At 36.9% G+C, this 72,089-nt stretch overlaps 2 protein-coding genes and 2 long non-coding RNA genes across 7 annotated transcripts; 2 read left to right on the forward strand and 2 right to left on the reverse strand.

Annotated features, from left to right (window-relative positions):
* The first annotated feature begins 5,535 nt into the window (after positions 1-5,535).
* LOC129446956 (uncharacterized) lies at positions 5,536-38,267 on the forward strand. Of its 2 annotated transcripts, none has more exons than XR_012372613.1 (3): positions 5,536-5,639; positions 19,542-19,673; positions 37,383-38,266. It is a non-coding gene; the product is annotated as an uncharacterized lncRNA (long non-coding RNA). The 2 variants fall into 2 exon arrangements; XR_012372614.1 differs by lacking the exon at positions 5,536-5,639 and adding an exon at positions 5,899-5,947 and having other exon boundaries at positions 37,383-38,267.
* postna (periostin, osteoblast specific factor a) lies at positions 10,861-39,629 on the reverse strand. Its single transcript, XM_055208491.2, has 26 exons — positions 39,474-39,629; positions 37,616-37,714; positions 31,044-31,108; positions 30,094-30,251; positions 29,723-29,887; positions 28,990-29,136; positions 27,840-27,978; positions 26,342-26,554; positions 26,073-26,207; positions 23,662-23,810; positions 23,287-23,423; positions 22,889-23,019; positions 22,671-22,801; positions 20,424-20,526; positions 20,208-20,275; positions 20,071-20,116; positions 19,943-19,978; positions 17,294-18,067; positions 17,129-17,194; positions 16,817-16,903; positions 13,881-13,940; positions 13,742-13,801; positions 13,595-13,654; positions 12,369-12,458; positions 12,232-12,273; positions 10,861-11,473 (listed from the first exon to the last, which is right to left on the reverse strand). The coding sequence occupies exons 1-26, from the start codon at positions 39,614-39,616 to the stop codon at positions 11,418-11,420; spliced, it is 3,360 nt and encodes a 1,119-aa protein (XP_055064466.2). The 5' UTR covers positions 39,617-39,629; the 3' UTR covers positions 10,861-11,417.
* Positions 39,630-44,288: 4,659 nt separating this feature from the next.
* trpc4a (transient receptor potential cation channel, subfamily C, member 4a) lies at positions 44,289-65,228 on the reverse strand. 3 transcript variants are annotated; one of them, XM_055208497.2, is made up of 11 exons: positions 64,745-65,228; positions 59,291-59,694; positions 54,272-54,790; positions 51,401-51,737; positions 51,048-51,187; positions 48,102-48,427; positions 47,813-48,008; positions 47,505-47,699; positions 45,531-45,572; positions 45,317-45,406; positions 44,289-45,225 (listed from the first exon to the last, which is right to left on the reverse strand). In XM_055208497.2, the coding sequence occupies exons 2-11, from the start codon at positions 59,666-59,668 to the stop codon at positions 44,671-44,673; spliced, it is 2,778 nt and encodes a 925-aa protein (XP_055064472.2). In that variant the 5' UTR covers positions 59,669-59,694; positions 64,745-65,228; the 3' UTR covers positions 44,289-44,670. The 3 variants fall into 3 exon arrangements, with proteins under 3 accessions (XP_055064472.2, XP_073730359.1, XP_073730360.1); XM_073874258.1 differs by lacking the exon at positions 59,291-59,694 and having other exon boundaries at positions 64,745-65,227; XM_073874259.1 differs by lacking the exons at positions 51,048-51,187; positions 51,401-51,737.
* Positions 64,991-69,911, forward strand: LOC129446957 (uncharacterized). Its single transcript, XR_008645312.2, has 4 exons — positions 64,991-65,127; positions 67,163-67,252; positions 67,719-67,839; positions 69,647-69,911. It is a non-coding gene; the product is annotated as an uncharacterized lncRNA (long non-coding RNA).
* The last annotated feature ends 2,178 nt before the right edge of the window (positions 69,912-72,089 follow it).

The following is a 72,089-nucleotide window of genomic DNA, read 5'->3' on the forward strand; positions in this document are numbered from 1 at the left end:
CTACTTGTCTGGAACTGCATGCAGGATCTATGTACATATATATATCTACAATCTGAGCTATTGCAATTAAGGCGAGGATTAATTCACATGTTCATATGGTCCGGGCTGGTAAGATTGAGTAGAGGTGGGGACTAATTTGCATATTCATAAATCCCAGTATACTAAATGAGGCAAGACTTACATGCATAAGGCTAAGGCATGAAGAAATTCTTATTCTTATCAAAGAAAAAACGTTTAAATATGCCGTTTTAATGCTTAAAGATGAATTTTAGAGGTGAAAATTATAGACTACAGGGGGATTTTAAGACTTTTTCTTAAGATCTTTTTTATGATTGCGTTTGTGAAAAAGTTAGTAATTTTAGGAGGAATACTGAGTTCAGAGGAACTCTGATGTAGGTGAAAGAGAGCTAGGCAATGTAACAATGGATACTTCTCCAAAAGTCATAATGACCAATGAGATCATTAGGCAGCGGCGACTCATTTGAACTCAAGTCAATTTTACATAGTTTTAAAGAAGCTTTACAGAAAATCATGCCTTAATGCCCACAGCAAGTAAGCCAAAAGTGACTCTGACCGTGATAAAAGAAGCAAACTCCTTCAGGCACAGCTGATGAAAGCCAAAAACACATATTACAATAATGCACATGTGTCAGATATTATCTACTTACACGTTTAATATATGCTTTCAATAAATTGGAAAAACACAAAGCAAATCATAAAAATATGTCTGCCACTGTGTCTCATGTAGACTGTGAAGAGACACATAAAAAACTGATTTTATAGACAGAAACAGATCATGTTTTCAGATTCCCCTGGGACTAATATAAACCCAAAAATATAAAAACAAGGTTACAGCTGCAAGTCTGGGGTTCACTGCTGTTCTAAAACATCACTCATAAACAAATCATGTTGTGTTTGAAAGAGGGAGAAATTATACCCTCTGCCTTATCTACAATACCACACAGACATCCAGATCATAATAACATTCGCTTTAAAGTCACAGAACATTAAAATATTTAGCACTGGTTTAATTTAAGAGTTGCCTCTGAAATCAAAGTGAAAAAAACCATACATCTTATATGTTTGTGTGTTTCTGTGTGATTAAACCCATGACCTTTTGAGCTGTAATACTCTATCAGTTGAGCTACGCAAATGTATATAACGCTAACTGAATCATTGAACTAAATGCTTCAGAAATATACTGCACATCTTGTATTTTTCAGATCAGATCTTCTGTTTTTGTGTGTTTTAAATAGTAGTTTGAGAATTCAAAATGATTCAGAAATGAATCAGTTCCTGATATGAACAACAGCACAGCTGAGGAATTTCAAATATGACCCATGAAATAATGAGCTAAGAGCCATGAAGCTGAACTGTGCCTCAACATTTCTGCATCTAAAGTGACTTAAAAATGACTAAAGTGCACCTGTTTCACTGCTAAAAACAATGTTATTTTGTGTATTTGTTATGATACAATGTGTTTGTGTGGTTTATGGTTAAAAAACACATTTTCCACATACCGTACATTTTGTAGCTCCAGATTTCACTTCTCTTCTTGAAATGCAGTGATTTTGTACAAAACTAATCAATTTGAAAAGCGCTGTGTCCCTGATTTGCCAGCAATTCTGTACATTGTGATTGGCCTGACCTCTGAAGTCAGCCGGAAATGTGACGCTCCTTACCATGTTTGAAAGATTCGCTCACAATGCAATGCTAACAGGAGTTAACTTACAGACTGTGAGTCTGCCCAATGGCAGCTTTTGTAACTTCTTTTGTAAGGGTTTTCTGAGAGAAAGTTAAATTTGAACTTTGCTCACAAAAACACTTCTAATTGTACTCTAAGGACCAGATTTGATTAATTGGGGTAAATTAGCATGAGAGTGCAATTCCAAAAAAGCGCAGATGGGAGTGGTAATATCTGGGGGTTATTTAGAGCGCAAATTAAATCACACAGTTGATTTCCAATAATGACCAACGCAATACTAAGAGCAGTATCTACTATAGTGTGAGCGTTTATGACATTTTTTGATACAAATGTGACCAGTCAAGGAAAGTAGGGACACAAGTCAGATCTGGGGCATTTTGAGTTATTCACAGATTCTGGAATTGCTCTAGTTATAGTTTCTAAGCTTTCCAACGATGTGTAACACATGGAAATCTGATCATATTTGGAGAAGTTGTGGCCATTTGAATGTAGGAACTCAGAAAAACTCAAAACCGAGAAAATAGACTCTGAAAGTAAACCCTTTCTCCTGCTGGGAGAGACAATAGGGCTCATTTACATCTCAAAACGTGACGTCCTTTAGGGATGTAACCAATCGCTCGCTCGTTCCTCCATCAGCCAATAGCTTCATGGAAAATATTGATAGACAAAACATGTAGCTAATTAAATAACGAATTCAACGATCTCTGTGTGACTGCGCTGCAAGAACTGACAAGCAGATGACGTCAAAGTACAGCGAGAGCGAGTCGAAATTAAACTACTCCGTAAGATTCTTGAAAAGCTCTCGTGGTACTTTGACGTCATCCGACTGCGCCGCCGCATAAAGTCGAACAAGCCAGTGTTGCGGCTGACGTACGGGACGCACGCTGTAAGTTTGAAAAAAAAAACTTAGCAAACATGTCTGAGGAACAGGTCAGCCGAAGAGAAGACAATGCTGAATAAAGTCTTAATTCTTGCTATTTTTGGACAAAAAATTTATTTTCGATGCTCCAACACATTCTAACTGACCCACTGATGTCATATGGATTACTTTGATGATGTTTTTATTACCTTTCTGGACATGGAAACGTACATAGATTTTCAATGGAGGGACAGAAAGCTCTCGGACTATATCTAACGTTAAAACATCTTAAACTGTGTTCCGAAGATGAACAGCGGTCTTCCGAGCTTGGAACGACATAAGGGTGAGTCATAAATGACATTATTTTCATTTTTGGGTGAACTATCCCTATTAGGTAGCCACGCTGTTCCCTTTGGGGGTGGGATCAAAAACAAAATAAACAAAAGCCGCTTATCCAGTATGTAAACACGAATGACGTCAGGCGATTTTCTGCTTAGAGTGCTCCTTCTCGCATGGCATTCGGCGCGGACAAACAACGTGCATCACTGCCCATAGAAAAACATTCAAAAAATGCACCTGCTACTGCCATAAACGTGTTTTGTGTGATTGGCCCCTTAAAGGGTTTTGCATTTGAGCTCCACAATTGTACACAAGTGATAATTCTTCCATAAGAGTCTTCCAGGATGGGACACCAAATCACACCTTAAATAAACTGGAAAGCATGATGCTGGCACAGTTAAAATGTTTCCAGATCATTAGGGACAACTTTAAATTAGTGTTTATGCTGCAATTTGCACATTTTGTCTTTTTTACTGAAACATTTATACCTTAAGATGTGATACAACACTTTGTCTAGTAAACAGCAGCTTTGGAAACGAATCCGCACACTTCTCTAGAACATTTTGTGCTATACCGCAATCAGAGCCTTCACACTTTTCCCATCTGCAACTCTTTCTTGTTAAGTTCATCTCCACAGAACATCCAGTAAACTCTGGATCTCAGCCAGCGTCTGTCGAGAGCGCTCTTGGCCATCAAATCAGGGTGAACGGTTCTTGACGTGGAGTCACCAGAGAGAAGGCTTTACTGTGAATATGGGATTTTATTATCATGATTTCATAACTTCCTCTAGTCTTGTGTTCGGACAGCAAGACTCCCATGTTGCCAGCTAAACTCCATCTGTCATTCTTTAGGGTTTGGTGTAAGACCCAGCAGAGCCATTAGTCTTACAGTGTAATGTTATTGATCTGACTGCCATTCATTTGTACACAAACAACTGCCTGTAAAACACTGCTTGAGAGAAATAAGGCTCCTAGTTGTGTATGATGAGAAAAGTGAAAAGTCTCATAACAATAGATTACAGATTATAGAGATTATGTTTGACAAAATCTACTTCATGCACTTCACTTAAGTGAAACAATTAATCAAATCATTTTGACAAATGTTCAGGATATTTTTCAGATGTTTGGCCTATGTCAGTATATATTTAGCCGCTTTTCCTATTAGACAATTTTTAATATTCAGACCCAAAATAAAAAAAATGTGCAATAATTGGTTCTGTAATTTCACCTGCTAGGTTAACTATAACCCACTTCTAGCCAAAACACTGTTTACATGTCGTTTTTGCCTAAATAATTTGAGAGATGTATGTTATTTTATCAATATCATGTAAGGAATTTATTTATTTATTTTATAATAATTTTTACAATAAAAAGCTTAGAGACTGTAATATTAATAAGTAACTTTCACTTATCATCTCAATAGCTGGGTTTCCATCCAAACGTGAAGCCAATATTTTCTAAATTCGCAAAAAAAAAGGAAATGCGAATTAGGCGCGTTTCCATCAAGTTGTTTGAACGAATGACGGTGGTATTGGTAACCTAGTAACCAACAGTAAACAAACAATGTACGTGTAGAAAATGGAGACGGGACTGCGTGTAGTCACAATTTGGCAAGTTATTAATTTATTTGCCATGCATCTTGTAATTGCCAAACTGAATTCTGTACACAGAAGAAAGATTGCAGACTTTTTATGAAGCAAGGACATTGCGACGACGTCGAGCGCCATATATGGTAAAGACAACTCCAGCGGAAACAGCAGTCACGTGGGTTTAATGTTCGCTACGTCAGAATTAATTCGGCGAGATGTATGTTCTTTTATCATGTAAGCAATTTATTTATTTATTTTATAAATAATTCTTACAGTAAAAAAATTAAATAGAGACTGTAATATTAATAAGTAACTTTCACTTATCATCTCAGCTGGGTTTCCATCCAAACGTGAAGCGAATCTTTTCTAAATTCGCAAAAAAAAAAAAAAGGAAATGCGAATTAGGCGCGTTTCCATCAAGTTGTTTGAGCGAATGACGGTGGTATTGGTAACCTAGCAACCAACAGTAAACAAAACAATGTACGCGTGGAAAATGGAGACAGGACGGCGTGTAGTCACAATGGGGCAAGTTATTAATGTATTTGTGGTGCAGCTTGTATTTGCAACTAAACGTTGTGCACAGAAGAAAGAATGCAGACTTTTTATGAAGGCACTATCAGCAAGCACATTGCGACGACGTCGAGCGCCTTATGTAAAGACAACTCCAGCGGAAACAGCTAGACGGTCAGTCACGAGGGTTTAATGTTAGCGGCATCAGAATTAATTCCACGAGATGTATGTTCTTTTATCATGTAAGCAATTTATTTATTTTATAAATAATTTTTACAGTAAAAAACTTAAATAGAGACTGTAATATTAGGTAACTTTCAGGTTTCCATCCAAACGTGAAGCGAATCTTTTATAAATTCGCAGAAAGAAAGAAAGAAAGAAAAAAAAGAAATACAAATTAGGCGCGTTTCCATCAAGTTGTTTGAACGAATGACGTTGTATTGGTAACCTAGCAACCAACAGTAAACAAAACAATGTACGCGTGGACAGGACGGCGTGTAGTCACAATGGTGCAAGTTATTAATGTTGCGTTCCAAGAAAGAATGCAGACTTTTTATGAAGGCACTATCAGCAAGGACATTGCGATGACGTCGAGCGCCATATATGGTAAAGACAACTCCAGCGGAAACAGCTAGACGGTCAGTCACGTGGGTTTAATGTTAGCTGCGTCAGAATTAATTCCGCGAGATGTTCTTTTATCATGTAAGCAATTTATTAATTTATTTTATAAATAATTTTTACAGTAAAAAACTTAAATAGCGACTGTAATATTAATAAGTAACTTTCACTTATCATCTCAATAGCTGGGTTTCCATCCAAACGTGATGAATCTTTTCTAAATTCGCGGGGAAAAAAAAGAAATACAAATTAGGCACGTTTCCATCAAGTTGTTTAAGCGAATGACGGTTAATGACGGCAAGAGCTAGATAACACGTGCACGTAAATGGTACGTACTCATGTCAATTTATTCATATTTTATTAGGTGGCTATGGGGTTTCTCGGACAGGGATAAGACTAGTCCTAGGCTGTTTCTCAATATGCATTCTTCAGCGATCTTGCGTCCTCGTGTCCTCGCTCTACGTCATCATTAACGGTCGAAGTTCAATTCCAATTCTCAAGAACGCAAGGACAGAGGACGCATGAAAATACCGCATGATCTCCACGAGGACGCAAGTCCGTTCTTTGCGTTCTTGGAATTGAGAAACAGCCCTAGACTAAAATAAATGTAACAGCTGTTCAAACTGAAAACAACTTGCACTGACATCTTAAAATACATCAGTGCACTTTATTTTGCGTCAAAATGCACACAAGTAATGTTTTTTGTAAGGCATGTTTGTTAAAACTAGTTATATTTTCTAATTAAACTAAGGCCTAGTCCTGTCTTAAACTAATCCCTGTCCGGGAAACTACCTCAAAATTTATTAATTCATAAAACCACACCTGTTTGCTTTGTAATATCTGTTTTCACTCCTGTGACATTGGGGTTAGATTTTATGACAATTCATACGAAATTTGTACGAATTCATACAAATTGCCAACTTGTAAAATAAATACAGTTTCCCTCGTGATCAGGCTGGAGGTATATTCTTATGAAAGGTCTGAAACCCCATGATTATACAAACTGCTTCAGAAGAATTTATGACTTATTTTCTCTTGAAAAACCACAGCAATCCTCCCCACGTGCACAGATGTTGTGGATTTGTGTTTTGTGTATGGCTTAAAAGATTTTCTGCAACTTAACACACACAGCCTGTGTTTGTAAAGTTAACCTGCCAGAATAGACACACGAGCCCAAATAAACATTCATAAATATTCAGATAACAAACATTCATATAAATAGAAAAAATGTATCCCTGTCTGTGAAATCTAGGCTAAAGTGTCATAATCTGATATTAGGAGCAACAAAGTTTGATTTCAATCATTGATTTCACTTTCATTTGAATCTTTGACATGACCTTACTCAATATTAAAGATATAATGGTTATATTTTCACAGAATATTATTTACATGTAGGACTTTAGCTGGGTTTTCACAAACTGGATGACATATAGTTATATAGTTTAATAAGACTAATCTCACGAAAAGTCGTATTATAGTCACGAAAAATTTTATTAATTTATTTGTGTCCATGGCACGAAATTCAGCTTTATTTCGTGCCTTGAGCATGAATGTCTTTTTCGAAAAATGACACAAAAAAATTAGCCTGGCTCCGCCCTCCCACGTGCTTCCGCTTAATTTTCATTTAGCTTCAGTACTACGTCTGGGACTGCTCTGTAGAGTTTCGTTTTCTCCTGCAAAAATCTGCAGGACCAATCAGCGAACAGATGGGGGTGGCTAAGAACGATGACGTTGAGGTCGTGCGTCAGTTTGAATTGTAGTTCAGTAATGGCAGCGGAGAAACACGTGAGAAAATCTATTCGGTCCGTTGTTGCAAAACTGCCGAATATACAGAAGTTAAAGCTGGAGCAAGAACCAGGTTTGCTAAGTTTTGTTTGTCTGATTATTCTTACTTGTGGTTTCCGGCCGGTTTTGGTGCATGATATACGTCACGACCAAACTTTAGCGATTGGTTATGGCAGATTCAGAGTGACTCTGGGCAGATCCAATAGTTTTAAACTTCAGCAGAGGACACTCCTTAACGGAAGTAACGCTTTGCAATGGAGCGTGGCCAGACTCTCTGTACAAATGAAATGAATGTACGAGAGTCTGGTTGGACCAGGCTACAAAAAAATGACACGAAAAAGAAAGTCGTGCCAAAGACAAAAAAACTATTTCTAGAAATTTATGCTGAGTGACACGAAAAAGACATTCGTGCTCAAGGCACGGAAAAAAAGCAGAATTTCGTGCCATGGACACGAATAAATTAATAAATTTTTTCGTGACTATATAACGACTTGCAGTGAGATCATGTTGCGTTTAATAAATATAAGTAACAAAATGTTGCTCATAATAAGTTTTAATGATCTTCTCTGCAGTTTTATTGACATACATTCCTATTCCACCATCCAAATGCAGTTTAAAAAGTCTATTATCGGTTCTCTTGCCAGTGGCACAGACACATTAGGCACAAACCAATGCGGGGTTAATTGTAACATGGCTAGTGCTTTACATATTTATACAGGGCCAAGCAATCTGTGTTTTTGGTCTTTTTCTCTTACTGTCAGAAGAGTGTTTTGGAGGCATGCAGTAAATTTCTTATGTTTTTTTTTCGATTTCTGAGTTGAGTGTGTAAGTATCCAAATCCAACCTTATATTATTTTAGTAATAATAATAATCTTAATACTTTGTGCCCCGGCTCTTCCCTACTTTTCCCTTTCTCTGTTGAAGCCCATCTTTCCCTTTACTAAGTCAATAAATGAAGGAGCTCCTAGACCCTCAGGAAAAATCACTTATCACTTCAGCCAAAACTTTAAATCATTGCACAACTACACGCTTACAGCCCTGACAACCCAGACAGCTTATGTCAAAAGTCAACGAAATACAGAATTATCAATGACACCATCTTGTTACACCGAGGGTGATGCTGGGTTGCTTGATATTTTATGTTTGCATTCGAATCAACATCACTGTCAGTGATTGCCTCAGAGCTATTAAGTAAATAAAATTGCTTATTTTTTTCTTTCAGGAAACAAATAAAACTGACAGCATATTGGGGAGGGCAAGACTATCCTATAAACAACTGGGGAAAGCTTTTTTTACGAAAAAGCACAATAACATTTGCATTTCGAAATCGATTTCAATGCTTGACAAGTGTGAGCTTTCACAACTGAGGCACAGTTTGTGAAAACCAAGCTAAAGTGATTTTTTTTCTGCATAAAATTATCCTATACAATGTAAAGAACATCTGTTAAAATATAGCCTTGATATCGTTAATATTGTAAGGTCATGTCAATGTAAAAAATATTTATTGAAATGAAACTGATGCTTTTAATCTTATTATGTTATGAGAATTTAGTAAATATACGCACAATGGTTTTGTACTCTACATAGATCATACATTATTAAAATCCATTGAAAAATATTAATATTATAAGGCTTTTAATCCAGAAAAATGTGTTTATAGGGCACTCTTGCCCTCTCCAGCACCATTAAAGTGGTTTAGTGGCCAATGTGGCGTCTATAATGTTTTATGCTTAGATTTAAAGTGAAACATTAAAGTTTCCTATGGATTATATTACCAAAAGAATCAAATTGATTCTGGACTGTAAAGCTTTTATTGTGGAGTTGATTACTAAAGCAAAATTGAAACGTGTTAATGAAAATTTCTGGAGAAATGTCATCAAACTGGAGTTCACTTACATGATGAATAATACAACACATATGTGAACTTGGAAGTTCAGCCATAATACGCAAGAATTGCTTTAAGGCAGATTTGTCAAGTTTTCTAATAAATGGTCTCTTACTTTTTTTTTTTTTGGAAGGGTATTTATTATTGGAGTGATAGAGACAAACTGATCCAACAGTATGACACACAAATTTAAACAATTGTTAATGAAAAAAGGCTGATAACTGAGTGAACAAAAATACGTAAAACATTAAGTTTTAAACTATGGTTGGGATAAACCCAACTATTGTTTTAAGTTAACCATGCATTGAAACAGCAAACCACTTTTATAGAGTGTTTCCAGACTATATTATTCAACATGATAAAGAACAACATATATTTTTGTTATTTTAACTTAACATATTAAGTTAAACAATTTCAACTTGTTTTTATAAGTTAAGTCAAAATAGTAGGTTGAATTTACTTGCATAACCAGGGGTGCGTTTCTCGAACACGACATAATCCGCTGATGAACCACCATTGTACGATGCATAATTGGATAAACTAACTAGCTAATGTTACTCACAACTGTTTCCCGAAAGCATAGTAATTATGTCAAACATCCGTCATTTGAACCATGGTGGTTCAACACTATAGTTGATGGTGGAGTACTAATTAATCTGTTCAGATCGATTGTCAGATTATTGCTGTAAATAACGTACAATGTGTCGGAAGACTGAATTTGTTATTGTGATTTAGCTCACTAATGTTTTATATCAAGTTAGTTTCCTTTTCCTTGAACAATGTTAATACTTGTGCACACTAGAAATTGTGACGTTAGCTGGCTAACAATGCTTTTGGGAAACGCACCTTAGGTTGTTTTAACTTCATGTTGCAGGGTTTTTTACATACTGTATTGGTCACTTGACAGCTTTAGTTTTAATGTGAACAACACTTTTTACTATTTCAAAGTCGTATTTTCTAACTGTTTTAGAAAGTCAAATTTGGTGCAATATTTCAAATACAAATGTGTGAGGGCAAATTTGTCTTTCAGTTAAAAAGCAATATAAGGCCTTTGACTGAGAACCTCTTTAAAATGTTCGCAGAATGTTGCTATAAAAGGAAATGGTTCAATGTCTGCCAAAGGTATGTATGTTTTGGGCTAAAAGAAACTTTCTGGTTATGTTTTGAATCTGTCATATGTTGGATCAGGTTGCTGTAGGTTAACCGTTAAAGCATGGTGCTTGCAATGCCAAGGATGTGGGTTTCATTCTCAGGGTGCAGACAAAATATACAAAGACGTGAATGCACACCAAACACAGTATATTTAGTCAGTTTTACTTTAGACCAGTGCAAACAATGTGTGTGTTTAAGAGACAAACATTAGTATATCCAATAAACCTTGCCAGACTATTTTCAGTTCTAAAAGTGACAAGAGTTTTAAATTGTCTAACTCTATGGATAGGACTGCTAATACAGTAATAAGCCTGAACTCATAATACAATATCCCATGACAGTATTTTGCATTGCTGTACAACAATCTGAACCATGGATTGAAAAAGCACAGACTGTACGTGATGAAATGAGTAGACAGATTTAATTTTTGAAGTAGAAATTTCTTTTATATTGTTATCTCCATTGGCTTTTTGATTTTATTGTACAATACACAGTCCGGTCTAGACAAAAAATGATAATGAAATAAAAACCGTTAATGACAGTTCAGGTGAAATGTACAAAGTGAACTACAACGGAAAATGAGTAACGTGTAAAACAATATATAGTTACATATATAATTCACACTCAGTAAAAAACAGGCAATCATACAGATAAAAAATGCATTCATGTCTGTGAATGCGAGCACCAAATATCTTCTGTGCGTGACAAGTTCATTGACAAGGCACTTTTTATAATTCATAGAGTATATATTTAAAGACAAAATATAAACAGCATAAACAACTACCAATTTCTCTCTCTATCACCACCACCATTTCAATTACCCCTTGTCTGAGTTGGTGTAGCAGGGTATATCACACAGATCCAAAAATAATGTGCTTTGTGATTGTAGCAAAGGTGTCATTTCAGAACAAACACACTACTGTATTACAATACTGTTGTTACTGTAGCTCCAGGTACAGTAGGCATCTGTTTGATCTCACTGACTGGGTCTGGGGCGGCGCCTAGCCATTCCCATTCTTCTCCTTTGTCCTACTGTGTAGATCACACACATGTCACTTAGGTCATTCAATATTTTAATACTGTAGACAGATGGACAAATAGATAGAAATACAGACAGACAGACAGGCAGGTAGATAGACAGACAGACAGAAACAGACAGGTAAGTAGAAAGACGGACAGACATATGGACTAACAGACAGACAGAAAGTCAGACATGTAGATAGACAGACAGACAGATAGACAGAAAGTCAGACATGTAGACAGACAGACAGAAAGTCAGACATGTAGATAGACAGACAGACAGACAAAGAGACAGACAGATAGACAGACGGACTAATGGACATAGATAGACAGAAAGTCAGACATGTGGATAGACAGACAGACAAAGAGACAGACAGGTAGACAGACGGACTAATGAGATAGATAGATAGATAGATAGATAGACAGACAGACAGACAGACAAAGAGACAGACAGGTAGACAGACGGACTAATGGACATGATAGATAGATAGATAGATAGATAGATAGATAGATAGATAGATAGATAGATAGATAGATAGACAGACAGACAGACAGACACAGATAGAAAGAGACAGACAGACAGATAGATTGGACAGACAGATAGACAGACAAAGAGACAGACAGACAAAGAGACAGACAGACAAAGAGACAGACAGGTAGACAGACGGACTAATGGACACAGACAGACAAAGAGACAGACAGGTACATACATACATACATACATAGATAGATACATAGATACATACATACAGTATAACAAGATAACATACTTGGTGGTTGTCTGACAGCAGCTCGTTTTCGTGTCCGACCATCTGAAAATGTGAAGAAAAAAAACTGTATCATTTTAGAATCGTAGTAAAGTTTGTTCTTACTATTGTTCAGATGGTAGAACTATGAAGCCACAAACCCTTGATGATTTCTGTGATTCTCTTTGATTGTGCTTCAAGGAGATGTGGACTGTCCTTGATAGACACTTCGATCTTTGAGAAATCTGGTCCTTCAATTTGGAAAAATTAAATTCACTAAATAATAAATGAATGAAATGAAGATACCATATCAAAATTGGTCTGTTATGCAGTTTACAGATAAAACAATATATGGCTAAAATAGGTAATTCACCCGGATGCATTTCAGGAATTTTCCTACACTTCCAGTTTAAACAAAATAATGTTAAAATAATTTGGCTTATTGTCTTAAAAAGCGCTCAGCGCTTTCTTTATTCTTCACAATCCAAACACATTTTTAAGGGTGGTCACAATCTACTCCCATAGTAACCAGAAAACCCTTCAAGCTTCAAATCGACCCAAAAGTGTTAAATAAATAACTCCACTTGACTTGTGGCGGCTTAAATTTTACTCCTCTACTTTCTTGTTGTGAATATATTAGTTGTTACCCAAGATTTAAAAGTTAACATCCTAAAACTCCCTAACTAAGAAACAGAGAAAATGTGCACTAAATTAGATGCACAGGTCAAGACTTTTATCAAATAGTGGATTATATTTTAGCTTGTTTTATACCAAACCCTTTTGTATGCCTTCAGGACATTTAAAACATACAGCGCGAGTCGAGTGGAGTTATTTGTTTAACACTTTTAGGTTCTTTCGAAGCTTGAAGAGGTGGTCGCCATCCACTGCCATAGTAATCAGAAAACCAAAACAACACAGAACAAGAATCTGATTGTGGGTTCAATGTAAGACATTTGGGGTTTAACCAACATGAAAATAAGTAGACAATAATAAAGTTGTAGTTTTTGGGTGAACTATCCCTTTAATAGCAAGCTGGTTGTCCCCTTGAACTTTCACTCTTCTAAAAAGGTTTCCACTGTATGTTACAACATGATGACTCCCATTCAGATACAAATCATCTGGTGTTGAGCAATGCAATCCATGTAGTTCATTACTAAGGTGTTTAGTGGTGGTCTGGTCTTTGTGTAGGCCGGTGAATTTCTTCCAAACTACTCTCAGTAAATCATTTCATTGTGGATTTTGCTCTGTGCACAGATGCACAAAATTCTCTCGAATTGCGTGCTGTAGCTTTATATTTTGTCTTCTGGGGAACTCGAGGGCCAAACCTGTTAGTTAGAAGGGGGTGTCCGCATACTTTTGGTCATGTATTGATTCCCCATTGTCTTACCTTCAATGATCTGAGGTTCTGGTTTGATTCTTCTGGTCAAAGTAACCTGCCCTTGTCCACCTTTGAACGTAAAGACACAAAAGATTAACATTTGATTTAATGAACTCAACAAAATAACTTTTTGTGTTATGTTACTGTAAGTCTTACCTTCAATGACTTGAGATTCTGGATTTATTATCCTGGTATAAGTGGTGAGCCCTTGTTTACCTTCAAGCACAAAATGATTTTGTAAACACAGGCATCCATACAACCACATATGATAGCTATTTGATTTATTAGGTTTTACCTTCAACAGTCTGAGATTGGGGATTGATTACTCCGGTAAAAGTGGTAAGGCCTGGTCCACCTTGAAGAACAAGAAGAAAACAGTAGATAACAAACATCTGTGCAAACACAAACCCCAAGCCAAATCAGTTTTGTAAAAGAGTCAACGGGGAAACCCTGAAATCTTCATGTAACTGTACTGTAAAACTCATAATGTGATGGGACTCTTTTTCTTTGCTAAATTATGAGTGTGAGTGTGCCAAAAATGAAGCAAAACCATAAGGTGGAAGCTTAAATCAAAAAAAGGCTGGAGGAGAGCCATACGCATGAGCCATGGGAAAACTAAGTGGGTTTTAAAGCTAAAACATCAAACACAACTGTTGCGAAAACTGATGAGAAATAACAGAGAACCAGAGAACAGCCCTGGACTGTTCTGTTACATGGAGATTGTAATTAATGGACATAAAATTAGACAAACAAACATAAAACATTACTAAACAAGTATGAATCATGAAGCTCATAAATGGAAAAACTCAAATTTTTATGGAAGGTAAAGAAAAACAGCTTTATACTGTAGTCCCAGAATGTTAAGCATCAAAACTCATATAAATGTCTTGTTTAATTACAATATGTTTCCATCTAAACGTGAAGCAAATCTTTAAAAAAATAGAAAAATAATTGAATGCAAAATTATGTGGGTTTCCATCCAGTTCTCTAAGCGAATGATGGAAGTATTGGCAACCGCAATAACAACAGTAAACAAAAATAGTCAATAGGAAATAGAAGCAGGCTGCAATTAGTTACGTTAAGTCATAAATTAACTAGCAGTGCAGTCTGCAATCAGCAAATTAAAATGATATGAACACAAAAGGAAATGCAGAATTTTACATTAAAGGAAAACACCACCGTTTTAAAAAATTGTACTATGTTCTTACCTCAACTTAGACTAATGAATACACACCTATCTTTATTCAATGCGTGCACTTAATCTTTGTACAGTGCATCGTGAATGTGTTAGCATTTAGCCTAGCCCCATTCATTCCTTAGGATCCAAACAGGGATAAATTTAGAAGCCACTTCCATGTTTTCCCTATATAAAGACTGTTACATGAGTAGTTACACGAGTAAGTATGGTGGCACAAAATAAAACGTGGCAATTAAAACCCATACACCCTTGCGTTTACAAGTTAAAAGCGCATGCGTCGGTCAGTCATTGTCAACGTGCTCTGGACTGGAGAGGTGTGTGTTTGTGTGTGAAACGTGCAACCATAGCTGCTCGGTTAAAATGAAAATACAATGAACACTTAATATGCCCTCCTTGTTTTAGACTCTGAGTAGTAAAAGAACAAGGTCAGAATCAGAGGACTCGCTGCCTGAAAGCCAGAATGATAGCTGCAGGTCAGACACAAGCCTTGTAGGTACGTGATAATCTCAGCTGTCGCGGCTGTCAGTTTGGTTCCTCACGACGTAACTTCGGATTTCCTCAGGCGATGTGCAGAAAACATTCTTGAGATTGTAATATACATTTAGTTTAATTGCTAAGTGAACGAAATTTCAATGAATTTGAACGACGTGCACAGTAGTTTTACCACCCGCAAAATGTAAAACAATGGGACAAAATAAATGACTTTCGAGTTTCAAATGGCCAGTATTTTGTTATTCTTGAACCCATAGACATGGTCTTGGTGTCATTTTAAAGGTTTTTTTTCAAGCTCTTTCTATCTGAACAACTAGTTTTAGCATTTAACCATGCTGAAAATTTTAATTACATATCTACCTTTTGCACATTTTATGTATGTTCAAAAGCTCTACAGTAGCTCTTTCTAATGGTATTTTTTCAAAATCCTTCTGCACATTTTATTTATGTTCAGTAGTTATTTCTAGCTCAAGAAATCCACAAACTTATAAAATAATTTATTATTTTTTACAAGGTCGCCTGTTGACTGCTGAATATAAAACCCCTTCAATATAGGAGTCGAGACCACAAAAAAAAAAATAGAGTCTCAGCACCTCTTTTGGGCCACTTAAAGCAACCTGATTTGCACACTTCAAAATCTTGCCGGAAGTAGCAGGTCATCTGAGAACCTTTTACTTACAGTTTTTCGCATAATATGAATTGAAATATATATGACTCTCACCTCACCTACTACTGTATACAGTAGGGCTGTGACGATACATCGCGTTCCCTAGTATACAGTATAGTATGGAAGTAGGCGATTTCAGATCCAGCGTTTGTGTTTTTAAATTAAATGACCTTTCCTTCCTTAATGCATGTTCCTGGTTTTAGTTTGCATTATTTAGTTGTGCATGTTATCCCAAATAAAAAAGGTTGAATCCACCTCTCCAATGATCTTGTTTTTTAGCTAAAATCACAGATCTGTTATTGTTTAACCCAGCCCTACCAAACACATGGCTGATTCAGTGTTTTCCTTTAAGGCACTAGCAGTAAGGCCATTATGACAACATCAAGCTCCATACATTTGGGAAAGAAGAAGCCGATTAGTCATCTGGATTTAATGTTCACTATGTCAGAATTTATTTGGCAAATGCGTTTCATCTCCTATTATTCCCATTTACTCTTTTTCCCCACAAAAACTTGATAAAACTTTACAGTATTATTTTTCGAAATTTTATATTACTCATTTCTGATACTTCACAATTCACCGTTTTTTTCAACGTAGCATTGGGTTAAAAGGGACAAATCCATGCCCGCTGGGTTGTAATTTGAACTATGCCAACCCTTACCTAACCCTAACCCAAAATGATGGGTTGTTTCAACCCATTGTTGAGTCAAATATAAAAAAATTCTGGGTTAATTTAACCCAGCGACTAGTCGAGTTTGTCACTTTTTTACCCAACATTGGGTTGAAAATAACCCAGAATTTTTAAGTGCAGAATAAAATTTCTGATCAACTTTTTAGCTGCTTAAAATGCCATAGAAAATCTTTTTCAACTAACCTCCCTCAGTGATTGCGTCAGTGATTTTCCGAATATCTTCCTCCCGGAGAACGTGTAAATCACCGTCCAAATACGTCTCGGAGACATCTACAAATGAAGTGACATGACAAAAGATTTGACTCAGGAGAATTGGAAATGTCTGTTACAAGAATTCTAAATGTAGATTGTGAAGCTACAGAATGTAAATTATTTTGCTTACTTCAACCTAACTTAAGTCTGAAATCCACTGAGCATTATAACTCTTGACAACTAGAGTATGTCGATTATACATTTTGAACTACTCAACCAAACAAAGCTGTTTAAAAGAATGACCTTCACCCACGATTCTCTTGATTTTCCCATCAGAGTCAAGCTCACCATCAGATGAGGCACTGTGGCCTAAGCAAAAACAATGAGGTATTTAAACTATAAATAATATTTAAAATAATTGTAGAGAACTCAACAAGAACTGTTAATCTGAAACTTACAAAAGCATACCTTCAATTAGCCTTGTGACCTTTGTGATTGACGGCTTCCCTTCAATGACTCTTCTAACTTTGGTGACAGCTGGTTCTTCCTCAATCTTTCTTGTAACTTTGGTGACAGCTGGTGGTCCCCCAACCTTTCTCGTAACTTTGGTGATATTGGGTTTTCCTTCAATCACTCTTGTAACCTTGGCGGTACCACGATCTCTTTCCCTCATAATTGATGGCTTTCCTTGAATGACTGTTCTGTCTCCACGTCTTTCAGTCAGAAATGCCGGATTATCTTCAACCACTCTTCTACTGCCGATGTCTTCACGTCTTTCAGTCAGAAATGCCGGATTATCTTCAACCACTCTTCTACTGCTGATGTCTCCACGTCTTTCAGTCAGAAATGCCGGATTATCTCCAACCACTCTTCTACTGCCGATGTCTTCACGTCTTTCAGTCAGAAATGCCGGATTATCTTCAACCACTCTTCTACTGCCGATGTCTTCACGTCTTTCAGTCAGAAATGCCGGATTATCTTCAACCACTCTTCTACTGCTGATGTCTCCACGTCTTTCAGTAACTGTCCTGACACCGGGATTTTCAATCACTCTCCTAACTGTGGTGACACTGGGATCTCCTTCAATTACAATTTTCTTAGATACAGACCCAGATCCAATCACCCTGGTCACCTTTGTGGTGTCCCCCCCTGTTAGCACTTCAGCACCAAAAGGTTTCTCTTCAATGACTCTAGTAACTTTGGATATGGATGGATTATTTTCAATCAGCGTGATATCAGAACCTATATTGAGACAAAATTTTGAGACATTTTATTTTTGTCATAGAGTATTACGTTCTTTTTAGGCTTATTATTATAATTGAATGCTGTTTAAAAAAGGATTAAAGCTTAATATTTTAAAAAATTTTAGGGCACCATTTCTTAAAGGAATAGTCTACTCATTTTCAATATTAAAATATGTTATTACCTTAACTAAGAATTGTTGATACATCCCTCTATTATCTGTGTGCGTGCACGTAAACGCTGGAGCGCGCTGCGACGCTTCAATAGCATTTAGCTTAGCCCCATTCATTCAATGGTACCATTTAGAGATAAAGTTAGAAGTGACCAAACACATCAACGTTTTTCCTATTTAAGACGAGTAGTTATACGAGCAAGTTTGGTGGTACAAAATAAAACGTAGCGCTTTTCTAAGCAGATTTAAAAGAGGTACTATATTTTATGGCGTAATAGCACTTTTGGGAGTACTTCGACTCGCCTGAAAAGTCCGCTCCCCTTCTCCCTCTCATAATGGGAGAGGGAGGGTGTTACTGCGCTGAGTCGAAGTACTCCCAAAAGAGCTATTACGCCATAAAATATAGTTCCTATATTATAAGTAAGCAATAAAGTATGAGAGGCCGTGCTGTATTGTGAATAAGTAACGGCTGAAGGGCGTTGCTAGGCACGACGCAAAGCTGCTTTTATAAAATGGTTACCTCAAAATATTAAAGTAAAAATTTTTTTTAGTGCAACTGAGAATCAAGGATTGGAACTAACCATTTTATAAATGTTTTTAAAGCAACTTACTGTACAGTTCATTCTAGGTTACATTTTATCGACCTCTCTGGGAAACAAATCCATGTTGCAAACACTACGCTCTGCCAGCTGAGCCACAGTAACTTTGTTTATTATTTCACACATCTTTTTCTAATGTGATTCATAAGCGGAAGATCAAAGATAATTAAAAAATCAATGGCAATCATTAATTTTACAGTCTAGATGTTTGTCAGAAGATCTAATGAATTCCAGGTTGATCTTTTTTACTAGACAGGGGTCATATGTTTTGTGCTACTGCCTAATTCATAAAAGAAAAATACAACATTTTTCCAAAGATGAGCTAAGAAGTTCAATTGAGATCAGGTTGTTGAGTGCACTTGCAGACTCATATTAAATTGGTTAATAAATCATATTTTTTTTCCATTTAAGTTTATTTAACTCGCACATACCAGCAATGCACATATGATGCAAAATTCATGGGTTAAAGGTCATGGGTTTGATTCCTAAAGTACACACATAGCTTGAATGCACTTTCAGTCACTTTGTATAAAAGCAAATAAAAATGTATATAGCATCCCATAGTTGGTTTACAGATGAATCATTTTACTAGCCTGAATTAATGTCTGAAGAACTCAGCAGCATGGCCTGGGGGGGGGGGGTCAACATCCCATTTAGCTCTGGTTTGGTTTTTTAATCCGTTTTATCTTTTTTATCTATCCAGCAACAGCCAGAGGAAGAATCCATTGTTGGATCCGGCCAAAGAATCTTATCCATCAAAACAATATGTGTTCTATTCTGCTCTCGCTTCTCTGGGGATGCATGACGAATCGATTTATTCAGAGGTACAGCTGAGGTAAAGTTCAGACTTGTTGTTTATTGGATAATGGTTGTATAAATGAATAAATACCTACAAAAGCTTCTAGGAATAACTGACTGACCGATTAGGAAGGCCTTTTTCTAAGGAGCTCCGTAATGGTTGTATAAATGTATCAAAATTAAATGCTTGTACATGTAGGAAGGGTGCAAATGAGACATCATGCAGATGTTTGGAACTGTTGTTGGTTTATAAGTACATGACATAAAAATATAAAAAAACAAGAAGCCTGTATTGTGATATATTACCTCTCTCAATGACATGAGTAGTGGTTATAGTCCTCTCTGCAAGGTGAAACACAATATGTAATATGTTACATTTATTTCATGTTGAACTTAAAGGGATAATGAAATAAAGAGGATGAAATTGAACTTACTGATGAATGTGAGAGGAATCTCATGGTAGATATATCCAGACTGAAACTACAAACAAACCAGAATAAAAATGATGTGTGCCTGTGCATGCATATATATGTGTGTGTGTGTGTGTGTGTGTGTGTGTGTGTTCCTGTACCTTTAGCTGCATATATTTGATGAGTCTCTTCAGCAGAGTCAATATGTCTTCACGGCCAACCGGCAGATCTGTGAATTGCAGTAAAAATCGCAATTTAGCTTTCAGGACTGAGGTTTATATTTCAGGACCTTCAAAGTTGTGGCAAAAGAAGCAGGTACATTGAAGTACTATGGATAAAGTAAAACATCGATCACAAAGTATCTATTAATAATTCACCTTTAGGATATAATATGGTCTTCACTACATGGACCACTCCATTGGATGCCATAAGATCAGAATTTGGAACATCCACCGAGTTGACATGGATGGAGTTGTTAACCTGGGTATAAGGAGAGTATATTTTAAAGGCTATATGCTATTTTTTCATTTATTAATGGCATTTTATATCTAGTGTTCCTGCTGTAAAAAACAATACATACATTCTAATGGTTTCCATACATAAAATATCAGGAAGCATTAGCTTTTACCATTAAAACCATTACAAAATTACTTTTTGTAGTGTGTTTTGGGCATTATTCAAGTGGGTTTAAAGGGGACATTTCACAAGACTTTTCTCAAATGTCAAATAAATCTTTGGTGTCCCCAGAGCATGTATGTTAAGTTCTAGCTCAAAATACCATATACAGTAGATAGTTTATTATAACATGTTAAAATTGCCACTGTAGGTACGAGAAAAATGTGCTGTTTGTGTGTGTTTTTAAATGCAAATTTCAATTCAAATTTATTTATATAGCGCTTTTCACAATTGGTAATTGTTTCAAAGCAGCTTTACATTAATAGGGGAAAACAAAGAAACTAAAGACAATATAAATAGCAAAATACATCGGCTATGAATAAACTTTATAAGCCAGCGTATTAATAATGTAATGTATAGAAGAGGATGTTAAGTTAAGCCAATGTTGGCTGACTCTCCGGGGTTGAAAACCCCCCTAGGAGAAAAACCTACCGACTTTTTTTAAGCCTAGGAGGAAAAAAGTCCTAGGAGGGAAAAAACCCTTGGGAGATATATATATATATATACATGTATATTTATACGGGATGTAAACAGAGAGCTGATCTCTGCACTAAATGGCAGTGACATGGTTGGATAGTGCAGATTAAGGGTCCGTTATTATCCCCTTCTGACATCACAAGGGGAGCCAAATTTCAATTACCTATTTTTCACATGCTTGCAGAGAATGGTTTACCAAAACTACTGAGTTGTTCTTTATCACATTAGATTGAAAGAAGCACTGGGGACCCAATTATTGCATTTAAACATGGAAAAAGTCAGATTTTCATGATATGTCCCCTTTAACGGTCCCACCAATAGAACACAACACATACCAGTGGAAACCCACAGAGACTTTTTTTAGTAAAATTTCAATTATAAACCAATATAATAAATTATTTATTTAATATTTGGAGGACAATCACTAAAAGTAGGTTGTCTACAAATCGGAAGGTTGATAGTTCAATCCTCGGCTCCACCTGACCAAGTGTCGAGGTGTCCTTAAGCAAGACACCTAACCCCAGATGCTCCCGACGAGCTGCATGGCGCCTTGCATGGCTGACACTGCCGTCGGTGTGTGAATGTGTGAGTGAATGTGTGAATGTAAGGCAATATGTAAAGCGCTTTGGATGGCCATTGGTCTATGAAAGCGCTATATAAATGCAGTCCATTTACCATAAAAACAATAAAAAGATACAATATCTTGCCTATCTAAAGTAGTAACGTTTTGAATCCGAAGGTGTCTATTTTCTTTAGTGCCTAGTGATACATACAACAACTGGATATAAACAGGTTCACCTTTTGTTTTAGATTTAGCTCTGTCTGTCAGATATCTCTTTACTACTGAACTCATAGTGTTACAGCACTGATATGTGTTTTCGGCAAAGGAAGTATCTGGACAGTAAGAGACCCATTGTTCCAGATTTTAGGAATTAAGGGCGGAGGACAAAATTGAGTGATGGCTGTGAACTGTCTGGACCTCATCACTGTAGAAATGCAACACACACAAGCGATTTTGGGAACAACTACAGGAAACTTGCTATGCTGTTTTTAACATTGCATTGTCCGTAGATAAGATCATGTTCATTTTAGGTCCTTCCTCTCTTAAGTCGGCAAAACATTAGTGTTGGCTCGAATTTAAAGGTCATTACTTTACAGTATAACAGTTTTATCACAGAGTGTGCAAAAACTTCCTATCTCCAATCTTGTAACTGGAAAAAGTCATTATGAGAAATCTTTACTCTGATCGCTGTTGGGAAAAGCTGACATTACAGGAAATATCTGTGTAGTGTTAAATCAGATTTGATTTGTTAGTCCATTAAAACTACAACCATGTGTATACAGTAAAACAAGTTTCGATTTTCTGCACACATTGTGTAGACCTACAGTACATAAGGGCAATGTACTTTCGTTTATTGAGCATGTGACGTACAAATAATCCAAGCAAACTATTTATTGAAAAGTGTACTTACAGACAGCACTTGAAGGTTGGTACCCTGAAAGGTTTTGAGAAGGTTGGTAACTTTGCCCTCCAGTCCACCATTAATAAAGACACCATTGCTAAAATGATAAAGCAGGATTGTTCGCAGGGTGTTGATGTCACCTGTCAAAAGGCATACGTCAGTCAGATATCAGTAGCATATGTAAGACTAATAATAATGAAAAGGTAGATTTTATCTAACAAGATTACTTTTTAGAAGATTTATGTCTGCTTCTGACAGCTCCCTGAAAGCGTCATCACTGGGTGCAAAGACAGTATACGATCCCTCCTGTTTTAGTAAATCTGTTATTCCGGCGCTCTCCATCAGAGACAGGAATATTTTACAAAAATTAATAAATCAATATAATCACACTTGTCATTTTAGCATTGCATAGAAATGCCTATTTAGACTAGATTTACATTAATTAAAGGAAAATCCTAAACATATGCAAGAAAGAAAAGAGTAGTATGCAAACAGAAAGATTAAAAAAATTGTTCATGTAGGTCACGTATGTTAACAAATGGAACCTTACTGTAACATGTTATCTAATGCAATTTAGGTATTTTTTTATTACAGTAATCATATAAAGTTATGGTGATGATCTCACTTAAAACGTCCATCTTTTAAAAGCAGGTCATAGATGTTTGTCTCGGGTGGATGGATCAGCGAACCCATGAGGTGTAGGGCTCCATTACTGCCCTCTCTGCTGCCTCTCACCATACACGCGTTCTCAATACAAACCGCCTGATACACACACATATAATTAACATGTTATACAGAGAAAAGGAGGAGGAGACATTTCATGCCTATAAACAAGAGTATTAAACTTACTTGCCAAAGCCTGGTGCATATTAAATATTTTATTCACTTGTGGATTTGGTGGTGACTAGTTCAATTTGCATAGTTATTGTTTGCAGGTTCCCAAAATCCTATTACTTTTCCCTATCATAGACAACAGCACACTCGAGGCTTTGATTCTCACCGTGCGATAAATGAAGACTCTGAGCATTTTTCCTCCGAGGGTCTCGAGCAATTGGCCATTGTAGAGCTCGTTTAGAGAAATCTTGAATTTTAGGATGTGGTTTTCGAGGATTATCTTTAACAGATGCTGGTCCATGGTTGTCACCTCATCTGCATGACATGTGAATGAGATGTCACTATAACATAAATTGTGTGTCAGCAAATACTGGAGATTACAGTGCAATCACTGAAAGAAAATGAAACGCAGTCAATAATTTAACTCTTGTGCATTGTTCAAATTTACATCCTTTCGTGTTGTTAGTGGATGAAAACATCCACTAAATTCAACGGCTATAAAAATGTATCAGATGAATATTTTTTCCAATTTTTTTTTTACATAAATCTGTTAATCAACCTCAGTACTGATCAAAACTACCAAATCTTCACAAAAATTCCATGATTGTAACTCTTTAATTGCCAAGTTTATAAGTGGTGTCACTGATTTGGGGAAAAAACACAAAATAATATAATATAAAATATAATCAGAAATTAAGCTCTGTTTTTGCATAGGCCTACTAAAGGGTTAATAATGCCACATGGTGATCAACAGTAAAAATGACACATTTGACCTCTTAGCAAAAGGAAATAAACACCAACAGTCAAAAATGCATGATAAAAAGGTGTCATGGCTCTGCAATCAATAAATGTGGTTATAATGGAAGCCAAAGGGGCAAAAACAGCCACTAACAAAAAATGAGGGAGAAAATAAAATAAAAACTGATGCTACACAAAAACTAAAAATGCTTCAAAGCAAATGTTTTTACCAATCTTTGACATGCCCAAGAAAAGGGTTAAAAAATCCAGTTTACAATCACTTTTTATATTGAAAATCGGTCATTTTGTTTGTGTTTTTTCCCAAATCAGTGACACCACTTATAAACTTGGCAATTAAAGAGTTAAAATCATGGAATTTTTGTGAAGATTTGGTAGTTTTGATCAGTACTGAAGTTGATTAACCAATGTATGAAAAAAATATTAATCTGATACATTTTTATAGCCGTTGACTTTAGTGGATGTTTTCACGAAAGGGTAGTAAATTTGCCCACGGTATATCGTTGAGTTTTTGAAAAATTTCAAAGCATTTTCTTAAAATATATGTAAATGTATCATCATGTATCAAAAATCATTCAATTTGCTAAAACAGAGAGAAAGTTATGGCCAAATTAAGAGTAAAAAAACCTTGCAGTGGATGAAAACATCCCCAACAACACATAAGGGTTAAAGAAAGAACTGAATTTAATACAACTGAAGGTTACGACAATACAGTTTACATGCACCCTAAACATTGCAATCTGATTTAAATGTTTGTTTACATGTTTATTTTATAGAATCCAAACCGAACGTCTGTACAAGCGCACAGCCAGGGTTGACAGATTCGCGTATCAAAACCATCCAAATGGACATTCAAAACTAGCCCAAAAGCATCCCAATGACTGTCCACAGCCACAAAATCAATAACTAATCAACAAAATCATTTAATCTTTAACCTGCAGAAAAAACAACTGGTGGAAACAGTTTAAACAGTCGCCCAAATCTAAACTCGAAAAAAGCAGAGGACTTGGCAACGCTACACTTCGGACAGCATCTCTCGCTTTATCTCTGGATAAAAATCAAAACTGAGTTGGAGAAAGTTGTTCTTAAGAGGTTTTTAGATATAGGTAATGAAAACACTTTTCAAAAAGCACAGCACTATTTTATTGCTGTAAGTAGCCTAATATTTTAAATGTACACATAAACGCTGCAGAATGTACATCGCGTGTACAGCGCGTGACCCCATTAATGTTACCTTAATAATGTGTGATGCCATTGCCTTGCTGTTGCGTGTTTTTGTGATGAGAATCATGTGATATAAAAGGTCATTATAAGACGTGAACTTGAGAACAAATGTTCTGCGCATGTGCACAATGTATTTTTGCATCCAAAAATACTACCATTCACGCGTTTACATGCGTTCTTTTCTCTTGCTGATCAGATCATAGATTGGAGTACACCACCCCCTTCAATATGAAAATATTGAATATTCAATATAAAATTTGCATCCAATCGACCTCAATCGTATTGATTAAGGTGTTTATATGAAAGCTTTTCAATACGATTTAGCCATCAATACGGATTATTTGGTTGCATGTTAACATACCTACTGTAACTTCAGGGAGACTCCAAATGTTTAATGGTTTAACAGAATAAAAAAAACTTTTTATAACATCCACAAATTCTAATAGTCCAATAAAAACAATGATTTATTTAGCGTAAATGCCTGAACATACATCTTCTGATAATACCCATTTTCCCATAATATGAGAAATATGACCTGTAGCCAATGCTACAACAATGAAAAATAAAACAACAAACCATTAAATTTACTAGACTTACCAGAGAAAGCTCCGTTGAGAGGGGCAAGAATAGTATACTCAGTTTTAGGCTTCATGGCGGCAGAAAGGCCGAGCTCGGACACCATTTCTTTAAAGACGCTCTGAGACGTGCCTATAAGCTCCATCACCTGCTTGGCTGCGAGCAGAACACAAGAAACACTGAGGTAGTCACCAATTGAAGGTTTTCCCATCTATTGTGGGCTCTTATTGGATGCTTTCTTCATTATTCGCACCAAGTCACGCATATTTATTATTTATTTATTGGTTCACCTGAGTCGGGCATAAGAACCTGGTCGATCAGATGAATGACACCATTGTTGGTGACAATGTCCTTCTTCAGCACCATCTTGATACCGTTGACCGTAAGGCTGTCTCCGTCACATCCGATCTCGATGTTACTTCCCTCAAGGGTCTCATAGATGGAGCCACCCATAATAGCTTCGGAGCACTGGACTGACTTCAGGGTGTGGTAGTTAAAAAACGCTTGAAGAAACGAACAAAATAAACATATGAAGAAAGAGTTAGCTTTAGATAAAAAATAATTATCTTGCTAAGAAGAAATCCAGGTCTGTGACCTCGAAAGACAATTAATAGCACAAAAGCTGATGCAGTCCAATGAGAAATCCGCCCAGTTCTTCCTGTCTGGAGGAAATCTGGTGAAGAGTGAACTATTACATCATCACAACTTTGATATCGCTTCCCCAGCAGCTGTGTTTTTGGATGTGTTTGAGCAGTAGAGTTACAGTAATGTGTATGCGTTCATACTGAAACTTTTAGATCAGTCACCAAACTAATATCTAATGTATATTCAAACCACTTTTGTCAGAAATTTAGGGACAAATTCCCTTAAGTATGTAATGTTTTAACCCAAAACGCCTTCATCTTACCTGCAAATCAGCTTAACCAGGTGTTTAAAATACTAAAATAATTTATTTAAAAAATATTTGTATATTTTTTTAAATATTATATATTTAATATTTAAATATTTTCACTAAACTCCGCCCACAGGAATACATCATTTGCCAGCTAAGCTAACGACAAGCTAAGCTGCTATCGAATCTCAAGACACTAAACAAACTACACAATCAGAACTCGTTGTGTATTTCTGAAGGAGGGACTTCATTGAACAAGGAAGACATCCGTTTTTAGGACAGTGAAAACAGCCCTATAGAGATAAATTGCGTGAAAAATACCAAATTTTTACACGTGAAACATGAACACGTTATATTGTGCACTGTAAACACAATCAAAACTTAAAAACAAAGAAAGAACGGGACCTTTAATACTACCATCTTCAATAATACCACCTTATTAGGCATTATTTCCTGCCTTTATTCTCAGACTAAGACTCTGTTATGTCGACCCTGTACTGAAAAAATGCACATACTTTTGTTTGATACGCCACATATATTTGACCGACCACAAAAAGTACAAAACTTTCAACAAGATGTGATAAAGCATTTCTCAGCGTCTAAGCATTTCCCATTAGAAACCTGATTTTGGATCCCCTGTGACTGCGGTTAGGTCTGATGTTTGCCTACTGTCTGAGAATGTGACATGGCTGGTATTGGTGTTTCAAACTATTTGTGGTGTTTCAAAACCTAAGACCATGAGAATTTCAAACCATTATGATTTATAGATGATAATATTCTCTCTCTTTCATCTTGAACATGTGTCATATTTGCATACTGTACATACTTCAATAGACAATTGACGAAGACTATGTAGTGCATTAAGATGAAAGACGAAAAGCTCTAGAAATGGCTACCTTGAAGCACGGTGTTGTCTCCCATAATTCTGTCTAGGACCTCTATGTCAAGTTTCTCAAAAGCATCATTGGTTGGAGCAAACAGTGTGTAGTGTCCTGGCTTGCTCAGGTGGTCAAGAACACCCGTCTCTGCAGATGCCTAAAAATAGATACACAAAATCAATTTGTAGAGACTGACATACCATTTAAGTTACTTTCTACATTTTATCAGAGCATGCTTGACCTTGACTTGCACTGCGTTATGCTTTACCAGCCGAGCTATAGGAAACATTTGGTTCCAAAACACAATAAATTCATTTTTCTATACCAAGAAAGTGACAAGATGAAAACCATTTTTTTACTGTCACAAACTTTCACATGTTATAAAAACATTCAAATCCATAATTCGATTTTCAAAGATTTATTATAAAAACCGATTATTATTATTTTTAAATGCTATAAATCTATTGAATCAATATATTAATGTGCATTCATCTTCGCTGTGTTATATTCATTTAGTTGACTAGTGGTATACTTGTATACTCAAACTTTTTTGGCAGCGATCAGCTGTAAAATGTTTTGGTCCTGCTCGATTTTCTAGTTAAATAATGGAAAGTTTTTCATAAGATCCCATGGGGTCAATGTGTTAGCATGACAGAAGCTTGATGCTGTCGTGTAAGAACAAGCAACAGACGGCATTTTTCCTTCTCTGAGTGTCTCACATGGAAATTATTGGATTTTGATGGCTTACGTTTCTTCCCCGCCACAGAAAACCACCACAGGTTTATCAATGCTATCAAAATAATTATTATGTTTATGTTTGTTTGTTGATCACAAAGTACAAAATACATGAGGAAAACTACAAATCCTTGTGTATTCAAAGCGCCGCCCTTATTGTTTACAATGCGTGGATTGGTGCGCTGTGATTTGTTGAGCGGATTTATTGCATTCTGCAGAGAAGGAGGATTGGCGTTTGCCACACATTGGGAAAGATGATAGAATAACACGGCGGATATTGGAATTTTGCGTAAAATTAAGAATTTACTTTTTATTACTGACCTGATACAATACTGATTTTGGTGGGAACTTTTTTTTTTAAATCGTGTTTATTGCGTTTTGGAACCAAACTCTTCACATGTTTGTTCAAAAGCACAGTCACAATGGCAGATGCTTTTATTGTAGTGAGCTCATCGTGGGTGTTTATCACGTCCCATATCGACTTGTCCACAACGCTGATGACCCGATCGATGACGTGCACGACTCCATTAGTGGCCACCTGATTTCCATGAATGATCCTGGCACAATTCACAGTGACAACCTGTTGAAACAATTCACTTTAGTGACTTTAAAGATATAGTTATAAAATGAGGTGATTCGCTGCATCTGAAAAATTCTATGCAGTATGCAAGGCGAATTTTTTATTATAATTATTATAGTATGTCCAAAATTGAACTATTTTGAAAAACAGTAGGCGAAAAGTACCCAAATGACCTACTACTTCTGGCAAGATTTTGAAGTGTGCATTCGACTACTCACTATCCCATGAGCCACTTGGAGAGGAGCTACCCAATAAAAAAAGGAATATTCAAAAATTTTGGAAAGCGATGATACGGTTCTATTCAAATGTAAATACAAGGAAAACAGTTTTTTCTTGTGGTTAAATTTTGCTTGTTTTACATTTTCAAAGTTAACAGCTCACTTATTGTAATGACGACGTGTCGTGAATTTCATTCATACAATCCGTATCGTACTATAGGCTATATAACGCATTGTTTAAATGGTCGATGAGTAGATACTTATCTAATTCGGTATGTACTGTCACAGTATGAGATTTCGGATGCAGGGATTGTGTTGTATCAAAGATTTATTAAAACGCAAGCAATTTGTAGAAACAAGATACTTACTCCATTCGAGTAATGATTAATGTAGAGGCCTTGTTTGTTGAACATTGACTCCACGGACATATCATTCTTTAGGTCTTTGGTGAGTAGACGTTTGTTAACCATGTGCTGGTTGAGAGCGTTTCTAAGCTCACTGGCTCCACGGTTTACCATAGCATCTTTTAATGCCTGCAAATTTGAAAGAAGACTTTTAAACAACACAATAGTGTAAAAGCATAGCACAGGATTGAGAACATAAATAACAGAACTGCATGTTTCTGTTATTCAGTTTGGAGTTAATTTAACCCAATTTCATTAGATGGATTTGGTATTACCTTGTTCATTGTAGTTCAAATGAAGTGATACTTATAATGTAGCCCGGAAACATGACTCACCGGATCTAACGTTTCCCAGGCATCATCACTGGGTGCGAACATCGTGTAGGTACCAGCTCCATGGATTTCTTCCTTCAGTTTGGACTTCTTCGAATACTCCTTGGTGATCTTGGCTTCAACCAAATCCAGGGTGCCGTAAACGGTGTCAATAGGGGCCACTGACAAAAACACAGGAAATAAGCATGAAAAGTCTTATTTTTAGGCAGTGATGTCAACCTCAAGTCCACATTCATAACTTACTTTGAATGATTAACCACAAGTATTAGAATAGCCAGCTGGGCCTGAATTTTTTATGGAGAACAAAAACTAATGTTCTCCTCCACCAAACACATTGTCAATGAATGACCTGATGTTTTCAATCAAAGCATGACCCTCCTTTTGTCTAAATAAGTGCCTGCTGCACACGCGCCAAAACCGTTAATGATAAAAGATACACAAAATACACGCAAGACACTCCCTTAACACTAAACTATGATTACGCATGAGATTATGCAAGCATCTGGCAAACACGAGCGTCTCTTTTATCATAAACCCTTTAGACGCGTCTGCAGCAGGCACTTATTTTGACAAGACACGTGATGCACACCGGATCTCTAGATGCACAGAACACATATTTTGAAAAAAAGAACCACACACACGACGGGCTACATACATGTTGTGACGAACTTCGCATCGAGCGCCCTCAAAAAAGAAGTCACCGGCCGCCACTGCTCAGTATATGAAGTGTACCAACACAAACACTTTTTTAATGAACTACACTGTCAGAAAAATGTTTAAAGCTGTCACTGGGGTAGTACCCTTTGCACTTAAAGAGTTCATATTAGTATCTCAGAGGTACATATTGGTGCCAAATGTTAGGACATTTTAAAGGGTACTGGAGCTTTTTTTACTTTTTTTTCTGACAGTGTAATAGCGCTAGCATCAATGGTTCATATTAAAAGTACACAAACCTGCAGGGCACCCACGCTGTCCTTCTAGCATTATATAACCTGGGCAGCATTCATATAAAACCTTTCTGCATCGTAGAAACAAAAGAGAAAGAATGCAAGAATACAACATTATAATAAATCTCTCATATTTACATCATATTCAAAAGATAATGTTGAAATAAGATTCATAAGACATACAAGACTGTCAATTGACTTCATACCTTATTAATTTCATGACTTGAAAAAATTTACATTTAGTTTAGTCCATAACATTCTTGCTTATATTTTTCATCACAAGAATCATCTTGCTCACAATAAATTATGTCAGTGTGCTTCAATATTAAAAAAAATTTATTTTTGTGTTTTTTTTTTTAATTTACATAATATAAAGATATGTGACCCAGTCTGTGAACTCCAGGCTAATGTCTCAAAGAAAAAAATTATTAAAAATGGCCCCTAGTCATGGGCTGGTACCCCTTTCATAAAGTACACAATTGCACCTTAAGAGTTCATATTAGCAGCACATATTTGTACCAAAAGTATACATAACATCTATACATAAATGGTACATTTTAGGACCTTTATAAAGAAATAGTCTACTCATTTTCAATGTTGGAATATGTTATTACCTTGACTAGGAATTGTTGATGCATCCCTCTGTCGTCTGTGTGCGTGCGCGTGGGCGCTGGAGCGCGCTGCGACGCTTCGATGGCATTTAGCTTAGCCCCATTCATTCAATTGTACCAATCAGAGATAAAGTTAGAAGTGACCAAACACATCATCGTTTTTCCTATTTAAGACGAGTAGTTATACGAGCAAGTTTGGTGGTACAAAATAAAACGTAGCGCTTTTCTAAGCGGATTTAAAAGAGGAACTATATTTTATGGGGTAATAGCACTTTTGGGAGTACTTCGACTCGGCGCAGTAACACCCTCCCTCTCCCATTATGAGATGGAGAAGGGGAGCGGACTTTTCAGGCGAGTCGAAGTACTCCCAAAATTGCTGTTGCGCCATGGAATGTAGTTCCTCTTTTGGATCTGCTTGGAAGGGCGCTGCGTTTTGTTTTGTGCCACCAAACTTGCTCGTGTGGCTGCTCGTCTTGAATGGGAAAGACGTTGATGTGTTTGGTCACTTCTGGCTTTGTCTCTGATTGGTACCATTGAGTGAATGGGGCTAAGCTAAATGCTATTGAAGCGTCGCAGCGCGCTCCAGTGCTTACGTGCACGCACACAGATGAATGAGGGATGTATGTATCAACAGTTCTTAGTTAAGGTAATAACATATTTTAATATTGAAAATGAGTAGACTATTCCTTTAAGGGGTACTGCCCCAGTGGGACCATTTTTGGGGGAATTCTTTGGACAGTGTAATTATGAGATTAACGTATCCTCAAAGTCTGATTTTACATTGATTTCAATCTCTGACTTGGTCTTACTCAGTCAGTACATCAAAGTTATATTTTCACAGAATGATTTTATGTTGAAAATAGTTAATCACAAAAACAAATGACTTTAGATGGGTTTTCACAAGCAGGGTCACACATGGAAAGATGACAAAACACCTTCTCTGCATAAAATCCATCAACCACATTACTATACAATTTTCTCTCTGTAGTACATTAAATGTCAGGTTCTGAATTATTGCTTCATCGACAGGGCAAAAACTCAAATATAAACCAGCCCTCAAAAAAGTCTGCCATCTCAAAAGAGTGAGATCATTTGCCTCTAGGATCTTTTGACAGATGATCTTCAACAGTAACTCAGTACATATTTTGTTTATCTGCTATGGAGTGGGGAAAAAAGTCAAGGATTCAGTTCATGGAACGGATCAAAGGTTTCCATTACTCAGAGGTTGCTCTTTGACAGGTTTCAGGTAAGCCTCATTTAAAGGTGCGGTAGAATGTAAAACTGTATTTACCTTGGCATAGATGAATTATAAGAGTTCTTATAAGAGAACACTATTGTTTTCTCCTTCTTATGCAAACATTGCGCATGCAAAAGCCAATCTCAACATAACACCGACTGTGACGTTACAGTCAGGATGTATGTCCCCAACATTAAAGGGGACATTTCACAAGACTGTAACATAAATCTTTGGTGTCTCCAGAGTACGTATGTGAAGTTTTAGCTCGAAATACCATATAGATAATTTATTATAGCATATTAAAATTGCCACTTTGTAGGTGTGAGCAGAAATGTGCCATTTTTGGGTGTGTCATTTTAAATGCAAATGAGCTGATCTCTGCACTAAATGGCAGTGCTGTGGTTGGATAGTGCAGATTAAGGGACGGTATTATCCCCTTCTGACATCACAGGGGGAGCCAAATTGTAATGATATATTTTTCACATGCTTGCAGAGATTGGTTATCAAAACAAAGTTACTGGGTTGTTCTTTTACACATTTTCTAGGTTGATAGAAGCACTGAGTAGTGTTGAAGTCAAGACCACCTGAGCCGAGGCCAAGTCTTGACCAAGACCAAGACAGGCCGAGACCGAGACAAGACCAAGACTTTAAAAGGTCGAGATCAAGTCAAGACCAAGTCAAGACTAAGACCAGTGCAAGTGACTGCATTAAAACACTTATGATAAAATGTGGAATATGCATATGAAAACGGAAGCGAAAATGGTAAGAAAATAGGACAAAACAGTTGAGTAACCAATCCGCGCACAAATGAGCACAAAAGACATCTGGGCCAAACTAAATTTATTTGCTCCCCTTTGTGATAACATTTACGCATAGAAGCAACATCGAAGACCGTGATACATTTTGGGTAAAAATATAATCATCAACAATATATGTGACAAAATGGTCTAATCTGAACTAAACTGCTGTTATAATGCATTCATAAACAGATAAAGAAAATTGTCTGTCTAACAGCTGACTGCAGATGTCTCCATGTAATTAATTGATGGCCATGACGAATATCCTCCCACGCTGGCTTATCATAGCATGTAGCTCTGCTGTTTGTCAGTACAGAAGCAAACAGGCACCTGGTATAGCACAGATTACATGCTCTCTATCTCCATCATGCCTGCACCGTCTCTCACAATTGGGTATAGAGACAGACACTGCAGCTGTTCCCAATGTTAGTTAAGGAACGAGGTGAACAGGGACTTTTGGGAAAGGCCCAAAGTCAGGCAGGCTGTCTCAGACTTTTCCTGTGTGGCCAGCATAGCAAGACGGGCAGCTTTGGGCCTTTCTTCTACCCAAAATGTAGTCGAGGGGAACCAGGGAGAGACTCCGGGCAGTGCATGTCCCAGCAGGGGAGAGTTTGTGTGCTTTAATCGTTGATTCGACCTCCCAGCAGACAACAACTCTAAAGTGCTTTCACATGTTTCCTCCAGGGATTGAGTCAGTTGAACGGAACCAGCAGAAAGACTCCAATGCAGGCAAAAGAAAGGGTGACAATTGAGGTGAGTAAAATTTTAGGGGTTTGCCATTCTGACTTAGGCCTATTCTTTAATAAGAAGGATGAACTGAGGTAAACTAAGTCTGGCAGTTATGAAATAACAGATCATTTAAATCCAATAATATGTGTAAGATGTATAAGGAGGATTTAGCACTCAAAGTGGTGGTTTCCCAGACAGAGTTTACATTAATCCTTGAGTAGGCTTTAGATATATAAGGACATTTATAGGGGAAATATCACGAAAATCTGACATTTTCTCTGTTTAAGTGCTATAATTGGGTCCTCGGTGCTTCTATCAACCTAGAAAATGTGAAAAACATCAACCCAGTAACTTGGTAAACCATTCTCTGCAAGCATGTGACAAAATAGGTAATTGAAATTTGAAATATTTTCTCTTTTCCAAAAGTCAGTGAATGATTGAAGATTTTTAGACATGACAGATTATGGGCTCTATCTTACACCCGGCGCAATGCACAAGTGTCTTTTGCTAGTTTCCACCCAGCGCAATTATAATTTTCACGTTTAGCGCCGCGTTGTTTAAATAGCAAATGCATTTGCGCCCCCTTTTGCGCCCATGGGCGTTCTGGTCTGAAAACGAGGTGTGTTCATGCGCATTGTTGGCGCGTTGCTATTTTGAGGCAACTAAAATAGACTACGCCATTGACCAACAAAACCTGGTCTAAAGTCAATGGCACAATATGTTTTTTTTTTTGTTATTTAAAGAGCGCATTAGTAATATGCGCCTAAACGGGACGACAACGCGGGTTTGCTTAACACATACATGAATGCGCAGCAGCACAAAATAGCTTTTAAATATGAAAGATTAAAGGATTGAATGTAAAAGATTATTATTGAGTCTCTTGGACATAAATGAGGACCGATTATGAGACGTTAGAAGGCACAAAGAGCTGCTTCACCTGCAGCCTGGTAAATAAATAAATGCTTTGCTTTAAACAAATGCATCTGTTTTTAAATGTTTTTTTTAAATGCTACCTCTCGGATTTATTGTATATGATGACTCTGTACCTGCGGATATGGTGAGATGAGAAACATTTTTAAGTAATGCTTAAAAAACTGACGCTGTCCAAGTGCTGAAACGTGAGGAGATCCGTTTGTAAGTTCTTTATCTCCTATTTGTAACAAATAAAGTATTTTTAGAGTACAAACCTTTTATTACAAACTTGTAAATTATTTTTTGATGATATTGGATAGCCATTTAAAGCAATTAAAAGCCTGTTTTTTTACTTCCATGACTAAAAGAAAACGGGTTCTAAAGGTTTCATGAAAAAATAACAATTTCAATACAAGTAAAAACAACACAATTATTTAACATTAATCTTAAACTGGGGATCTTCTTCCTCCGCTTAGTTTTTCAGTGTACAAAGTCCGTCATCTAAAAAGGGATTAGACATAGCGCCAGCGCAACTGGCTTTTAAAGGGGATGAGAGCTGAGGCTCTCATTGGTTTATTGCACGTTACCCCCAAAATACTCCCATTAATCATTAAAAAAATAAGACCAACCCTTTTCGACCATGCGCTCGGCTCACAAACCATTTTTCCCGTCATTAAATTAGCAAAAGTGGATTCGGACACGCCCATTTAGACGTTGTGCTGTGTGCTTTAGACAATGTGCTTAGATCGTTAAAATAGGGCCCAATGTCTCCTAGGTCCCCAAACTTACCTATGCATAAATAAACAAGCCCATAAACACTTACAGAGCATGCATATATGCACAAACAGTACACATTCTAGCACCGCCCATAAACATACATTCATCCACAAACTGCCACGCACATAGAGTACACTTCAAAAATGGCATTAAAATCTTATCAGTGTTAAACGCCTTTACGTCCCATTTTACTTCCAGAATCCAAAATATTTTTTTACAGTCAAACAGTTTTCACTGAGCAAAATTAGATGCATTTATCCATTAAATACTGTATTACAATGCTTTTGGCTTTAAACACTGCTGTAAAAGAAGACGCTGCAATACTTTTCAGCAAACATACCTAAAAATAGAAATAAACATGCAAAATATTCATATGATATACTGTAATAGGAGGAATAGGGTTGAACAATTCAGAAATGCATAAAAACAAGCAAATCATTTGAAGATAATAGAAGTGCAAAGGTAGTAAAAGTAATAGCAGTTAAACATGTAAAAAATAATTTGTATCAACAAACAGATGTATCCTGAGGGCTGACTTTTTACTCCCTCTGCACATTGTAGTTTTTGCCAGTGGAAAGCCTGAGTCGAGTTTAAACACTTTATCTGCCAATTGCTAGTCAGCGGTCCCTAAAGGCCTACAAAACATCACAAACTGACAGAGCCCAGAAACAACCTTACGTCATTCTTCTGTGTGCTGGGACATGAAGAAAATTAGCGTAGCGTTAAAGAGAGGGAAAGAAAGAGAGAGTGAGATGTGACTGGAACCCAGGCATGAAGCAATACACCTCAAGCCATATTTACTTCACATGAGGTGCGCTTTATGAGTCATAAAAAGTACAGTTTGGATGCACTTGCCTGACGACTATCATAACATTCGGCTAAGAGCGTAGAGATGACAATAAGGATTGGTATAGACAAGTATCTTGCACTAAGGCAGTGCTTCCAGCTGTTTTGTCTTCAGTATCCCGAAAGCCCCCTTAGTAAGGGTCAAAATATTCCCCCATCAACACCAAACCAGACATGTGTTTCTTTTATTGGCATCATTGTTAATATTACTGTGACTTACTGTGCATTACAAAGCTTTACAGTTTTATCAGTATTTATGTTCCCTGGGTTTAAACCCATGATCTTTTGCATTGCAAACACAATGCTTTACCACTGAGGTATATAGGAAGGAACAATGTTTATAAAACTATTAACATATATGCATTGGGTAAATGCATTCATCCAAAGTGACTCATGGTGCATGTACTTGTTTGTACACCATCTCTGTTCCTATTAGGCATTACAAGATGAAAGACAAACCTAAGACAAAACCAATCTCCATGAACTTTCAACCACCCCAGTGACACCTGCATGAACACACCCTACAGCATCAACAACAAGGCTAATCGATCCATCACCTGTAATCCATCACCTTTCGACTGGACTTCACCGGGTAGTCTTAAAGCTACCCCTGACCTTTGGACCGATCAAGCAGAGAGGTTTAGAGAAAAAAAGTTTTGCATGACTTACGTCGGCTTGCCGCAGATGGATTTCTTGTACCAGTTCCTGCATGTGCTGAAGTACTTCTTTTTAGTCCCCAAGACCTGTTGTAAAGCGCACACATTGGGCCTGAAAAAGACCAGAGGGAGGAGGTGTTGATAAATGAACACTTACAGACAGACTTGCACACCACAGGTGTGTCCAGTTGGACAGGTAATTATATTTCAATATAATTATAATTTAGACAAATTTAAATAAATAATAATAATAATTTATGCAGAGTATGTTATTTTATATAATTAATGGTATTTATTAACAACAAATACAGTAGTTTCATGGTAATGATCCATATACCTCTATCATTTTTTTCTTGAATAGTAAGACATTTTTCTAAAACAATAGCAGCTTCATTTTCCACAGTTACATGACCAGGACTGTGAACAAGTCACACATAAATAAATAATTTAATATCAAAATTATGGTTATAAATTATGATATAAATTAATAAATAAAAAAGTCCCATTACTAATTATATTATCAACATGTCACATTTTCTTGCCATTTTTTGCAACATCCAAAGAGCATCTTGTGCTACAATGAAAGCAACGAAATCTGAATTTTTAAATGCATTCAATGATCAATGTAAGTAATTTGCATATGTGAGTGACATGAATATTCATAAATATATTTCTTACTATTTCATAATTTTAAAATGTCCATTTCAACACTGCACTATAAAAATTTCTTGTTTTCACTTAAGTTAAATCAACTTGAAATTACAATTAATTTGTACTTTCTTGACTAGTGTGGAGTTGCTATAAATTATGAAAATAATGTTGAATTAGCTTTAGTTATTTCAACTTTACTTTTATCATCTTTAGCAACTCCACACTAGTCAAGAAAGTTGTAATTATTGTTAATTCAAGTTGATTTAACTTAAAAATTTAAGTGCAACCTAGAATTTTTTTACAGTGTGTAAATAATTCCTGGTTGGTAATTTTTTATAATTAACTTGGATTTACATATTTACAAATACTTAATATTTTTTATCTTGACTAGTAATGAATTGCTGTAACTAATAAAGTTAAAATAACTTAAGCTAATTAGTTTTACACCCCTTTTGGCACCCCTGTACACACAGTAAAAAAAACGTTGCTGCCTTAAAATTTTTTGTTAAATCAACTGAGATTTACAAGTCATGTCAACAGAGATGAGTTGTCACAACTTATAAAATATACTTGAGAAAAGTCAACTTAATTTTATAAGTTATAACAACTCATCTCTAGTCAAGATAAATAATAGTAAGTTGAAATGAGTTAATTCAACAAAAAAATTTAAGGCAGCAAAGTATTTTTTACAGTGCATAATTTCACATTTGATGTCTTCAAATTGGTGCTGCCTCACGATAAGTCGCAACTAATTGTTTGCAGAATAAAAGTTTTTGTCTACATAATATATGTGTGTGTACTGTGTATAATAATTATATATAAATACACACACACACACACACACACACACACACACACACACACACACACACGTATATAAATAAAGAAACGTTTGCATGTGTATATACATGTTTATATTTATATATAATTTATATTATATATAAATATAATTATTTATTATATAAATATTTTTTCTTAAAATGATACATGTATGTGTGTGTATTTATATATAAATAATTATTATACACAGTACACACACACACACATATATTATGTAAACAAAAACTTTTATACTGCAAACGATTAGTCACGACTAATCGTGAAGCAGCACTACTTCAAATATAAATATAATCCCATTTTAAACTATATTTAGCACATCTACCCTGTTCCCGCCCATATTTTCCAAAATTCTCTTATTAAAGGTGAACCTTTATTCTTACCCTTCTTTTTTAGCCCTGATGCGACTGTGTGTCACTATCTTGTCATATGCTGAACAATCCACCTGGTCCAGGGAGGAGAGCGCCAGGATAGTAAATGTAGCTGTAAACAGAAGTATCATATTGGAATATCCCCCGCAAATCATGCCCACTGAAAAAACTGAAGGAATGGGAGCGAGCTGCAGGGATCCAGCCCTTTATAGCAGCCCTCCCCTTCTTTCTCTGTCTCAAACACACACAATGACACATACAGTACACAATCAATACAGAGAGAGTATCAACCTGTTTCCATTGAACCGCCCCCTCCGTGGGAACCCTGCACGCCTAATAGGAACTTTTCCTTTAAGAAAAACAGCGAGGAGTGACAAGAAGGCCCTAAGAATGGATTTATCACAAATATGCTTTATTTTATAGTATAGTTTTACTTTATCATAATTATTTTTAGATATGCTGTGTATTTGGTGTCCACGTGACTACATTTACAATGAAAGACCAAGCCGTGAGATGCCACATCCGAAATTAAAACACAGGCTTTACAACATATAACACGCCTTTATTCAATTTGTCAGAAAAAGCTTTGTTATACATTCACAAAAATGCTATCACTTACCACAGGATGTTAAATATCTGGACAGTGCTGAAAGACATCATTTGTGGATAGTGTACCAACAGGACTGTAATTGCTCAATCTCCAGCCATTTTCTTGATAACCAGGCTGCTGTCCATATCTGGAAACATGTGGTTGAGAGCGAGCTCATGGATTAGGCCTCGAGCGGCCCTTTGGACAAGATGAAGCCAGATGGTAAAGCTTCATAAGCTCCAAAGAATCTCATCTGCGTTTATCTCATACTCTCTGGCATGGAAAGGTGTGTGGGGAGTGAAAGTGAACGATGGATAGGACAAATAATGTCAAAGGGATTTGAACAAGGGTGAAATATGACTTAAAGAGTGATGTACTGATTTAACCCTGTGCGTACATCTACCTCTAGTGGTGGAGGCTTAGCAGTACACAGGGATGTGAATACACAACATCAGGAGAATAACTCAGTTTCAAGTTATTCAAACTCATTTTTATTTACCTGTTAGGTAACTTTGCACACAAAATGCTCCTTGACCTAAAGTTTAGGCTACCATACTTAACTATTATGCATAAATGAGCTGAAAAAGTATTAAATCTACTCTTGATTCAGTTTGGCAGATGCAGTTGAGGTATGATAATACGGGAATATTAACAACAATATCAAAAGCAAGAAAGCTCTTGGCTAAATATCTTTTGTTTTGGGAAGCCATCTAAAGTGGAGTAATAAATGTAGGCATAATTTTGTAAAAAATGATAGCCCATCTGTCATGCTGTATTATGAGCATACACATATTAAATGACTTATAACATTTTATTATTTGTCCTATAATAGCGCTGCCATTTACGGTCACTTCACTATTACAGGTGAGTTATTGCGCGAACAGTGCTTGACTTCAGTCATTTAGGCTATGTCCACACGAAGCCGGTGCATTCCCTATCCGATCATTTTTTTTCCTTGCTCTAAAAAAATAATCCGTAAACACGAAACCACTGAAAGCGGTGTAGTATACATGCCGGACCAGTATGGGGCGCTGTAATTCTGCCACAGATATACACTATACACGGAGAAGAAGCATGCGCATAACCAACGTATGGTGTTGTCCATTATCGCTTGTTGGTCACCACAATTGCATAGAAGCAATAGATTTTGCTGTAATAAAGCTAGTAGGCTTTAGTAGCTTCTGTAGCACGAACACAATCACGTAGTCCGCTGTTATTGTTGTTGCTGTTACGTGTTACGCTTCCGACACGTGATGTGATGATGTTTTCGCTTCACAAAATATACGGATTGGCTGTACAGACAAAACCGCAAGGGTGTCGGTTTCAGATTTATCCACTTTAGGACCCGGTTTAAAAAAATTGCGGATTCAGTCTCCCAAAACGCCGGATCCGTGTGGATGAAACGCCAATACGATAACAAATTTATACGTATGCAGTGATACGCGTCTCCGTGTGGACAGCCCCTTAATGATAACTTCAGCGGGTCTGAACTTAGTTAGCCTACTGTACATTTGTAATAGAGATTTTGGGTAGGTAACGCATACGTCTAGCATTATTTTAAGCTTTGTTTCCTAAATTACTGTTATGTGTCAGAATCCTGCCAGATCCTTGTTTGTATTTACATCTAGTCAGCATGGCAGGGTTCTGACAGTACAATGTTTCATGTGGGAGATGCGTGGTTTTTGTATTGATTTATTCTGACCACGCATTTCCCGGGTCTCGTCACTTTTCCCCCGATCCCTTACTTGTAATTATTTCCAGGTGTATGTCATTTACTTTCTCCCTATTTAAGAGTCCTTGTGTGTGTTGTTCAGTACGGGTTCGTCTGTTGTTCAAGCCAGTCGTCTTCAGTTTGTTCCAGTTATCAGTTCCTGTTCAAGTTAAGTGTAGTGTGTTTTGGTTAATGTTTATATGTTATGTTTAGTATAGTTCTGAGTCTTAGCGTTTGATCTGTGTGTTTGCCCCCTCGTGGGTTTTTGTTTTCTGTTTTGTTCTTAATAAATTATTCTTGCATTTTCGTATCTGTGTCTGCGTTTGGGTTCATCCTCCAGTCCAAATCCTGACATTATGCAATTATATTTTGTATTAATAACAACATTAAAACTAATTTTCTTATATCCATACCACGTAGTTCCATAATAACTTGCCATCGTTTTGGGAAAATAAGGATATAGGTCCAAAAGTTATTTATAACCCAAACCAAACACAAAGTAGGGGGTCATTATATTTTATACTATTATTAGGCTATCCATTCCTTGTTTTGAGTTAAATAAGAATTAAAATAGGTTGATATTTAAATAAAATGAAAATCTGTTGCAAAAAGTTTTTAGCATTTTGTTTCTTCTCTCTCTGTGATAGTCTTTAAAATCCCAGTGAGGTCATTTCTGAATTTTAGCATGCATAAAGCAGAGCATGTTAACACACTGGCTTTGCTGCAGTGCAAATGAGAACGGCTCCTCTTTAAACTTCATTCAAGTGTCCTTGGGCTGCACAGTGAAATCTCTGGGGTGCTAATTCAAATAAATTATAGACAAGTCTTTGTACCACGATGAAGGACAGAGAATGTGAAGCAGATTAGATGAATAAATCTGCCACGGTTTACAGTCTTCACACCACAGTCTGAGCCGTCTTCAAATATTCAATGTCCTAAAAATTCATTGCGGGTCACCTGCTGAATATTCTTTATAAAATATATGTGTGTGTACACAAAGAGACTTTTTATAAATCCAGAAGAGGTCCATTGTTAATGCATTTCAATATGCAATGTCTTTAAAGGCTATTTCTTTACATAAACACCAACCAGTGTTATGGATGACCACACAGTATTGTTTAATTGGGCCAATCATCTGTTGAACTCCTAGAAAGATATGTGTTTCATATTTAATGGCAGATACGCTATTGTTTTTAGACTTTGTTTGTTTGCATACATATGCAGTTCATCTTTTAAAATTATTAATGCCTTCAGGAGCTTTCAGAAAATATTCTTCTTTGCCTTGCAAATATTGTTACGTGATTTTTTGCAGTATGCAAGTTTAAGCATCCTCTTAGGCCCAATCCCAATTCTATTTTATACCCCTCCCCCTTGCCCTTACCCTTACGCCTACCCCTACCCCTTCCCCCTTGATACAGAGTGTCAAGGGGTAGGGCTGAATATATTCCCCTAAGGAATGGGACAGCACTACTAGACTTTTACACGTCATCATAAGTCGTTGCTAGATCCTACCTCATAGATGCTCCGATGTAATAATACAATAAAATTTAATATTACAAGAAATTATTAAAATAATATATGTTGTGGAACTATCACAATGTCAATAACATTAGCAAACTTTTTTCATGGCGATTTTTACAAATCTTTTTTCTGAGAACTACCGTATACATGAACACAAGATTAAAGGCAACATAAAACAAGTGATTATTTGTTATTAAATTACTTTTTATGTAAAAAATACTTTTTTTTACAGGCCATATTGGAAATTTATCATACCCCTTCGTCTGAAGTGTGGTCCCGAAAAATCTTCGTTTGAAGGGCTACCTGGCCCTTACCCCTTCCCCTTTAGCCAAAAGAGAATTGAGACACCCCTACCCCTTCACGTGAACGCGCAAAACAAAGGGGAAGGGGAAAGGGGAAGGGGTAGAATTGGGATTGGGCCTTAATGTTTAAAGTTAAAGTATTGGATTGGGTCTTTTTTTGGTGAATTCATAATATGTATACTAAATGTATTTTTATGATGCACAACAATTGTATATTAACTTCTTTGTGGATTTGCTTATTCATAAAAATAACTTGGATGACAACCATAAGATCACAACAGTACTCAATCATAGTACAGCATTTACTCATTTATTTATATTTGTGCATGATGATCAGTTATATGAGCCAGTAACCTTTTATGTAAATTTAGCTTTCAACTAAAATTTTCCTGTACCAAACAAACAGATTAATGAGTGAGTATCTATTTATGCTGTGCAAACTGTATTAATACTGTGCTCACCAAACCTTTATAATCTTTAAAATGAGTACAGATAAGTATACTGTATTATGTGATACATGGTTACCATAATTTTAAAATATTTCGTACTGTAATGATTTTTAGTTGACCTTGTGGACCGGATTCCACTATGAAACAACGTATTAACTTTATAAAAATTCGGTCTGCATCTTGTTCGTTCTATCATTATACAATCGCCTCATGCACAATGCAAAACATAGACTAAAAAGTTTAAAAAATTGTAAATATTTGCATAGTAACCTTTATTCAAGATATTAGGTTGCGTGACAGTAATGACATCTCTTATGGTATAACACATGTACAGCAAAAAATGCTAAATCTGACTGAGTAAGGCAGAATTAAAGTACTAGCAAGGGGTCAGCTATTGCTCCTTCATATACAGGGAGAGGAGAGCAGAGCAATAATAAACTCGAAGATAGTTTACACACTTGGTATAGTACTAATAGCTGTGAATGACAACACTGGACCCCAAATTCACCTGAAGGGGACAATCATCCCTGAGACTCCAGTACTGCACTTCTTGATCAGATGACACGGACAAAGTGCCAGATGCCGGACCTTAAACACAGCTGCTACTGGGATAGAGATTTCCGGATCTAATACGCTGCTATAACCTGCATCCTTCACATTCCTTGTCTGTCTCATTAATTTTATCACTCATAAAGTGCATTTTTGAGATTTCATCGTCCTTTTTCACTGGCTCCTTTACGTCGATCTTCTCTGGATCAGGTTTTGTATTTTGAATCTCTGTCGATTTACGATTGGGGCTCTGTACACCATCATTATTTTCTTCTGTGTCCGATTCATCAGCTTCCTCTGACAAAGAGTAAATCTCACATGGTTTGTTTGTCCCTATGTTGTTCATTTGATGGCACAGTCCGGTGGCCACAGTCCTGTTTGGGACAGATCCATCAGTTAGGCAGTTAAAGCCACCAGACTTCCAAGTACTGGTGCCACCCTCCTGAATGATAGAGGTGGTGACACTCTTCAGGCTCTTTTTCCTAAGTTGACTTCCGGATGAAGAAGGTTTGCACTTTAGAGCACTATCAGGATATACCAGATTTGAGCCTGCAGTCACATTTGAGCCTGGCATGCCATGTTTGACACCTTTCATCATCCCCAACACCTCATAACGGAAGCTTGAGATGTCCTGCTTGAGTTCCTGTTGATAATATTAACACTGTGCTCAAAAAATATTTTTAGGATGCACCTCCTTGCACTGAAACATTAAAACAGAGCCATTTATAATTTACCTTAAAGTTGTCTTCTGTTAGCCCCTCGTCTTTTTTGCCATCCCTGATCATTGCTGCTACATACCGCTTAACCAGGTTTCTGAGCACTTCCTTAAATTCAGATTCATTTATTTATCATTAGACTAATAACCAGAGTGCCATCTAAAATAACACTAAATAAGCAGAGCAGTAGAAGTGTGTCAGGATGTAAAGTACACTTCGTAGACAGCATTACCTGGTATTGCCGACTTATGCGGACGTTTTCAGCTGCTCGCATCTGGAAAAACAGATATTGGCTATATTACAAGGTAACTCCCAGCATAATGTCTAAATACGACATTCATAAGGGTTTTTTTGCCAATGACTTACACTCACCTAAAGGATTATTAGGAACACCATACTAATACTGTGTTTGACCCCCTTTCGCCTTCAGAACTGCCTTAATTCTACGTGGCATTGATTCAACAAGGTGCTGAAAGCATTCTTTAGAAATGTTGCCACATATTGATAGGATAGCATCTTGCAGTTGATGGAGATTTGTGGGATGCACATCCAGGGCACGAAGCTCCTCTTCCACCACATTCCAAAGATGCTCTATTGGGTTGAGATCTGGTGACTATGGGGGGCATTTTAGGACAGTGAACTCATTGTCATGTTCTAGAAACCAATTTGAAATGATTCGAGCTTTGTGACATGGTGCATTATCCTGCTGAAAGTAGCCATCAGAGGATGGGTACATGGTGGTCATAAAGGGATGGACATGGTCAGAAACAATGCTCAGGTAGGCCGTGGCATTTAAACGATGCCCAATTGGCACTAAGTGGCCTAAAGTGTGCCAAAAAAACATCCCCCACACCATAACACCACCACCAGCAGCCTGCACAGTGTTAACAAGGCATGATGGATGGATCCATGTTCTCATTCTGTTTACGCCAAATTCTGACTCTACCATCTGAATGTCTCAACAGAAATCGAAACTCATCAGACCAGGCAACATTTTTCCAGTCTTCAACTGTCCAATTTTGGTGAGCTCGTGTAAATTGTAGCCTCTTTTTCCTATTTGTAGTGGAGATGAGTGGTACCCGGTGGGGTCTTCTGCTGTTATAGCCCATCCACCTCAAGGTTGTGCGTGTTGTGGCTTCGCAAATGCTTTGCTGCATACCTCTGTTGTAACAAGTTGTTATTTCAGTCAAAGTTGCTCTTCTATCACCTTGAATCAGTCGGCCCATTCTCCTCTGACCTCTAGCATCAACAAGGCATTGTCGCCCACAGGACTGCCGCATACTGGATGTTTTCCCCTTTTCACATCATTCTTTGTAAACCCTAAAAATTGTTGTGCGTAAAAATCCCAGTAACTGAGCAGATTGTGAAATACTCAGACCGGCCCGTCTGGCATCAACAACCATGCCACGCTCAAAATTGCTTAAATCACCTTTCTTTCCCATTCTGATATTCAGTTTGGAGTTCAGGAGATTTTCTTGACCAGGACCACAACCCTAAATGCATTGAAGAAACTGCCATGTGATTGGTTGATTAGATAATTGCATTAAAGAGAAATTGAACAGATGTTCCTAATAATCCTTTAGGTGAGTGTAAATCGTTAGATTATTGCTTAATATTTATTGTAATACAACACGTGCCAAGAGCTGCCTGGATATTCACATAAAAACATATTTAGTGTTTCATGAAAGCACCCACACAGGTTTGAATATTAATAAACATTTTAAAAATAGTTTTTATATTAAAAATATGTGTAACACATTATTATGAAGATCTATTCTCACTTTTAACAAGTTGGTTTCCCGCATGGAGTCTGTGAGTTTCCCGCCCAAGCACATTGTATTAATAGCTTCAATTGTATTATTATTATTATTTATTTATGTATTATTTTTTATATTAGCTTGGCTTCTTTTATATATGTTGAAATTTTAAACAGTGATAGACCATAAATAAATAACTAAAAACAACAAGTAAAAGAAAAAAGAAGACTATATCAAAAAAGTAACCCTCCAGATTGTTTTATCCATTGTGGTAGCCGTTGCACACAAAAAGGTTGGAGAACCCTGCTCTACAACAACTGCTATACTAAGTAATAATAAGCAGTAAAGTAGGAGTTTATTGAGGTGAAATCTGTAGTAAATTATGAATATGTGTTCCACATACTGAAGTGTTACAAAAAAAAGATTGGTAGTGTGTAGTGCATTATTACCCCAAGAGATCCAAATGTTTCAGTTCTTTTTCTGTTTTGAACTTTAAAGCAGTGCCTCCTGATCCAGCAGAAGAGGTACCACAATGATTTTGGGCTGGGAATGATGTTGAAGGGAGGAGGCAGTGTGCCACCTTCCTCAAAGTAGCTCATCCATAGTTTAGTCCTGGCAAACTTCCACTCAATGTCAGCATGATCCTATGGACCAACCACAGAGCAGACTGAATATGTTAACATTTAATACACATCTGAACCCAAAGTTTTATTGTTACTAAATGAAATACTCAAAAGATGAAATTAATAACACTTACAGCAATATGTTGGTAGGAATTGTTCATCATAGCAATTAGCATATTGAGAAGCACCACCAGAGAGATTATGTTGTAGGTACCAAACATTGTTGCTCCAACAAACTCAGTGAACTTATGATCGGGTTTAACGTTGGTCACGTACAGGGAAACGAGACCAAATATGGACCAGAACAATGACTGCAATGTCTCAAACATACTGGAAAAAACATTTAAAACATAATTATACTATTTTGTAATGCAAGCAAAATTGAGGTTTGCTTATAGATTTGAGATAACTATTGCTTCTTACGTGGTGAATGCATTGTTTTGATTTTGACATCGGACGCCCTTGCATGGGTCAGTTGCGTTACGTGGTATTTCTTCATAATAATAGAAATACAGCTGATTGAGTCCGTTTGCAAAGGCAAGCAGCACCAAGCAGTAAATGAAGAGAAATTTGAGGATGTCCAGCAGCATTCGGCCAAGAGAGATCTGTAGAGGGCCAAGATGCGAGTTCGCTGTGAAGAGTGAAATCAGCCGTAGAGAGCTGAATATGTTAGCAATGGCAAACATCGCCTCAGCCAGCAAGGTGGGGTGCCACATGTGCCATTCCTTTCGATCCACACATCCAGTGTACTGCAGAAAGACAGGTGCTGAGTATTAAGTAAGTCATATTTTAAATCATCTGGACATTTTCTGTTGTGATTGATCCAAGACTAGACTAAACAGAAAAACAGTATTATATAGAACATTTTAATTTTGGTTATTTACATCTACAATTTAATGTCAGTCCAACATTGGTTTATGATGTCAATCCCACGTTACATTTGGATGTCAGGTTAACGTTGTTTTTTGACGTCAACCCGACGTTACAGTTTGATGTCAACCTGTTGCTGGTTTTTGATGCCAACCCGACATTACATCTGTACGTCAGGCTGAAGTTGGACGATACAGCTTGACTTCAACCTGACACTGTTTTTTGACGTAAGCTGGACGTTAACGCTTGACGTCAGGCTGACATTGGTTTTTGATGTCAATCCAAAGTTACAGCTTGACCTCAGGCCGAAGTTGGTTTTTGACATCAACCTGACATAACATCTAAACATCTATCCGACATAACATCTGGACGTCAACCCGAGGTTACAGCTTGACATCAACCTGACGCTGGTTTTTGACGTCAACTCGCCATTACCACTTGACTCAGGACGACGTTGGTTTTTGATGGCAACCTGACGTTACAGCTTGACTTCAGGCCGACATTGCTTTTTGATGTTAAAGGAATATTCCATTTTCTTAAAAGAAAATCCAGATAATTTACTCACCACCATGTCATCCAAAATGTTGATGTCTTTCTTTTATTCAGTCGAGAAGAAATTATGTTTTTTGAGGAAAACATTCCAGGATTTTTCTCATTTCAATGGACCTCAATAGACACCAACAACCAACACCCAACTCAACACTTAACTGTAACAGTTTTTTTAACGGAGTTTCAAAGGACTATAAACAATCCCAAACGAGGCATAAGGGTCTTATCTAGCAAAACGATTGTCATTTTTGACAAGAAAAATAAAAAATATGCTCTTTTAAACCACAACTTTTCGTCTAGGTCCGGTCCAGCGCGACCTAATGTAAATGCGTAGTGACGTAGGGAGGTCACGTGTTACATATATAAAACGCACATTTGTGGACCATTGTAAACAATAAACTGACATTAATTAGTATCATTTGGCATACAACAACGTTGGAACGGTCCTCTTTCAACACACTTGTAAACACTGGGGCGGAGTTTCGCGTTCGTCTTCTGTGACCTCTTGACGTCATGACATATTGCGTGGGGTCACCTGGCGCATCACGACCAGATCTAGACAAGAAGTTGTGCTTTAAAAGTGTATATTTGTTATTTTTCTTGTCATAAATGACAATCGTTTTGCTAAATAAGACACTTATGCCTCGTTTGGGATTGTTTATAGTCCTTCGAAACTCCGTTGAAAAAAACTGTTGCGTGTTGAGTTGGGTGTTGGTTGTTGGTGTCTATTAAAGTCCATTAAAATGAGAAAAATCCTGCAATGTTTTCCTCAAAAAACATAATTTCTTCTCGACTGAACAAAGAAAGACATCAACATTTTGGATGACATGGTGGTGAGTAAATTATCTGGATTTTTCTTTTAAGAAAATGGAATATTCCTTTAACCCAACATAACATCCGGACATCAATCCGACGTTGTTTTTTGATGTCAACCCGACATTACAGCTTGACATCCACCTGACGCTGGTTTTTGATGTCAATCCGGTGTTACCACTTGACGTCAGACCGACGTTGGTTTTTGATGTCAACCCGACGTTACAGCTTGACCTCAGCCCGACGTTGCTTTTTGATGTTAACGCAACATTACATCTGGACGTCACTTCGACATTGTTTTTTGACGTCAAAAAAATACAAAACACACCAATGCCTTCACAAAATAAAGGCAGAGAATGAAAGGGAGGCTGGTAAAGGCAGTTCAACATTGCAAACATTGATTAAAAGCTATTCGTCTTTAATTCTTATTATATTTTCCCATTATAATCACTTGTAATCAATTGTCTAAGTTGATGCTAGTAATAGTAACACATCATTTATTTATAATACTTTTAAAAGTACTATTAAAACCATACTAATAGTACCTAGTGCCCTTATTGGTTTGGGCCACTGCCCCATCTAGCATTTTCATTTTCTAAATGACTGTTCTCATTACAAAAAAAAGGGAATGGTTTATAAATAATTTTGGCATTAAGGTATAATGCAAAAGAAGTTAAAATAAGGCTTTTCAAACTAAGGCCATTGGGTTTTGTACAGATGCAAATTTGTGTGTATAGTATCTACAGTATGAGTGTGAATTATGAAATGTAGTTTTTACAGAGCTGTGTGTTTCACTAGTTTTCTTGCTAATGAATTAGTTTGTTTAGTTAATTTTAACACAATTATCAGCACTAAAGTTTAAAAAATATTATCCGGCCCTCACCAGTCTTAAAATGTAAGGAATACTGGAGCTTGTTTGGGTTGGTGGTGGGACTGTTCGCGGTGGGCCCTTATTTTCAAATCCAAAACTTGACAGGTATGACTTAATGTTACAGCTTGACATCAGGCCGACATTTTTTTTTGACATCCACCGCCGTTGGTTTTTGACATCATATAGAAGATTTACATTTTGATAATAAAAACCCTGAAAGCAAATTTAAATGCAACATTTGCATATAAGCAATATCATTGTGTTACCTTAATGTAAGCTATAATCTTTAACGAAATGGTGGCCAAATACAGAGAATTCATGACAAAATCCATGAGATTCCACCAGTCATGAATGTAATCCTGAAACCCACCATCCCACATCTGTTTGATCTCAGCCCATACAAAGCCTGTAAAGAATAAATATATAAAGGAAAATGTATAGCCAGTTAGTTATTATGGTAAAATAAACATGAAATTTGAGAAACAACTTAAAAGTTTTGCTTTTAGATCTTAAAAGCTTCTACTACAAAAAATAAATAGCTCAACGACGACCTTTGTTAAACATCATTTAAACGTTTAGATGTGTTTATCCTCTATCACAGCAGCCAATGATAGATTACCTAAAACCCAGGGTAGGATCATCCACTCCACAGTGGTGGGCGGTGGGCCTTGCTGTTTAGCGTTATTGGACACCACGTGTTGAGAGGCCAAGAGCAGGAGTAAGAGGAAGGTCAGGTATGAAGCAGTGTGGCATATAAATTTGATGAAGGGTTTTCGAATGAATAGGCCGTAGGTGCTCTTGGGGGCGATCAGGTAGAACAAAGACAAGAAAGGGAAGAGGAAACCTATAAACATGCAGGTGGTGAACTTGCTGCCCCAGTGTCGACGCCTCCAGCCTGGGAACTCATCATACCAGCGAGATGCCAGCAGCTGCTGACAGTTTGGCTGTGCTACAAACTAACCACAGAAAAAAAGAGACAAATTTGGTGCTAAATTAAGTTGGAGTGATAGACAAATTCAATGAGTTTTTTAATCGGCATGCACACTGTAGATGGTTTTACTAAACTGTATTAGACAACATATTCCTGTCTGTATTATGTGTTATATATTTTTCTGTGTTATAGCTCTGCACAACTTTTCATTCAATAACAATCACTGATGCTCATATAACTCACATTCTCTAATAATGAATAACTTTGTTATTGCAAATCACTGTCAGTGTGAACACCCCTTATGGGTGCAAGATGACCGCAATCCACTCGAAACAGTATAAATAAATACCACACACTTTAGATCATCTATCGTTTATCATGTGTCAGTGAAATTAGCAGCACAGCAAAACAATTTTCAGCTTTCTACCATATGAGAAGACTTCTTATGCAGTTGCATAAGAAATGCTGCTGTAGAAAGCAAATAACAGAGCCATGCCATAATGAGAAACAAGTGAAATTTTAAGAGGGCAAACACAAAGAAACATGAAGACTTGCAGTGTTGTTTGGTTCCCATCATATTTGTCTTAAATCCTTTGGGATGTTGAAAAAGGAGCTTTCTGCACCTCTTTTGAAACCATCTGCACTGCACATGAAACTTAGCAAGCCAAGCAATGACTCATGTGTGAAGCACAATTCAATGCCAATTTTGCCGAGAAATTTATTATATAAAGATAAAATTGAAAGGACCGCTTAAGATTGTGGATCTTGCTTTTAGGTTTAATGTTTTAATGTTCGGTTCATTCATTAATGAGTTTGCTTTTATAGCTTGGCTTACTTTAAGACATTGCTTCTGTTAAACCATAAAAGATGCAACAGGTGACTGACAGTCCAAAGGCTTCCACAGTTCAAAAGCAATAGTTGGGTTTCCATCCACGTATTTTGACACTTGGTTTGGAAACCCAGAGATGCACATAAAAGCCATGACTAAGACTACTATGGAAATACAATAAAAAAGTTTCCTGAAAAAGTCTAGGCCTAGCAGTTTCTGCCAAATGTATATCTATATAGTTTTTTGTTGTTGTCGTAACTGGTGGGCAATGGGTCTGCATAACTGGACTAAGTGGCAGACCAAACTTAAAGGAATAGTTCATTTTCTTAAAAGAAAAATCCGGATAATTTACTCACCACCATGTCATCCAAAATGTCGATGTCTCTCCTTGCTCAGTCGAGAAGAAACTATGTTTTCTGAGGAAAACATTCCAGGATTTTTCTCATGTTAATGGACTTTAATAGAGCCCAACATTTAATACTTAACTCAACACTTAACAGTTTTTTTCAACGGAGTTTCAAAGGACTATAAACGATCCCAAATGAGGCATAAGGGTCTTATCTAGCGAAACGATTGTCATTTTTGACAAGAAAAATAAAAAATATGCACTTTTAAACCACAACTTCTCGTCCAGATCCGGTCATGATGCACCAGCGCGACCCCACGCAATACATCATGACGTCAAGAGGTCACAGAGGACGAACGTGAAACCGCCTCAGTGTTTACAAGTGCGTTGAAAGAGGACCGTTCCTACGTTGTTGTATGTCAACTGATACTAATTAATATCTTTGTGTCAGTTTATTGTTTACAATGGTCCGCAAATGTGCATTTTATATATGTAACACGTGACCTCCCTACGTCACTACGGACTTACGTTAGGTCGCGCTGGACCGGACCCAGACGAAAAGTTGTGGTCCAAAAGAGCATATTTTTTATTTTTCTGTCAAAAATGACAATCGTTTCGCTAGATAAGACCCTTATGGCTTGTTTGGGATCGTTTATAGTCCTTTGAAACTCTGTTGAAAAAAACTGTTACGTGTTGAGTTAAGTGTTAAGTGTTGGTGTCTATTAAAGTCCATTAAAATAAGAAAAATCCTGCAATGTTTTACTCAAAAAACATAATTTCTTCTCGACTGAACAAAGAAAGACATCAACATTTTGGATGACATAGTGGTGAGTAAATTATCTGGATTTTTCTTTTAAGAAAATGGAATATTCCTTTAAGTTCATAATTTTAAGCCACAGCTTACATCTTTGTTTAGAAGAGACATTTTTGGTTGGACATGGGTTTGTTGTTTATTTATTTACCCATTTATAGTTTTTGCAATGTACAAATTTTATATAATAAAATATAAAATTAATTTGCAACTGACAGCACGCATGCGCACACACACCTGCTATAATGGACAGGGCTTGTAACGTTTATTGTGCACAGAAGGGGGCAACACAGGTCCATAAACTGCCTTCTTGCTGTGCTCAGCTGTACAGGTCCCAATTTGTTTAATGTCTAAAACCATTTAATCATCTGACATATACACACTGTGCAAAATACACCACATTGCTTATGTAGCAGGGCAGCAGTCCAAACAATCCAAAACTGCAGAAACTGCATAGTGTTTAATAATACTACTACATCCCTATACTAGAGCGCTGTTCTTATCTGAAGATGTGTACCAGCAATTGCAGAATCCCCTTTTAACTGATATGTGTCTGAAAAGCCTAAAACTGACCTCTTTCTGATGGTACTTGATAGCCAGCTTCAGCCTTGCGAGGTCATTATTGTCTTCATCCTCTAGTAGATTTATGTCATCCTTATAGTTGAGAATCAGCTCAAGCTCTCTGGAGCTGCGCGTTTGGTCGAGTAGATCTTTGGCAAACTGCTTACACAGTTGAGATAGCTCTTCGTACTCTGACTTGAATTCATTTTCCACCTTACTGAGCTCCTGAAGCTCCCAGCTAAGCTGGAAGGCGGTCAGGAACGGGTCCTCACTGGAGAGCGCGATGAGTGAGGGGCTTGCCAGTGCCCGGTAGATGTTTAGACGGGACCGGGAGTGTCGCAAGCTGTCGACGTCCGAGCCGGACACACACTCCATACAGTTACAGCGCACCTGGTGGGGCTGGGGTACGGAAACACCCTTCTGCACCAGCATCTTGATGATTTCATAGTTGTTGGTGTGTGCGGCCAAGATGATAGGTGTTATGTCAGGTGTGAAGTCTGAAAACTGCTTGTTTAGCAGGATAGGAGGAACCTAGAAAGAGATCGTACAACAACATAAGTCTCAGAGGTATTACAGTACGCATTCATGCAAATATACATCTAAAGCTTATCGATCGCGTACTCATTCACTGTGTTTTACATAACCACTGCCACAGGTAACTATATGAAGGGAGTTAGTAAAAGTGATTGCATTCGTTCAAAGCTGTGAATGCTAATGCAAAACACGATAAACAACATAAGTTTAACATGGTAGAAACAAGTGCTGGACCAGTCCGATATCACGGGAATTCATATGTATTTTATGAGTTGGCTAATTTGTTCACTGTAAAAAAAATGCAGCATTAAAGGGGAAATATAATGAAAATCTGACTTTTTCCGTGTTTAAGTGCTATTGGGTCTCCAGTGCTTCTATCAACCTAAAAAATGTGAAAAAGATCAACCCAGTAGCTTAGTTTTGAAAAAATAGCTCAATGAAATTTGGCTCCCCTTGTGATGTCAGAAGGGGATAATACCGCCCCCACAAAAATGTATGAGTGTGGTTGTACAAATTAATTTAAATTAGCCACCTTTTAAAATAAGTATGAATTGCCATGAGATTGCATTGGGTGGGCCAACACGTTTTTTTTTTATGGCTGATGCCGATGTAGCCGATATATTACCAAAATATAATTAGAAATGAAGATATTTGTGCAAATAAAAATTATATTATTCCAGTTTGTCTAGTTAGTTACTATACACAAAAACAGGTTGTTTCACTTTTTTATGTTAAAGTACAGGATATTATATTATTTTATCAATAAATAATTACTATATGTCTACTTTTTTGCTTGTCTAACTGTCATGGGCTTGCCAGATCTTTTGTACTAGACTCAGGTCTGAGTGTATCTGGCAAGACCATGACAGTACTATGTTCTGTGTGGGAACATGTGGAGTCATATAGTATGTGTGGCTTCCACGTGTTCCCAGTGTTTTGTGGCTGTCATGGTCTTGCCTGACCTTGGTTATTATCCAGGTCGGATGTTAAAGGCGGAGTCCATGATGTTTGAAAGCCAATGTTGATATTTGAAATCACCTAAACAAACACGCCCCTACCCCAATAGAATCTGGACCTTCTGTTGATAGACCCGCCCCACACATACGCAAACCGGCATTTGATTTGATTTGATTGGCTATAAGTGTGTTTTGGTAGTCGGCCCGTCTCCTTCTCCAAACCGTTTTTCAAACATCGTGGACTCCGCCTTTAAAGGGTAAGGCTATGGCAGCATTGTGTTTACGTGGGAACACGTGTGTTTTCACATCATGTATGTGTGACACGTGTTCCCAGTGTCTTGTCACTTTTACCCTACTCCCTTATGTACTCGTGTCTTACGTGATTAATTATGTTCACCTGTTCCCCATTGATGTGCTGTCTTTATAATGCCCTCGCGTTCTCTGTGTTGTGCGCGTGCGTTGTTGAATTTCAGTGTTCATGTTCTCCGTGTGCCTGAGTTCTGTTCCAGTGTTTTTGTGTTCTATCACAGTATTATTTCATCCTCTGTTTTACCCCCACGTGGGTTTTTTATGTTCTGTTTAAATAAAGTCATAGTTTATTTTTGTAAATCCTTTGCGTTTGGGTTCTTCTTTAGTTATCATTATTCGGTGTATCCCACCGTGACACTAACTTTGTAAAAATAATTGTTTGTGATGCAAAATGTTCAATATTGTTTGAACTTGTATAAATTTAACACCTCACAATATTGTTTAAATAAGACGGCATGCTGCAGTGATGTTGTGTATAACGTAACATCATGTTAAAAAGAGAATAATGATTCACTGTTAGACTTTACTGTAATTTCTACAGTTACTTACCACAAAATGCCCAGTAAAATACCATCATTTTCTTTTTCCAGTTCATTACTGTAATATGCATTGCATTATGGGTATTAACATTTAATTTACAGTGATTTACTGTATGTTTTGAATTTACGGTAGACTGCTGTAAAACAACAGCAGTAGTGCTACTGTAGTTGAAAAAAATAGTGTTATAAAAGCTTATAAAATGGTAAAATAAGACATATCTATGAAATGAAATACATTTTATTTGTTATGCTTTTAGCAGTGAAGCAAATTTCAAAATGTGAATTGTTTTTCAGCAGGGTAAATCATTTATTAAGAATTGTAAGTAGAAACTAGAAAGGGATTATGGATAAATTCTTGACCGTCAGATTTGAATTTGACCTCAAGACTTCAGAACACTAGTGATGCCAAGATTTCGCTCCTTGGAGTGTCGGGAGAGTGACAGAAGTTGCCAGTGAGTTAGCGCATAAATGCAATAAAAAGTCTAACAGTTTTGGTCATTTAAACGTCACGTTCTTCCTGATACCATTTTTTAAACCCTAGTTAGTGTGTAATGTTGCTATAATAGAATAAATAATACCTGTAAAATGATAAAGCTCAAAGTTTACTGCCAGGCGATATATTTTTTTCAATAGAATTCCTCTTTCAAAGCCTACAACGAACGGCCGGTTTGGACTACAGCCCTCTAGTTCCTGCTTTAATGATGTCAGTAAAACAGTTGTTGACTAAACTCCGCCCACAGGAATACGTCAGTCACCAGCTTTGGCTCAAACGGCTCTAGCTAAGCTAAGCTGCTATCGAATCACAGCACACTAAACAAACTACACAATCAGAACTTGTTACGTATTTCTGAAGGAGGGACTTCACATAACAAGGAAGACATCAGCCTGTTTTGAGGACAGTCAAAACAGCGCTATACAGATAAGTAAATTGAGTGAAAAATACCACGTTTTTTTTTTACAAGTGAAACATGAACACATGTTATATTGCCCACTATAAACACAATCAAAGCTTCAAAATCACAGACAGAACGGGAGCTTTAACTCTCTGTTCGACGCTGGCTTTAAATCTGAGTGGGATTTTTCAAGAAACAATGAGTTTAAAAAGCAGAAAGATTTATCGGATAAAGTCTTAAAATAAAAAAATTTGGTCACAATGATATGTCAGTCTATCACCGGTAGTACTGTTTTAAGCAGGGGTCCCCAACCTTTTTGTGGGGCAAGGGAACAATCTGGAGGGCTACTTTGTTATATAGTCTACTCACAACTTTTTTGTTTAAGTTGTTTTAGTATTGTTTAAAATGTTAACATACGTAAACCAAGCCAAGCTAATATAAAAAATATGTAATAAATAAATATTACAATTGAGACTATTAATAGAATGTGCTTTGGCGGCACCTCGCAGACTGTGCGGGCAACTTGGTGCTCATGGGCACCACGCTGAAGACCCCTGGTACAAAGCATAGTACAACAACATACAGTTGTTGTATGTTGATGCATACTGCATCTGGTATGCTTATTCACTAGTACATAATGACTTCCACATAAAGTAGTTTACTACCCATCAAGCAAAAACCGAGACAGTGATATGACAGCTAACTACAGACCCAATATAGTCCGGCTATGAGTAACCCACTTCTACTGTACCCTAAATAACCTTGAATTTGGTTACATGCCATTTAAATAACTTAGAGATGTACAATATTCCATAATATAAGCAAAGTCAACAGATGTTCAAGTTGTTTGTTTTTACATGTTATAAAGTATACGCATCACCTTTTCTTGGGCTATGGTTAGACATCTAATAGACTTTTACTGGTAGCCCAAATCTTGCCTTGTTTTAGACAAAATTGCTTGCTGGGTATATGGTGAAAGAGGTAAATGTTGACATTGTATCCAAAACACGAAAGTCAGATCTGACAGTTTCTACCAAAACGCATTTTCTAAAATCAGATTTTAATATAGATTGTAAAGCATAAAAGTGTTTTTACCAGGTCTGTTTCCAAAGATAAAAAGGTTTGTTTTTGCTGCCTGTCTAAATACGGCTTTCAAACTGCTCGACAACGATTACATTTTGCGGTCCCACTGTGTTAATATACCTTCTTAAAAGCCCAAGTATATTTAATTCTGCGTTTTACAGTTCTAAAGAGATAAATATATATCCTCAACCAGTTAATCTGACAAAACACCTCATTTGCATGTGAGCCAGGGTGACTTGATGGTTAGTTTGCTACACCACACTGTGTGGGACTGAAGTCATTAGCACTTTATCTGTAGCAGGGGTAATAGCAGGTCGTGACGCTCTATAAAGTAAAACATTTCTTTCTCTTAAGCACGGTAAGGGGGATAATGCAAGCCGTCTTTAGGCAAAGGCAGGAGAAGACTCGCTTTGGTCGCACAGCGCTACTTTCCAAACTTTTAATTAATCGACAAAGTCTACTGGGAAACGTCTCTTTCAAAAGAGGATTAGTATGCGGTGCCAATCTATGTAACATTGTGATGTAGTCTAGAACAAGGTATAAAGCAGATTGTACACGTTGCACAAAACAGTCATTAACAAAAGACAAGATTATAAGGAGAACTGGGAATTTAGTGAGATAGAGGAAGGATTCGACACATTCAAAAGTGCTAAGGGAGACTTTGCAGTGTTAACAAAGTAAACTCTGAAATAAATTGGTCGGTAATTGCTGCCTTACCTGCATCCCCCCGCTGGGCTTCTTATGGTTCAAAAGCAGCTCCACGGCCCCCACCACTTCCTTTCGGATGGCGTGTAGGAGCGCATCCCCCACGTACACGTTAAAACTGAGAAGCAGCTCGATGATTTCCAGGTTTTCATTTTCAATAGCAATAAGCAAAGCCGTACGTCCCAGGGGGTCGATGCAGTTGATGTTGATTTTGAAGTAGATCTCGGCTTCTATCAGAGATTGTTTGACGCTGGCGTAGTCGCCCTTTTCCACAGCGCACAGGTAGGCCTTTTCCTGGGGTGAAAGCTCGGACTCAGCCCGAACTATCCGTAGCGGGATTCGGTCCCGGTATGTGAAGTTGTCTTTTCTGTGAAAGTAGTGCTGTGACATTGCTGCTACACCTTCATGCGAGACGACTGGGGTGGAAGAGATGCGAAAGAGACAGAGAAGAGGGACAAACAGAGACTCAGTACAGGCAAATTGAAAGGATGTTGGTTAATGAGGGTAGGAGTCATGCATTACGGAGGAAATGGCCCTAAGTATTGTAAACTGTCATCTCCACACCCAGCATCCCATTAGCATGACACTCAGCTTGCATTTACTGTAGCCTACTTGGTTTTCTCTTGACTCAAAGAACTTTCTAGTTATTAGGTTATTAGATTTGAGCGCTTTGTTGGAGGCCACAATGAAAACCTCAAATGCTGAGGTTAAGACACATCAGAAATCTAATAGCCCTTACAGTCAAAGCGGATGATAGTACAGATGATATAGGCTACTATAAATTTTTAATGAACCTATATAATAGTACCCATATTCATAAAAATTAATACTATTATTAATGTTATCGTTGAATATCCACAGGTAGCTTTTATCTGCTGGTGTCTACCACAGTAAAAACAGTCAATGTTAAAATTATAAGATTGAAAATGTATTAATGTGTGTTTGTACTGTATGTGAATGGTGCAATGTGTTTAGTTTCCATGGTTGTGTGCGGAATTACGCCTATCCTTACCTCACAAATTACCATTTCAAAATGGCCTTTAGTAAAATGTGAAGTGGATCAATGTAGATCACATCAGATAACACAGGTCAATTAAGGGAATGACTTATAACCGATGATAATTAAATGCATGTCCTCTGTTTATAAGCTGAATGTTTGCTATATGTTTATGACATGACCAGATCAATACATAACAAACCACTATAAAGATGGAGACAACTTGCAGGATTATAGTAATGGTTTAAGGTCAGTGCTTTCTATTGTGAAACATACCAGACTTTAATGTTAATATTCATTATGAGAGGGAGCGTTTTTTCAAGCGTGACTTTTTACTGTGCCGAGTCAAAGTACTCCCAAAAGTCCTATTCCACCATACATTATAGTTACCCTTTTTAACCCGCTTAGAAAAGCGCCACGTTTTATTTTGTGCCACCATACTATTTAAAATAACTACTCATTTTAAATAAGGAAAACGTTGATGTGTTTGGTCATTTCTAACTTCATTTCTGTTTGGTACCATTGACTGGGCTAAGTTCTATCAAAGTGACCCTGCGCACCATAGCGATTAAAGGTAGGGTATTACATTTTGAAAAATGCTAATGGTAGCCGACTAGCAATGAAATCACGATCCCACCCTCCATTCAAATCGCCATCCAAAGTCACGCATCTTTCAAAACACATGAACACGCACAAATCAGACGTCCACATCTCATGTCTCATTTACCAGTGAGAAAACGTTGCAGTACAAAGTGAACAACACAAAATAACCAACATAAACAGAATTAGTTAAAGCACACTTTCAGTTGTGTAGACGTAGTAACTATATCGTTAAGCTAATCCGTAAACGAACACAAATTTCAGAAGCAACACAATGTTTCATCAAAGTAGAATATCTGAATCCATCTCAATACAAACTTATCGCGTACCTTCCTTTCCAAAATAAACAGTGCAACAACCCTTTCAGACCCTTTGCCTCCTGCAGCTGTTTGCATCTCATGGTAAAGCAGTAAAGTTACCGATGTTTATTTGTTTTTTTGCTCTTTGTCGATCCAGACATTTTTTGTTGTTGTTGTTGTTATAAAACATGTCTTTCGTTTTGTGGCTCCTGTGCAGGTTGTCAATACAGCAGGAAAGTTTGCCATTCTCCCTCTGTTTACAGACGGGAGGTGAGCGCTTGTGAGCGCGCCGATGACGTATGATGTCTGCGTGAACAGGCTGCGCGGTGGAATTCAAATTACGCTTACGGATGAGGGACAAATAACTAAGGCATCGTCTGTTCAGACCCAGATCTATGATTGGTTTCTACAAAAACATTTAAACAACTAAACATATTTATTGCTATCAGGATGTGAGAAGACTTTGAACCAGCATAACTAAAAATGTTTCTGGATCAAATCAGATACCCTACCTTTAATTAAATTACTTAATAATACATTTATGAAATATGTCACTTTGTTCTATAAAACCTACAAAGTTTAAATACATTTTCAGTATTTTTTAAATAATTAATATTAACTTTGTTTTGCTATCGCAAACTTGTAAAATGGCAGGCGGGGAAACTGTCCGTACCAATTAACCTTTTAGGACAACTATTACAAATGTGTGTTGAAATTATTCAAATTAAAATACTTTGACATTGTTTTATGTACTGTTTCTATAAACCACATTTTACTAATATAGCTGTTAGGATGTTGGAATAATAGAAATACTTCTGTCCAACGGTTTGGATGTTTCAGGGTGTAGAATAATCAAAGGCCTTTTATTAAGAAGTAAACAAGTATAAACAGTAAACATGATATTACATCATCCAATGGACCCTTAAGTGATCCTTGTGGCTAAATTAAAAGATTTTAGATTTCTCTGAAATACTAAATAGCTACTTTAAAGGTCCAGTGGTCCATCTTTTAATTGTATTTAGCAATTATTCATGAACTTGGGACCAGAGGCAAAAATTCCAAGCAGAAGCCTGTTCAATTTAAAGTAGTTGCAAAAGGCAGATGCAGCAAACAGGATGTGAAAGGGAGCAATTGCAATGAATGTCCTTATGAAATAAATAAGATAAATAATAAATAAAGCAAATAAGTTGTTAGTTGTTTGCATTTACATTTTTAGAATTACACTATAAAACCTGATCTAAAACGTAATTTTAGACTTAAAACTTTACATTTTTAAGTAATTAATATTTAAATCTTAAAAGTTAAAAGTTTATATTTCATTGTATTTAATATTTAAGTAAAAACCATACCATAATTTGTGTTTACCATTTATATTTTGTTCACTAGTCAAAGAAAGTCCTAGACTAAAACCAGTCCTAGGCTAAAATAAATGTAAAAGCTGTCCAAACTGAAAACAACTTGCATTGACATATCTTAAAACACATCAGTGCCCTTCTTTGTTTTCCCTTAAAATGCAATGCAAGTAATGTTTTTAGTAAGGCATGTTTGTTAAAACTAGTTTTATTTCCTAATTAAACTAAGGCCTAGTCCTGGCTTAAGCTAATCCCTGTCTGGGAAACCACCCTGTAAAGTTTGAAGTGACTAAGCCCAGTGCTGGCATTAACTTCGCACAGATAATGATATGCATTTGATAAAACAACACCGCCTAAGCATACTTTTGAACAATGACAACGACAAAAATAAAAATAGCAAACTCTTCTAAATTTCCTAAATAAATTAATGTTTTATACTACTGAGTCTTTCTCCTCACTGAAGACCGCATAAAATATGACTTAATTTTAAAAATGCTCACGTAATGCAGGCTCATGCAAAGCATGCTGAAAATCCTCCTCAGCCAATCGTGTTAATTTAACTTTAAACTGTAGGAACAGTTCCAGACAGACTCTTTTGAGTTTTAATGGCAGACTGAATACCATAAAACTCATCACAACCAACAGTTTGTAATTATTTGTTTATTAAAATGAGGCTGTGGTATTGGCATAACTTATAAATAACATTTTTGAGTTAGCCAAGTTATTTAACTCATTTTATTTGAGTTTGTGGAACTCAAAGCGGTGAAATCGTTGAACACAAATAAAACTTTTAAGTCAAATAAACTTTTTTCACATGTTTGAGTATACAGTTTACTCCTTTTGAACAAGTGCATTGTACTGTTCGGGTTTATTGTTTTACATTTCTCTATCAAGTAAACAAACCATCAGCACAATACAGGGAGCGCAAATAGACAATAATTGGTTGTAACATCTGATATTTTAGGGCAATCAAAAATACTGTGAAAATGCATTTAAATGCATTGAAATATTGTTTATTTATCTTTCAAAACACATTATTCATGACTCAGAAATATGCATGTAGGCTTATTTTAGCTTGTTCCTCATTGACCCTTATACCAGTGTGGACCTCTCACAATTTATTTTGTTAATGGTAATGACTACACCCTTGCAGACTAGATTTTAATTTTACATTTATGCCTGTGGCAGATGCTTTTATATAAAGTGATAAAGTGACAGAGAGTGCACTCAATGGGTATGCCTGTTAACTGGGAATTGAACCCATCACTCTTGTGGTATGTGCTCTACCACAGGAACATTTCAATGGCCTACCTACCTACATGCTCTGTTGTATTGCTGTTCAAAGCTAAACATAAACAGCGATTATCTGAAAACTTCGTTAATTATCATTACAGCATTTCTGTTATCAATATAGTATGTCTGCTGGTGGCTTTAAACTAATGGCATTGCCCAAAGAAAAAAAATCTAAAAAATGTTTATGATATGCTATTCTGACATTTTTATAAGGTCACATACTTTCTTGATCTCACTAAATTTATTTTAAAATATGCTGTAATCGTTTTTGTATGGGCCTTCCAGACTTTTTTATTAAACCAATTAAAATCTTACTCAAATAGAAACCTTCAGGTCTTTATTTGAATAATTATTAAAATAGGATTAATAATTCAATTTAACATATAAATCAAGTGAAATGGATTTTAAAGAAAAAGGTTGTGATATACGACATTTTCTTAATGTTTTAGAAATGGTGATGGTTGATGAGAACATTACAGACCAGTGCGCACTGCGCTCGTCACTAAAGACAAACAGAGGATGTGTTCTCAAAATCTAGAGAGCTGCCTACCTAGACACACTTCATAAACACTGTTGTCAGATTAGCATTTTGCCCTAATGCGCGTGACACGCAAAAGTGCTTACTGTAAAACGCTGCACGCCCCTGTTATGTCCAAAAACTGCAGCATGCGCCTACGATTGCCAAAACTGCCAACCAGGTAGGGAGCTTGTTACTGTAGTTTTTGCGACACATCCTACATTTCCAGCGGCAGTGCTGTAGTTTATGCGAAGCAGTATTTAGAGGTAAATTATTTGGAGATCAACGAGTTGTTAGTGAACAGTCCTCCTGTAGGAAACCACAGCAATTCGTTAACTGCGTGGGGAGACCGCGTGTACAAAACAGACACTGAAACACAGTCACTTTAAAGAAATAACATAATCTCACCTGTTGGTTTTAAACGTTGCACTGACTCGTGACTGATTCCTGTTAACTAACGTTACTGTACAACAGGTGCCAGCGCTATGAGAGACGCAGAACCGTTACACTCCAGTCGCCTCCACAGAGCAAAAAGCGCGAAAATGCGCAACGGTCGAAACGGAAAGCAGAAAAATAACATCCGTTATTAGGCACTTTGACCAACGCTTGATCAAAATTAGCGTTCGCGGCGAGTCTCATTGATCCTCTCATTTCGCATTCAAGATGGAGCTAATCTGCAGAGTTTGCCGAACAGAAACATGTTTTTTGCCTCCGGAAAGTACATCACTGGGATCAACAATTGCTTATCGACTCGCATATTCTGCGTCCTTTGAAGGTTTCATTGCACTTTGGTGCGTCGTTCTTTTATCTTTTGTTAAGAGTTCAGATTTTTTGCTTACTTGCTTGGAGAGCAGAGGATACAAGGTCCTACCTGCATCTCTCTCTCTCTCTCTCTCTCTCTCTCTCTCTCTCTCTCTCTCTCTCTCTCTCTCTCTCTCTTTCTGTCTCCCTTTTGAGAGAGTATTTGTAGGCTACATGCTTTATGGTGCTGTCACAGTTAAATATACAGATGCTTTCAAAAGGATTCAGGTCAATCCTAAACTCATTTTGCAAAATTTCAAGTCGCAATTAAAATGTAGTTGTGATGTATATAACCATAGTTTTTGGGTTTAGGTTTAATTTGTAATAAAACATTTAAACCACACATTTAACATGCTCTGACTAGAAATTGTGGTAATTATTATACAAATTGTAATCAATCCATAATTAAAAAACATGGTTATTTTAATTTTACTATTATAAAACCATAGTTAATTTTCCTAAGGGCACTAATAAAGCCTGCTTAATGTAATTATTAGCTTACTGTATTAGTTAAAGGGATAGTTCACCCAAAAATGAAAATTCTGTCATCATTTCCTCACCCTCATGTTGTTACAAATCTGTAGTAATTTCTTTGTTCTGATGAACACAAAGGAAGATATTTTGAGAAATGTTTGCAACCAAACTGTTTATGGACCCCATTCACTTCCAAAGTAGGTAAAAAGAATACTATGGAAGTAAATGGGGTCCACAAACGGTTAGCTTACAAAATTTCTCAAAATATCTTCCTTTGTGTTCAAAATTTATGTAAAGTATCCCTTTAAGGCAATAGTTTCTACAAAAACGCCATTTTATATTAAAAGGAATAATTCACATTTATGCCATTACAAATGTATTTGACTTTACTTCTTCAGTTGGAGAAAATTTAAAAAGGATAGGACAATGGTTCAAAAACTTTTCGGCGTTAAACAGAATATGAATTAAACAAAACATATTAAATTATACAATGTCGTGCTGTTGGTTGGTGGCCTTATTTTTCTGAAGTTTAATTATACAGAATTTATGATGAATTAATTTTATTAAAATGAATTGTATTTTATAAAATGTCATAAAATCTCGCTAGGATACAAATTATATAAGCTAGTATTATTTTCATAAGACTCCAGTTTTTTATAAAGCAAAATGATGAGTTGAAACATGTTTACTTTTATGATGGTTATGTGTTTTTTGGAGTTTCAATGAGTTAGATTTCATTCAATGTCATTACAAAGCTAAGAGAGCCAGGATATTATGTAAAACAACTCTGTCTGTATTCAGCTAAGGAAAGAAAGTCAATAAATCATGAGAGAATGTTCATTTTTAGATAAACAATTTCTTTAAGCTGAAAATGTTAGAGCAAATAATTTGTTTTATCTGGAATGTAACAAATAAACAGATTTATCTGACTGAAAGGGGGATTTGCCAGTTTGTCTGTTAGAACAGATTGCCGCTTTGGACACCCAGTCTGTGAACCTCTAAGCTCTTGTGCCATTTATTCACACACTTCACCATCAAAACAGCACGAATGAAATATGCACAGACGCTGAGACGATTTTTATCTCTCCGGAGCTACACTGCTCTTGATCAAACTTGTGAAACTGAATCATAGATCTGGGTTTGAAGCTCTGGGTGTAAAAGACACCTGCCCTAATACCTCACATCTTTCCTACAATATGTCAGTTTAACAGGTTTAAGCATCACAGAGCAGGCAAATCAGACTGCAATGAACAGCGAAGCCATTCCTCTGAAAGACCTTTATGTTATCTCAGCGGTCTGGAAGGCAGACTGTTACCTACAAATCAAAGCAGAGCCATAAAGAAGAGTAATACATAACATTGCTGTTATAGCACACGCGTCACTCACATGTCATGTTCAATCTTCTCCAAGAAACTCTTAGACTTAAAAACAGTTTCTGGTAGTGGTTTATTATTTAAGATATTTGTATTGTATTCACAATAAAGACCGGTCTTTTCTTAACAGAATAGGAGCCTAATGTTGTGAATAATAGCTTGATTTCTATTTCTTTAGGATGTTTTGAAAGCTCACTGGATGATGACGATGTCTACATGTGAGAGAAATAGACTCTTTCAGATGAATCATTGACAATAAGACTATAAGGTAACAAATACAATTTATCTTCATTATTTCTATATGCAAGATATAAGATAACAAAACCGAAATAAAGTTAAACCTGCTTAAATGTTTAAGCTAAATAAAAGCCATCCAGACTAGTAACAGCAAACCTCACCAACAAAAGACTTACCAACAAAGATGGTGAGATACTGCACTGCTTTCCTTTTAGTGATTTTGAAAACTCTATTATTATTTCCTCTGGCTATAATTGCTTTAAATTATGTAACATTAGTGTGAGTAAATCAAACAGTGTCTGTATTGTTCAACCCCCTGCAGATTTCTTGTATTGAAAATAAATGTGGTGCAATAAGAGGCAGGACGATGAGAAAACAAACAGTTTAATTAGTTGATTTTTTAGTTACTTGATTTCCTTATGTGAGAACAGGTCAAATGTCTTGCACTGTTGTACGTGTGCTGTCATTCATTCAATTCCTCTTCTGTGCATTTCGAGGACTTTGCTGAGTGGATCTGCCAACAAAGTTGGACGACAAAACGGTCTCTGAATGGCTTGGATTAAGCAGATTTGAAGCGAGAGGATTTGATGAATGTATACTACGTGCCCAGAGTATTCTGTCAATATCATTATCTTATTTTTGACCGAAGTGACGTTTAGTGCCTTTTGTATATATACACATATACACTCACCTAAAGGATTATTAGGAACACCATACTAATGCTTTGTTTTACCCCCTTTCACCTTCAGAACTGCCTTAATTATACGTGGCATTGATTCAACAAGGTGCTGAAAGCATTCTTTAGAAATGTTGGCCCATATTGATAGGATAGCATCTTGCAGTTGATGGGAATTTGTGGGATGCACATCCAGGGCACGAAGCTCCCGTTCCACCACATCCCAAAGATGCTCTATTGAGTTGAGATCTGGTGACTGTATGGGTCATTTAAGTACAGTGAACTCATTGTCATGTTCAAGAAACCAATTTGAAATGATTCAAGCTTTGTGACATGGAGCATTATCCTGCTGGAATTAGCCATCAGAAGATGGGTACATGGTGGTCATAAAGGGATGGACATGGTCAGAAACAATGCTCAGGTAGGCTGTGGCATTTAAACGATGCCCAATTGGCACTATGGGGCCTAAAGTGTGCCAAGAAAACATCCCCCACACCATTACACCGCCACCACTAGCCCGCACAGTGGTAACAAGGCATGATGGATGCATATTCTCATTCTGTTTACGCCAAATTCTGACTCTACCATCTGAATGTCTCAACAGAAATTGAGACTCATCAGACCAGGCAACATTTTTCCAGTCTTCAACTGTCCAATTTTGGTGAGCTTGTGCAAATTGTACCCTCTTTTTCCTATTTGTAGTAGAGATGAGTGGTACCCGGTGGGATCTTCTGTGGTTGTAGTCCATACACCTCAAGGTTGTGCGTGTTGTGGCTTCACAAATGCTTTGCTGCATACCTTGGTTGTAACGAGTGGTTATTTCAGTCAAAGTTGCTCTTCTATCAGCTTGAATCAGTCGGCCCATTCTCTAGCATCAACAAGGCATTTTTGCCCACAGGACTGACGCATACTTGATGTTTTTCCTTTTTCACACCATTCTTTGTAAACCTTAGAAATGGTTGTGTGTGAAAATCCCAGTAACTGAGCAGATTGTGAAATACACTGACTGGCCTGTCTGGCACCAACAACCATGCCATGCTCAAAATTGCTTAAATCACCCTTCTTTCCCATTCTGACATTCAGTTTGGAGTTCAGGAGATTGTCTTGACCAGGACCACACCCCTAAATGCATTGAAGCAACTGCCATGGTTGATTAGATAATTGCATTAATGAGAAATTGAACAGGTGTTCCTAATAATCCTTTAGTTGAGTGTATGCTTATGCTTACAAATATGGAAACATGATACAAAATTTTATTATCATTATTTATTTTTTCAATTTCATTCATTTATGCATTTGGCAGACACTTTTATCCTAAGGCGACTTCAAGCTACAAATTTTTATCAGTATATGTAGGCAGTTAAAACCCATGAAATGTTGCATTGCTCATGCAATGATCTACCAGTTGAGCTACATGAACAATCCAGTTCCATTTTATCGTAATCAATATCAAATATTCTGTTTATTCTGATCTTAAGTCTCCGAATTGGAGCACTAAAGCATTTGGGCATGTAATGACACATGGAATTACTATTAAATAGGATATTCTAGCAGTGTGTCGGTATTGATTTGCAGGGCAGAACATGAATGTAATGTCTCCTGTTCTTCATTAAAGAAAGTATTAGGTGCTTTTATTGAGATAGGGGTAAAAAGGCTTTTTTTCAGGCTTGTATATTCACTGCATCTGCTTAACCCCTATTAGTGCCACAGAGACCTGGGTAATTAAATTTGATTGGCTTTTATCCACAGAGGCCAGACTTTGGTGGCTGCAGTGAACAACATCTTGGGCCAAACGAGTACTTCTAAGGCAAGCTTTTAAAGCACTCAAAGAGGATGTGCTTTTTAACAAACGGACGCAAATTTTCCCATGATTCGATTATTTAAAGATGGCAACATTTCGCTTTCATTTCAGCCATCTCACTGAGCTTAACTTCCAGATTTGTCTACCATTTGAAGACTTTTATTATTAAAGTACGACTAAAAAATGCTGCACTCTGTGTGCCGGTTGAATATGTTCCTCTCTGTGCTAACTTAGATTTATTTGGCTCTTCTGATTTGAATAGAGCGTTATCCAGGCTTTCCCCCCTCTAACTTCGCACTGGCAAGCTTGATCTGTCACATAGAAAAAGTCTGGAAGATCTGAACTGTCATCGCTTAGGGCATTGCCTTGCTTTTCTTGAAAGTAGAAAGAGGTTGACAGTGTACAGTCACCTGAACAACAGGGATTCAAATCCAAAACGTCCAGTGTCGAATAAATTAGGAAATATATGAGAAAAGGGGGATTGGGGAAGAAATAAACCCTCCTGTTGCCTAGGCTACGGTTCTCTGGAGATGGCGTGATGAGCGCCCGTCATACTGCAGCCCTTTGAATAAACATGTCATTAGCATGTGGATTAAGGGTGTTTGGAGGGGAGTATTTATTTGCCGCTCATCAATAAGCCCACATTGAAGACATCAGTAATGCATCATTTTGTAAATTCTCTAAAGAGAGAGTCTATTCATGTTGTTGTTTATTAACCATATGTCATTTGTTTGTTTATTGTGGAACACAAAATGAAAAGTTTTACAGATCCTAATGTCCATGTAAATAGGCTACAATCAGTGTTTTAAGAGTTCAGATGCATTTATTCTTTTATTCAGCTCCATTTAGAAAGGACACTTTAAGTGAATGAAGAGAGATAGGCTGGGATTGGGAAACGACTGTGGATCACATTCAAGCTTGGTGGGTCTGAAATGGACCTGAAAACAACACAAATGTGGCAGCCACATGCATCACTGCCCCTGCCCCCAAATGTGTGGTTTAGTTTCTTAATTTTTACATTGTGAATTCTGGCTTTTATAATTTGCAATGTTTCTAGTTGCATCATTAGTGAATTGTTTACTGCACTTAGCGGGTTTTGCAGCGAAATACATTTAAATATGATAAATAACAATATAATGACTAAACACAGGCATTTCAGTAGTCTACTGACTAGCAAGTCATAGGGGCAGTTGTAGTCTAGTGGTCACAGAGTTAGGCTTGTAACCCGAGAGTTGTCGGTTTAAGTCTCATGGCCGGGAGGTTGCGACTGTGGTACCCTTAAGCAAGGCATCTTACCCTAATTGCTCCCCGGGCGCTGGGAGAGCTGCCCACTGCTCCGTGCGTGCGCGTGTGTGTGTTCACGACTTGAATTGCGTGTGTTCACTACTCACTGGGATGGGTTAAATGCAGAGGTCACATATCGAGTATGCGTTGCATGCTCATCACTTTCAATTTTTTCACTTTAAGTGAATTTGTTTAGCCTAAACATACACAATGGGTAAATATTGGACGGAACAGATGCTGGGTTAAAAACGACTCAATGTTGGGGTTTTTTATGCAACCCCAACTCTGCTCCTACAGAGAGGGGAGTTATTTTGGATTTTTACCTTAAATACGTGCTCACCGTTGGGGATGAAAGATGAGGCTTTATATTATGTAATGTTATAATTTAGTATTAGCTATGTATATGTACGATGAAACATTACTTAAAGCAACACTATGTAGTTTCCATGTAAAAATGACTTACAGCTCCCCCATGTGGTTGAAAAGCGCAACAGTGCCTGGTATCAGACACTCTTCTGCAGGCAGGGGGAGGGGCGGGGCTGTGTTTCCACCGCCACTTTCAGGGTGTGATTGTAGCAGCTAGGAGGCTGCTCAGGTTGCAGAAACAGTACAAATGGTCCAGTTAAAAGTTGTTCTATCACAGAAATAATTTTAGAGACATTATTTAAAGGTAAAAAAAACTACATAGTGTTGCTTTAATCTGATGCTATTTCTTTGTTTTTGCGTATATTTTTTCATAGTTTTCCTTTTGGGGAGAGTTATCAGATGTGACGTGTGTATGATGATGTGTTCAATCATTCATTGTGATTGGTCATCTGTGTAGATTAAATACAATGAAGTTTTATATATATTTTCATGCCTGAAGAAGATTGAATGATCGAAACGTCAGTGGCGGCCAGTGACTTCTTTTTTCGAGGGCGCTCAATGCGAATTTTGTCACAACATGTATGTAGCCCGTCTTGTGTGTGCTTTTTTTTTCAAAATATGTGTTCTGCGCGTCGAGTGACCAAAATAAGTGCCTGCTGCGGAAGCGTCTAAAGGATTTATGATAAAAGAGACGCTCACATTTGACAGATACTCGCATAATCTCATGTGTAATCAGAGTTT

Source organism: Misgurnus anguillicaudatus, chromosome 12, assembly GCF_027580225.2.
Source record: "Misgurnus anguillicaudatus chromosome 12, ASM2758022v2, whole genome shotgun sequence".
NCBI lineage: Eukaryota > Metazoa > Chordata > Actinopteri > Cypriniformes > Cobitidae > Misgurnus > Misgurnus anguillicaudatus.

Excerpts from the sequence above, each read along its gene's own strand:
- trpc4a (XM_055208497.2), bottom strand. The coding sequence starts at position 59,668 with ATGTCACAGCACTACTTTCACAGAAAAGACAACTTCACATACCGGGAC. Across the intron at positions 51,188-51,400 it reads GATCCTACCCTGGGTTTTAG|GCTTTGTATGGGCTGAGATC; the intron begins GTAATCTATCAT and ends TATTCTTTACAG. Across the intron at positions 45,573-47,504 it reads AAACATTTGGATCTCTTGGG|ATGCGAGCAGCTGAAAACGT; the intron begins GTAATAATGCAC and ends CTGTTTTTCCAG.
- postna (XM_055208491.2), bottom strand. The coding sequence starts at position 39,616 with ATGATTTGCGGGGGATATTCCAATATGATACTTCTGTTTACAGCTACA. Across the intron at positions 23,424-23,661 it reads GAGTCTTCATTTATCGCACG|GCGGTTTGTATTGAGAACGC; the intron begins GTGAGAATCAAA and ends TGTGTGTATCAG. Across the intron at positions 13,655-13,741 it reads AGAATCTCAAGTCATTGAAG|GTGGACAAGGGCAGGTTACT; the intron begins GTAAGACTTACA and ends TTACGTTCAAAG.